Below are 70,433 nucleotides of genomic sequence, written 5' to 3'. Positions count from 1 at the left end.
ATGTCCAACTCTTTGCGACCGCATGGACTGCAGCATGCCAGGCTTCCCTGTCCTTCACTATCTCCTGAAGTTTGCTCAAACTCATGTCCATTGATTGGGGGATGCCATCCAACCATCTCATCGTCTGTTGCCCACTTCTCCTGCTTTCAATCTTTCCCAGCATCAGGTTCTTTTCCAATGAGCTGGCTCTTTGCTTCAGGTAGCCAAAGTATTGGAACTTCAGCATCAGTCCTTCCAACGAATATTCAGGGCTGATTTCCTTTAAGACTGACAACAACAAGGGCATTTGCCATCTGCCTCTGTGGAGACTGAACCCTGTGTTGCTGCAGCTGTTGACCTTCAACACCCTCTGAAGGAGTTCAGGGTGGAGTGAGGCCCTCTGTGCTCCAGGGAATCTGGTGGAACAGGTCTTTAGATATTTTTAGGAACTGATTTCATGATCCCAATGTTTGCACCTCTTCAAATCTAGAAAATCACTTAATCCCTTCCAGATCAGCTCCTTGTGACAAAACTTTTGTAAACTAAGCCCTTGATTGCACTCAGCTCCCCTTCACTGAAATCTTATATATTGACCTTCCCTGACTCCTTCTTTGGAGTAATCTCTCAGAGCTATCTGAGGTGTTGCCTCCTGGGCTGCGGTCCTCATTTCACCCCAAATAAAACTTAACTCACAAATCTCAAGTTATATATATTTTTAGTTGACAGTGGTATCATCTCCATATCTGAGGTTGTCAATATTTCTCCCAGCAATCTTGATTCCAGCTTGTGCTTCATCCAGCCTGGCATTGTGCACAATGCACTCTGCATCAAAGTTAAATAAGCAAGGTGACGATATACAGCCTTGTCATACTCCTTTTCCAGTTTTGAACCAGTCAGTTGTTCCATGTGTGTTTCTAACTGGTGCTTCTTAACCCTCATACAGATTTCTCAGGAGGCAGACAAGGTGGTCACCCATCTCCTTAAACATTTTCTGGTTTGTTTTGATCCACAGAGTCAAAGGCTTTAGCGTAGTCAATGAAGCAGGTTTTTCTGAAATTCTCTAGCTTTTTCTATGATCCAATGGATGTTGGTAATTGGATTGGTTCTTCTGGCTCCTCTGACTTTTCTAAATCTAGCTTGTACATCTGGAAGTTCTTAGTTTACATACTGTTGAAGCCTAGCTTGGAGGATTTTGAGCATGACCTTGCTACCATGTGAAATAAGTGCAATTGTGCAGTAGTTGGAATATTCTTTGGCATTGCCTTCTTTGAGATTGGAATAAAAAATGACTTTTTCCAGTCCCATTGCCACTGCTAAGTTTTCCACTTTGCTGGCATATTGAGTGCAGCACTTTAACAGCATCATCTTTTAGCTTTTTAAATAGTTCAGCTGGAATTTCATCACCTCCACTAACTTTGTTAACTTTTTTGCCCACTTAACTTCACACCGTAAGATGTCTGGCTCCAGGTGAGTGACTACACCATCCTGGCTATCCAGGTCATAAAGACATTTTTTGTACTGCTCTTCTGTGTATTCTTACCATTCTTAATCTCTACTGAGTCTGTTAGGTCTTTTCCATTTCTGTCTTTATTTTGCTCATGTTTTCATTAAATATTTCCTTGGTATCTCTAAGTTCTGAATTTTGATACTTGAAAGCAAGCACTGAGAAATTAAATCTAAATATATAGAAAATTGGCCAAGATAAATATTAGGACCTATATTCTGGGAAATATTCAGTACTAAATTGATATCTGCTATTGAAGGTGGCTGAAGCTTGTTGGTATGATTAACATAGACATGTCCTTAGAGTTATCTATGTTAAGTTTAATTCTGTTGTACCTAAGTTTCAGATCAGATCAGATCAGTCGCTCAGTCGTGTCTGACTCTTTGCGACCCCATGAACCCCCGCAGGCCAGGCCTCCCTGTCCATCACCAACTCCCAGAGTTCACTCAGACTCATGTCCATCGAGTCAGTGATGCCATCCAGCCATCTCATCCTCTGTCGTCCCCTTCTCCTCTTGCCCCCAATCCCTCCCAGCATCAGAGTCTTTTCCAATGAGTCAACTCTTCGCATGAGGTGGCCAAAGTACTGGAGTTTCAGCTTTAGCATCATTCCATCCAAAGAAATCCCAGGGCTGATCTCCTTCAGAATGGACTGGTTGGATCTCCTTGCCGTCCAAGGGACTCTCAAGAGTCTTCTCCAACACCACAGTTCAAAAGCATCAATTCTTCAGCGCTCAGCCTTCTTCACAGTCCAACTCTCACATCCATACATGACCACAGAAAAAACCATAGCCTTGACTAGACAAACCTTTGTTGGCAAAGTAATGTCTCTGCTTTTGAATATGCTATCTAGGTTGGTCATAACTTTCCTTCCAAGGAGTAAGCGTCTTTTAATTTCATGGCTGCAGTCACCATCTGTAGTGATTTTGGAGGCCAGAAAAATTAAGTCTGACACTGTTTCCACTGTTTCCCCATCTATTTCCCATGAAGTGATGGGACCAGATGCCATGATCTTCATTTTCTGAATGTTGAGCTTTAAGCCAACTTGTTCACTCTCCTCTTTCACCTTCATCAAGAGGCTTTTTAGTTCCTCTTCACTTTCTGCCATAAGGGTGGTGTCATCTGCATATCTGAGGTTACTGATGTTTCTCCCAGCAATCTTGATTCCAGCTTGTGTTTCTTCCAGTCCAGCGTTTCTCATGATGTACTCTGTATACAAGTTAAATAAGCAGGGTGACAATATACAGCCTTGACGTACTCCTTTTCCTATTTGGAACCAGTCTGTTGTTCCATGTCCAGTTCTAACTGTTGCTTCCTGACCTGCATACAGGTTTCTCAAGAGGCAGGTCAGTTGGTCTGGTATTCCCATCTCTTTCAGAATTTTCCACATTTTTTTTTTTTTTTTTTTAGTTTTTAAATTTTATTTTATTTTTAAACTTTACAATATTGTATTAGTTTTGCCCAACATCAAAATGAATCCGCCACAGGTATACCCGTGCTCCCCACCCTGAACTCTCCTCCCTCCTCCCTCCCCATACCTTCCCTCTGGGCCATCCCAGTGCACCAGCCCCAAGCATCCAGCATCGTGCATTGAACCTGGACTGGTGACTCGTTTCATACATGATATTACACATGTTTCAATGCCATTCTCCCAAATCTCCCCACCCTCTCCCTCTCCCACAGAGTCCATAAGACTGATCTATACATCAGTGTCTCTTTTGCTGTCTCGTACACAGGGTTATTGTTACCATCTTTCTAAATTCCATATATATGCTTTAGTATACTGTATTGGTGTTGTTCTTTCTGGCTTACTTCACTCTGTATAATAGGTTCCAGTTTCATCCACCTCATTAGAACTGATTCAAATGTATTCTTTTTAATGGCTGAGTAATACTCCATTGTGTATATGTACCACAGCTTTCTTATCCATTCATCTGCTGATGGGCATCTAGGTTGCTTCCATGTCCTGGGTATTGTAAACAGTGCTGTGATGAACATTGGGGTACACATGTCTCTTTCCCTTCTGGTTTCCTCGGTGTGTATGCCCAGCAGTGGGATTGCTGGATCATAAGGCAGTTCTATTTCCAGTTTTTTAAGGAATCTCCACACTGTTCTCCATAGTGGCTGTACTAGTTTGCATTCCCACCAACAGTGTAAGAGGGTTCCCTTTTCTCCACACCCTCTCCAGCATTTATTGCTTGTAGACTTTTGGATCGCAGCCATTCTGACTGGTGTGAAATGGTACCTCATAGTGGTTTTGATTTGCATTTCTCTGATAATGAGTGATGTTGAGCATCTTTTCATGTGTTTGTTAGCCGTCTGTATGTCTTCTTTGGAGAAATGTCTATTTAGTTCTTTGGCCCATTTTTTGATTGGGTCATTTATTTTTCTGGAGTTGAGCTGTAGGAGTTGCTTGTATATTTTTGAGATTAGTTGTTTGTCAGTTGCTTCATTTGCTATTATTTTCTCCCATTCTGAAGGCTGCCTTTTCACCTTGCTAATAGTTTCCTTTGTTGTGCAGAAGCTTTTAAGTTTAATTAGGTCCCATTTGCTTATTTTTGCTTTTATTTCCAATATTCTGGGAGGTGGGTCATGGAGAATCCTGCTGTGATGTATGTCGGAGAGTGTTTTGCCTATGTTCTCCTCTAGGAGTTTTATAGTTTCTGGTCTTACGTTGAGATCTTTAATCCATTTTGAGTTTATTTTTGTATATGGTGTTAGAAAGTGTTCTAGTTTCATTCTTTTACAAGTGGTTGACCAGTTTTCCCAGCACCATTTGTTAAAAAGATTGTCTTTAATCCATTGTATATTCTTGCCTCCTTTGTCAAAGATAAGGTGTCCATATGTGCGTGGATTTATCTCTGGGCTTTCTATTTTGTTCCATTGATCAATATTTCTGTCTTTGTGCCAGTACCATACTGTCTTGATAACTGTGGCTTTGTAGTAGAGCCTGAAGTCAGGTAGGTTGATTCCTCCAGTTCCATTCTTCTTTCTCAAGATTGCTTTGGCTATTCGAGGTTTTTTGTATTTCCATACAAATTGTGAAATTATTTGTTCTAGCTCTGTGAAGAATACTGTTGGTAGCTTGATAGGGATTGCATTGAATCTATAAATTGCTTTGGGTAGTATATTCATTTTCACTATATTGATTCTTCCAATCCACGAACATGGTATATTTCTCCATCTATTAGTGGAGCACAGCAATCAGAGCAGAAAAAGAAATAAAAGGAATCCAAATTGGAAAAGAAGAAGTAAAACTCTCACTATTTGCAGATGACATGATCCTTTACATAGAAAACCCTAAAGACTCCACCAGAAAATTACTAGAACTAATCAACGATTATAGTAAAGTTGCAGGATACAAAATCAACACACAGAAATCCCTTGCATTCCTATACACTAATAATGAGAAAACAGAAAGAGGAATTAAGGAAACAATTCCATTCACCATTGCAACGGAAAAAATAAAATACTTAGGAATATATCTACCTAAAGAAACTAAAGACCTATATATAGAAAACTATAAAACACTGGTGAAAGAAATCAAAGAGAATTTTCCACAGTTTATTGTGATCCACACAGTCAAAGGCTTTGGCATAGTCTATAAAGCAGAAATAGATGTTTTTCTGGAACTCTCTTGCTTTTTCGATGATCCGGTGGATGTTGGCAATTTGATTTCTGGTTCCTCTGCCTTTTTTAAAACCAGCTTGAACATCAGGAAGTTCACGGTTCACATATTGCTGAAGCCTGGCTTGGAGAATTTTGAGCATTACTTTACTAGCGTGTGAGATGAGTGCAATTGTGTGGTAGTTTGAGCATTCTTTGGCATTGCCTTTCTTTGGGATTGGAATAATAACTGACCTTTTCCAGTCCTGTGGCCACTGCTGAGTTTTCCAAATTTGCTGACATATTGAGTGTAGCACTTTCACAACATCATATTTCAGGATTTGGAATAGCTCAATTAGAATTCTATCACCTCCGCTAGCTTTGTTCATAGTGATGCTTTCTAAGGCCCACTTGACTTCACATTCCAGGATGTCTGGCTCTAGGTCAGTGATCACACCATCCTGATTATCTGGGTCGTGAAGATCTTTTTTGTACAGTTCTTCTGTGTATTCTTGCCATCTCTTCTTAATATCTTCTGCTTCTGTTAGGTCTATACCATTTCTGTCCTTTATCAAGCCCATCTTTGCACGAAATGTTCCTTTGGTATATCTGATCTTCTTGAAGAGATCTCTAGTATTTCCCATTCTGTTGTTTTCCTCTATTTCTTTGCATTGATCGCTGAAGAAGGCTTTCTTATCTCTTCTTGCTATTCTTTGGAATGTTTATATCTTTCCTTTTCTCCTTTGCTTTTTGCTTCTCTTCTTTTCACAGCTATTTGTAAGGCCTCCCCAGACAGCCATTTTGCTTTTTTGCATTTCTTTTCCATGGGGATGGTCTTGATCCCTGTCTCCTGTACAATGTCATGAACCTCATTCCATAGCTCATCAGGCACTCTATCTAACAGATCTAGGCCCTTATATCTATTTCTCACTTCCACTGTATAATCATAAGGGATTTGATTTAGGTCATACCTGAATGGTCTAGTGGTTTTCCCTACTTTCTTCAATTTCAGTCTGAATTTGGCAATAAGGAGTTCATGGTCTGAGCCACAGTCAGCTCCTAGTCTTGTTTTTGCTGACTGTATAGAGCTTCTCCATCTTTGGCTGCAAAGAATATAATCAATCTGATTTCTAGATGTCAAATAAGACCTTATTCCATCTGTTACAGATTTGTCAACAAGAAAAGTATCTCAACATAAAAAAATCCACAAAACTTAAGGAAAGCAAGATATGTGTTTTTGTTGCAGTCAGTTCAGTTGCTCAGTCCTGTCTGACTCTTTGGACCGCAGCACACCAGGCCTCCCTGTCCATCACCAACTCCTGGAGTTCACCCAAACTCATGTCCCTTGAGTCGGTGATGCCATCCAACCATCTCATCCTCTGTCGTCCCCTTCTCATCCTGCCCTCAATCTTTCCCAGCATCAGGGTCTTTTCCAACGAGTCAGCTCTTCACATCAGGTGGCCAAGGTACTGGAGTTTCAGCTTCAGCATCAGTCCTTCCAATGACTTTTCTGGACTGATTTCCTTTAGAATGGACTGATTGGATCTCCTGACAGTCTAAGGGACTCTCAAGAGTCTTCTCCAACACCACAGTTCAAAAGCATCAATTCTTTGGCACTCAGCTTTCTTTATAGACCAACTCTCACATCCACACATGACTACTGGAAAGATCATAGCTTTAACTAGATGGACCTTTGTTGGCAAAGTAATGTCTCTGCTTTTTAATATGCTGTCTAGGTTTGTAATAGGTTTTCTTCTAAGGAGCAAGCGTCTTTTAATTTCATTGCTGCAGTTACCATCTGCAGTGATTTTGAAGCCCCCAAAAATAAAGTCTGTCACTGTTTCCATTGTTTGCCCATCTATTTGCCATGAAGTGATCGGACCAGATGCCATGATTTTAGTTTTCTGAATGTTGAGTTTTAAGCCAGCTTTTTCTCTCTCTTCTTTCATCAAGAGGTTCTTTAGTTCTTCACTTTCTGCCATAAGTGTGGTGTCTTATCTGAGGTTATTGATAGTTCTCCCGGCAATCTTGATTCCAGCTTGTGTTTCTTCCAGTCCAGCATTTCTCATGATGTACTCTGCATACAAGTTAAATAAGCAGTGACAATATACAGCCTTGATGTATTCCTTTTCCTATTTGGAACCAGTCTGTTGTTCCATATCCAGTTCTAACTGTTGCTTCCTGACCTGCATACAGGTTTCTCAAGAGGCAGGTCAGGTGGTCTGGTAGTTCCATCTCTTGCAGAATTTTCCACAGTTTGTTGTGATCCACATAGTCAAAGGCTTTGACATAGTCAATAAAACAGAAGTAGATGTTTGTCTGGAACTCTCTTGCTTGTTCGATGATCCAGTGGATGTTGGCAATTTGATCTCTGGTTCCTCTGCCTTTTCTAAATTCAGCTTGAACATCTGGAATTTCATGGTTCATGTATTGCTGAAGCCTGGCTTGGGGAATTTTGAGCATTATTTTGCTAGCATGTGAGATGAGTACAATTGTGCAGTAGTTTGAACATTCTTTGACATTGCCTTTGTGTTTGGAATGAAAATGGACCTTTTCTAGCCCTGTGGCCACTGCTCAGTTTTCCAAATTTGCTGGCATATTGAGTGCAGCACTTTCACAGCATCATCTTTTAGGATTTGAAATAGTTCAACTGGAATTCCATCACCTCCACTAGCTTTGTTCATAGTGATGCTTCCTAAGGCCCACTTGACTTCATATTCCAGAATGTCTGGCTCTAGGTGAGTTTTTGTTGTAGGGAGGAAGCCAGTTCTGACTCCATGTTGGAAACTGTTCCTTTGACTTGCTTTTATTATTATAATGATACTTAGTGACTTGCCTGGAAGATGCTAACCCTCTGCTTGACTGTAAGCTAAAGTGCCTTTGTCCAGCTGATGGATAGATAGTCTGTCCCTGCCCATGTGTGAATAGAAGAAATTAACACACCCCTTCTGAAGGCTTGCCATTCCCTTGGAGTTGTTTTGTAGAACAAAGACCCTTTCACTTTAGTTGCCCACTGCATCTCCCTCTCTGTTCTGCCTTTTGTCTTTATTTCCTCATTGCTTCTTTCTCTCTGATTGATTAAAGAACTTGGCATCCACACCCCGATAAAATAGTTATTTTGAGGTGCTAGCTGGCCATCTTCTCGGTCTGCTGACTCTCAATTAAAGTGTCTTCCTTGCCTCAACACCTTGTCTTTCGGATTCATTGGCCTGTTGTGTGGTGAGCAGATCAAGCTTGGATTCCTTAATATTTTCAGTGGAAGGTATAAGGAATAAAAGATACCAAATTATGCATGATCAGGATTCTCTAAGACTGGCTTGAGTTTAGTTGGTTAAGTGGATTTTGTTAAAAATGGGCTGGAACAAGACTGGTTTTGTTACCAAGTTCAAGCTTGTTTCTCTCTTTCTCCTAGTCCCTGTTTTTATCTCTGTCTTTTGACTTTCTGTCTTTCTATACATTTGCTCTGTCTCTGTATCTTTTTTAGCATTAGAGTCAAACTGCAGTACATATTTTACTAATATTACAAACCACTGGTAGGAGATCCAACCAGTCCATTCTGAAGGAGATCAGCCCTGGGATTTCTTTGCAAGTGTTAGGTAGGTAGAAGAGGGAAAAGGAGTCCAAAATGGCGGTGACTAAAAGACAAGGAAGGTCCGAGGACCAGAGTGAAGACTTCAGGCAGAACAAACAGCACTCCTGGCTAAGCCCAATTTGCATAGGGCAGGCCCAGGTGGAGGAAAATAACATATAAAAGGAGGAGCCAAAGCGCTTTCTCTCAGACTCTCTCCCCCACGTGCATGAGCGCGTGCTCTCCCTCTCTCTCTCTCTCCCCCTCTCTCCCTCTCTCTCTCTCTCTCTCCCCCCTCTCTCTCCCTCCCTCTCTCTCTCTCTCTCCCCCTCTCTCTCCCTCTCTCTCTCTCTCTCTCTCTCCCTCTCTCTCTCTCTCTCTCTCTCCCCCCCCCCCCCACTCTCTCTCCCCACCTTCCCCCATGCACTCCTCAACTCTCTTCTCTTCAAGTCTTGGATTCTCCTGCCATCTTCTAAATAAAATAGAGCTGTAACACTGATTTGCCTAAGAGCTGTAGCACTGTTTGTCCAAGACCCAAGAGCTGTGACGCGCCGAGGGCTTTAATGTCCGTCGCTCCAAATCTTTTTGTGACGAGACAAAGAACCGAGGAACATACACTACTGTGACAGAAGGAATGATGCTAAAGCTGAAACTCCAGTACTTTGGCCACCTGATGCGAAGAGTTGACTCACTGGAAAAGACTCTGATGCTGGGAGGGATTGGGGGCAGGAGGAGAAGGGGACGACAGAGGATGAGATGGCTGGATGGCATCACTGACCCGATGGACGTGAGTCTCAGTGAACTCCGGGAGTTGATGGACAGGGAGGCCTGGCGTGCTACGATTCATGGGGTCGCAAAGAGTCGGACACGACTGAGCGACTGACCTGATCTGATTATATAATTATCTTAAAACTTGCCAAATTATGAGGAAATTTTTCTTATATAACTTATATCAATTGATTATTTTTCTCTGGTTATTGGCCCTCAGTATTAAAAAATGTCCTCTCCACTGGGTGAGACTCCAAATATAATGCTGTTTCCTCTTTCTGGTCTTCTTTATCTGCTCATAAGCCCTTGTAGCATTTCGTTCCAGTAAGGCCAGGATCCCAGCTGGGTTTGAAGCCACCATGTCATTCATTCAGTCTTGGCTTCAGTGATCTTTCCTGCTAACAAGGATGCTCCCCAATTTCCCTCTCAAGTCACCTGATGTATGGGACATCTCACTATCCCTGCCTGGCCCCACTTCCACCTGGGAAAAGATAAAGTGTGAGATACCATGGTCCCTCTACTCATGATGAAGCTGCCTTCTTTTCTAACTTTTCTCCTTTGAGAACGCCATCAACCCTGAATCCCTGGTTCTGTCATTCTGTTACTGAGTTCAAGCTTGCTCTGCTTGCCGCACGATAGGCCAGTAAGTTTGAGAGATGAGGGGTTAAGACAAAGGAGCCAGCTGACCAAGAAGATGGCAGGTTATTGCCTCAAAATAACCATCTTATTGGGGTCTGGATGAGAAGTTCTTTTCATAGAGTGAAAGAGAAAGAAGCCAGGAGGAACTAAAGTCAAAAGACAGAATAGAGAGGGAGAGGCAGTGGGGAAGTAAAGTGAAAGGGTCTTCAGTCTAGCAAAACATCTCCTAGGGAATGACCAGCCTTCGGAAGTGTTAATCTCTTTTCATTCACGGGTGGGCAGGGTCAGATCATCTGAGAACTGAACAAAGTCACTTCAGTTTACCCTCAGGCGAGAGACAGAGTCCTCTGAAGCAGGCCCTTAGGTATGATCATAATAACAAAAGCAAGGAAAAGCAAGTCAAAGAAACATAGAGTCAGAATTGGCTTCTTCTGTAAAACAGTTTTTGTTTTTTCCTCCAGTATTGTTGAAACACTGCTTTTTACTACAGACTATGTAAATATCTTTGCCTTTATGGTATTTGTATTAATATTTGCTTTTGAGATCTCTGGTTACTTTGGCTAAGCAATGAGTATTGTCTTAAAATGATTTAGCTTGACCAACTGTTTTAAAACTTATTGACAAGCTTCCCAAATATCAAATTGTAATTAAATTTCTTTTGAGTTCCAGCTAACTTTGGGATACTTTCGAGTGCCCCAAAGGTCTCTTACAGAGAAATATTTAACTAGAATTATTTTGTAGGTTAAATGTAATGATTCATAATTCTGGTTACTGTAACAAAGTTTCTTTATCTATCAGATGTTTACCATATCTTTTGTTATTTACATACACTTTTGTACTCTGATGCTGTTACAAAAAGGGATTCATTACTAAGGAGATTCAAAAGAGGGCTAAGGAAGCAGTCACAACATTTCCACATCACAATGATGGCTAGGAGAGGTTTCCATCACCCCTCGGCTTCCCATAAGAATGTGGGAGTAAAATATCTGAGAGTGGGAAATAAAACAGGAGGGGAGGGGGCAGGGCACAATTTTTGAAAGAAAGACATCACCCAAGGACCAAGAAGCAAATAGATCCAAGATGGTTGAGTAGTTCTAGAGCCTCAGTGTATGCTCTTTGTAACAGATCAGCAAAATAAGCGACACACCCATCAGCTCAGTTCAGTTCAGCTGCTTAGTCATGTCCGACTCTTTGTGACCCCATCGCAGCACGCCAGGCCTCCCTGTCCATCACCAACTCCAGGAGTTCACTCAGACTCATGAGTCAGTGCTGCCATCCAGCCATCTCATCCTCTGTCGTCCCCTTCTTCTCCTGCCCCCAATCCCTCCCAGCATCAGAGTCTTTTCCAATGAGTCAACTCTTCACATCAGGTGGCCAAAGTACTGGAGTTTCAGCTTTAGCATCATTCCTTCCAAAGAAATCCCAGGGCTGATCTCTTTCAGAATGGACTGGTTGGATCTCCTTGCAGTCCAAGGGACTCTCAAGAGTCTTCTCCAACACCACAGTTCAAAAGCATCAATTCTTTGGCGCTCAGCCTTCTTCACAGTCCAACTCTCACATCCATACATGACCACAGGAAAAACCATAGCCTTGACTAGACGGACCTTAGTTGGCAAAGTAATGTCTCTGCTTTTGAATATGCTATCTAGGTTAGATATCCATCAGCTGGTGGTGGCTCTGCTGCTGCTGCTAAGTTGCTTCAGTCGTGTCCGACTCTGTGTGACCCCATAGATGGCAGCCCACCAGGCTCCCTCGTTCCTGGGATTCTCCAGGCAAGAACACTGGAGTGGGTTGCCATTTCCTTCTCCAATGCATGAAAGTGAAAAGTGAAAGTGAAGTTGCTCAGTCATGTCAGACTCTTAACGACCCCGTGGACTTCAGCCTACCAGGCTCCTCTGTCCATGGGATTTTCTAGGCAAGAGTACTGGAGTGGGGTGCCACCACCTTATTCAATATAAAGAAACTTTTAGGGATAGAAAATGTAAATGAGATTAGAACGTTTAGATAAACTGTTAAGAATGAATATGCTTTAGAAGTCTCTAAAATAGTCTTTGCAATTTTGCTAACTTAAAATTCTGGAATTGCATTAAATTAAGTGAGGAAAGTTTATTGAATAGCTGGGTCATTCTCAAATAAGATACTGAAACATTAATTACTGAACATTGACTTACTTTTACAGAGAAACTAAAGATATTTAAAACTATTAATGAATGTGTTTGGTGCTGCCCTGCGATGTTCTCAATCTGAAAGTATTTTGGTTTTTTTTAGAAATTATCACGGTATTTGTTACTAGTCTCCAAAATACTAATGCAGAGGACATTAATTGCTTACTGCTTAGTTTCCACAGGAAATGAAGGTTTTAAGAGATGAGGATTCTAATTTAGGTATGTGATTAAAGCTAACAGAAATAAAAAATTTTCAGCAAACAATAGGAAAGCAGGGTGTAAGTTATCAGTAAAGATGGCATGTGGAATGGAGTTGAATTTTATCGAGGGAAAAGGAAATCGGTCTGACTTACAGTAGCTGACTGATTGGAAAAAATAAAGTTGTTGTACAGAAAGTGGTGAACCGTTTTGAGGAAAGCAGACCCCAAGAAAACAGCTTTGTGCATGATCAGGAGTGACGCGGGGCTTCCCTGGTGGTCAGCGGCAAAGAATCTGCCTGCCAATGAAGGACGCAGGAGGCACAGGTCCGAGCCAAAATATTCCAGTCTCCTAATCTTGGTGAGCTTCTCTGGTCCTTAAATCCTGCCTGTGGTGATTTCGTTGCTGTTCCTCCTTTGATTAGGAACTGTTCCTGCCTTATACAGTGCAGGAGAAAGCAATCTGCCTGCAATGCAGGAGACCTGGGTTCCATCACTGGCTTGGGAAGATCCTCTGGAGAAGGAAATGGCAACTCACTCCAGTACTCTTGCCTGGAGAATCCCGTGGACAGAGGAGCTTGGTAGGCTGCAGTCCATTGGGTTGCAGAGTCAGACACGACTCTTAATTGTTGATGTTGACGGCTGCCTTTTGGAAGTGAGAGATCATGGAGGCTGGAGTCTTGCCTATAAGAAACAAAGGGAAGTCGCTCAGTCATGTCTGACCTTTTGCGACCCCACGGACCATATGTAGCCTGCCAGGCTCCTCTGTCCATGGGATTCTCCAGGCAAGAGCACTGGGGTGGGTTGGCATTTCTTTCCCCAGGGGATCTTCCCGACCCAGGGATCGAACCCGAGTCTCCCACATTGCGGGCAGACGCTTTACCGTCTGAGCCACCAGGGAAGCCAAATAAAAAGGGGACAAAAAGGCCTCCGCGCCCAGAAGTCCCATGGGGCGCTGGTCAGCATCCAAAAGTGTTTCCTCTGCTTTTGCGACTCTTTTCGTAGCCCTTGGGAATCACGAACGTTCGTCCAGTGTACTTCGGCTGTTACACACGTTTCCCATCACAGCCGTGTGCTGACCGCAAACTCCTGTTAACGGAAGCTCTCCGCCGGCACTGTGGAGTCCCACGCAGTGCGGGCTTTGACCATGCGCAAGAGCTCGATCCCGCTGGCCCCGGGCAAGCGCGCGCCCTGACGCCTCCTCCCTCCCGCTTGACAACGGGAAGTCTGCGAACGTTAGGGCGCGTGCGCAGACGGGGCCGGGGCGGCGGGAGAGGGGGTGGGGGTGGGGGGGACGCCTGCAGAGCGCATGGGCAGAGCCACCGTACGTCCGTTTGTCCGGATCGGAGGGGAGAGAGTGGGCGCCATCTTCTTCTGGGTTCGCTGAGGGCTCTCCCGGCTCTGGGGAGGCTGCTGCGGACGAGGAGTGCTCCCCGCCCCCAGCCTTGGGGTTCCGACTCGGCGGCAGCGGTGTGTGTTTGATCGCCCTAGTGCGAAGCAGTTACCGCAGGGGCGTCGGGCGTGGGGAGGGCTTGGCGGCCCGGACCGAAGCACAGGGAAAGGCGGGGCCGCGCCAGCAGCGAGCTTAGCTTCTGCCGTCAGGGCACCCTCTTTTCCCCTGCTAAACGCACCCAACTTCCCCGGCAGCCTCCATGTGGTGTTGTGCGTGCCCTTGTCAGTCGGCTTGAGAGAGTGGAGATCTGGAAGGATTCCATAGGTACTTGTTTTTCTTTGCTATGTCATCGTAGTCAGTGGTGGCAGGAAAAGCGCTTGGAGGCCCTGCTAGTTTTAGGCTTGAGGGGAGCCCAAGCGTTTAGATGTAGGGACAGCTCATCCTTGGGCGAGTCGGGGTGGAATGTTTGCCCTTGAGCCGGTGTAACGGAAAGGCACGGAGGTTGGGTGGTCCAGGTTGATTTGAAGGCTGATTTGGCTGAAGGTCTGGCAAGAGCATCGGATCCCACGTAGGAACTTTGGCCTGGAGCAAAAGAAGGAAGCTCTGACCCCTGGGAGTCTGGACAAAGGCTTTTTGAGCTATAGAAGCAATGCCTTCGGATGATCCCCATTTGAGGAGGATGGATGTTAATGGGAATTCCTGTGCCGTGTGGATTCGCCTTCATTTCCAGTTTCTACTGGGGACTTGGCTCTGTGTCGTCATGCCTTTGGCTTTTGATTTTAATCATCTACGTTATAAAAGGATAAAGAGGCAAATCGTCATAAAGAATCCTTACGGAGTGGGGTAGATTATTTTCTGCAGGGTTCACTCTTGCATTTTAAATGCACTTCATCATAACTTTAGGTTTTAAGAAGTAGCAGTTATCTCTCTCTCACCATGTCTGGCAAATGACTTGCTATTCTCTAGTTAAGATGAATGGATCGGAGATAATACCATTTCAAGTTAGCTTTCCTCCCTTTTCCCTCTAAGGCTTGATTAGAAAATAAGCATTTCATGGGGTTTTTGTGATAATGATTAAGTGGGATGAGTCCTTGGATAAAATCAGCTAAGTTATTTAAAATGAGCTTGTTAATTTCAGCCACTTACCCGTAAATGAGCTTTTAAGGATTCAGTTCCCTTTTTTTTTTTAATAAGTTAGAAGTTCTAATAGCTCAGTCTTTAAATCAACACAGCTATAACGATGGTTTTGTTGCATTCGTAAGAAATATTTTAAGTGTAGAGTAGGGTTTTTTGCTTTTTGTGTAGCGTTCTAAGAATAGAATTTCTGGGGTATTTGCTTAGGCAAATCACGTGGAAACCACAGGAAAGTTGCTCATTTTGATATCTGGTTTCTTACAGGTGATCTCCTAAGTGTATTTCTGTAGAGGGATAAATAGTACATTGCCCTTCTGTTTCAAGGGCAAAAAAGTTTAAGCAATAGTTATGTTTCTCTGTGGCAAATTAGAAGAAAATTTTTTTTATATTCTTGAATTGGAATTCATGAATTTGTACTCATGAAACTACTTAGTTAAAATATTGTTTTCAAATTAGGATAAATTATAAGACTTCTTAAAATTTGATGGTAATTATTTTGTGAAATGTTCTCGACTATTTTTGTAGATATGTTTCACATTTTTAAAAGTTTAGCAGGGATAAAATGTTTTACACGACTTTCTAAAAGTAACAGGAGCTAAGTCATTTTGCATAGGAAAGAGTCTTGGAATATTAATGTGAACATCCAGAAGCCATTTGTAGTTTTTATTAAAATGTTGGTGTGGGTTTGTTGAAGAAGTTAAGCTTATACTCATTTTTGGGGTGGTTGGGGGGTACCAGGCAGATACTGTCTAATAGACTAAGTTTTAGAACTATTTTTTATGTTCACAGTAATATTGAGTGGAAAGTACAAAGATTTTTTTATATGTCCTATGTCCGCCCCACCATTTTCATGCATTAATATTATATAGTAAACCTCACTAATTGGAGAAGGTGATGGCACCCCACTCCAGTACTCTTGCCTGGAACATCCCATGGACAGAGGAGCCTGGTAGGCTGCAGTCCATGGGGTCGCTAGGAGTCAGACAGGACTGAGCGACTTCACTTTCACTTTTCACTTTCATGCATTGGAGAAGGAAATGGCAACCCACTCCAGTGTTCTTGCCTGGAGAATCCCAGGGACGGGGAGCCTGCTGGGCTGGTGTCTGTGGGGTCACACAGAGTTGGACACGACTGAAGCGACTTAGCAACAAATCTCACTAATACTTTTAATATCAATTTGGCATTGATAATTCAAATGCGCAAAAAATGCCAGTTAGTTTCTTGATATCATCGTTGTAGTTTGAAAAGTAGTCAGTGGACCTTTTTCAAAGGAAAATAGACCTTGCAGACCTCAAAGACCATGTTTTCAGACAGCACTTTGTGGATGAGTGTTATTTAAGTGTAAGTACTGAATTAAAACATTTGTTCATTAAAGACATAATTTATAATCATTAACAGGTCTTAAAAAACATATTTGGTAAGAATACTTAGTTTGGGTATCTCTGAAAGTATTTGATGTAAGGAATTTTGAGATTTTTCAATAGTTAATACTGATATCCCCAAATATTCCAAATTAATGTATTACTATGTTTCTACCTTTCTGTATAGTCATTTGGGTTTCCCCAGAAGGCAGGACAGTTATTCAAAATGGGGTAAACTTATTAGCGTAATAAAATTTGAGTTTAAGATACAGAGTAGCAATAGTTGAGTATAAGTAATTGAGATTTTAGATTTTAGGGATATTTTACTATTTGTCTTAGTGGAGTCAGGAAATTGGGTTCCATGTTTGGAAGTGTGAGGTGTTTATGTAGAACTTAAAATTGTGTCCAGATGGTAGCCATTGGTTTGGATTTATTGCTTTAAAAATGGTTTTCTTCATTTATTGTATCATTTATTAATTTGATTTGCTCTTATGATTTGAAAGATTTACAGGAGAGTTGGAAATGATGAATTAGATATTGGTTTTTTCAAGTGGAAGATAGGGTTTCGGGAATTTTTGGTGTTAAATTGTCATTTTTACTTGTAGAAAAGATTTTTAAAAATTGGTTGTAAAATTCACATACAGTCAAATGCACAGACCTTACTTAAGGATAGGTTCATTTAGCCTTGATAAATTTATACTCCCAGGTAACCAATAGTCCAATCAGAATATATAACATTTCTGTCACCTTTTTCTGGGGCCACTTTCAATTAAGGACCAGTTGTTAAGTTTTCAGGTTTTTTGTTTCTAAATAATTTGCAGAGGTCTCCTTGGAATTTCTACCTTTTTGCTAAAAGATGATTATTTTCCCCTTGGAACAAAGACAACCATTTTGTAATACTCTTAGCTGTGCCTTTTTATATTGCTTCACTTTTAATAGGTAATTGTGAAGTGAATATCCTAATCTGGCGTTGTTTAAGGTCAATTACAGGGTCCAAGGATTAATTATATTTCATTTTCTTTCCACAGTTAAGTTGCTTTTACAGAATTAACAGGTCTGCAAGAAATAAAAAGGTAAGATATCCAGAGCTTAAGGCTTTTCACAGAGGCTTGACAAAAAAAAAAAAGTAGAATAGTACACCTGGGTATGCATGGCTTCTGTACTTTATGTCTGGCCAGTAATGCACTAGTGGTAGGCAGTTTATTATCATGAGCAGAAATTATATACTGTCCATAGATGGCTTTTATAAGTATGTAAAATTTGTTGTGGTTGGTAAAATTCTTTAATCTACAAAGCTCTCTCTCATGTTTCACTAGCAGATATGTCTGAAAATAGTTTGGTCTTGTTGTGAAGTAGCACTTGGCAGATGTACAGAGATGTGACCTTTTTTTCTACTCAACACTGTATAGGATAGGTGATAGGAAATGTTTCTTCAAAGTAGCTGGTTTATTTGTATGTTTAGTTGGGAGAAAATTTATTCCATTTGTTTAAAGAATTAGATACAGTCAATATCGTTGTGAACGCATATCTTGTTTTCATTTATAAATGCTGAAGAAGGTAGGGACCAGTAATTATTAAGTTTAGTTTTGGATTAGGTACTTCAAAAATAAGACTTGCTATTATGTGTACCTTTCTGTCTGCAGGTCATTATTGCTGTGGTTTGCGCTCAGCATGGCTGTAGTCATCCGTTTACTGGGGCTTCCTTTTATTGCGGGGCCTGTGGATATCCGTCACTTCTTCACGGGATTGACTATTCCTGATGGAGGAGTGCATATAATTGGAGGGGAAATTGGGGAGGCTTTTATTATTTTTGCAACAGATGAAGATGCAAGACGTGCCGTAAGTCGTTCAGGAGGGTTTATCAAGGATTCATCTGTAGAGCTCTTTCTTAGTAGTAAAGCAGAAATGCAGAAGACTATAGAAATGAAAAGAACTGACCGCATGGGAAGAGAGAGACCAGGATCTGGGGCATCAGGGGTTGGCAGCTTATCTAATTTTGTTGAGGCTATTAAAGAAGAAGGAAGTAATTCTGGATATGGTTCTCCGATTAATCAAGATGCTGGGTTTCATACTAACGGTACAGGACATGGTGATTTAAGGCCAAGAAAGACACGGCCATTGACAGCTGAGAATCCTTACTTGTTTCTACGAGGCTTGCCGTACTTAGTAAATGAAGATGATGTACGTGTCTTTTTCTCTGGTTTGTGTGTGGATGGAGTAATTTTTTTAAAGCATCATGATGGCCGAAATAATGGTGATGCCATAGTAAAATTTGCCTCATGTATTGATGCTTCAGGAGGTCTTAAATGTCATAGAAGTTTTATGGGTTCAAGATTTATTGAAGTAATGCAAGGCTCAGAAAAACAGTGGATTGATTTTGGAGGTAATTTAATTAAGGAAGGTGACATTTCTATGAGGACTGAAGAACATACACCACCAAGAGGAATTAATGATAGACATTTTCGGAAACGATCTCATTCAAAATCTCCCAGAAGAACATGTTCCCGTTCTCCTCTGGGATTTTATGTTCACTTAAAAAATCTGTCTGTAAGTATTAACAAAAGAGATTTAAGAAATTTTTTTAGAGATACTGATCTGACAAATGAACAGATTAGGTTTTTATATAAAGATGAAAGAAGAACAAGATATGCCTTTGTGATGTTCAAGACTCTGAAAGACTATAACACTGCTCTGGGTTTACATAAGACTGTTTTACAATATCGTCCAGTTTATATTGATCCAGTTTCTAGGGAACAGATGCTGAAGTTCATTGAATGTTATGAAAAGAAAAGACCAGCATCAACAGAGAAAGAGAGACTTGGACAGGTCTCACAAAAACACTCTCAAGAAGGCTACTCTGGCCAGAAATTGTGCATATATATAAGAAATTTCCCATTTGATGTTACAAAAGTTGAAGTGCAGAAGTTCTTTGCTGACTTTTCTCTTGCTGAGGATGACATTTGCTTGCTTTATGATGACAAAGGAGTTGGTCTAGGAGAAGCGTTGGTGAAATTCACATCAGAAGAACAGGCCGTGAAAGCTGAACGTTTAAACCGACGGAGATTCTTGGGGACAGAGGTGTTGCTAAGGCTCATATCTGAGGCACAAATGCAGGAGTTTGGTGTAAATTTTTCTTCAATGTCTAGTGAAAGAATGCATGACCATTCACAGTCTTGTGATAGAGATGATCATTCCCATTCGTTTGACCCAAATGATCCACCAGTATACTCAGGTGGCCCTTCGGAAAACTTTAGGCATCAGCAAGAGGACTTGAGGCAACTGGACAATTTCAAGCATCCTCAGGGGGATTTCCGACCACCTGAAAGACGCCCTCCAGAAGACTTTAGGCATTCCCCAGAGGATTTCAGGCGGTCCCCGGAAAACTTCAGGCGCCTTCAGGAGGAACACTTCAGGCGGCCTCCTGAGGAGGACTTCAGGCGCTCTCGGGAGGAGGATTTCCGGTACCCAAGGGAGGAGGACTGGAGGCGGCCACCTGAGGAGGATTTCAGGCGACCTCCCAAGGAAGACTTCAGGAGACCCCAGGAGGAGGACTGGAGGCACCCCCCAGAGGGAGACTTAAGGAGGCCACCTGAGGAGGATTGGAGGCGGCCTCCTGAGGAAGACTTCAGGCGGCTTCCCCCAGGGGAATGGAGGCGACAGCCTGAGGAAGACTTTAGGCGGCCCCCGGAGGAGGATTTCAGGCGCCCTCCTGAGGAGGACTTCCGGCGACCCCACCAGGAGGACTTCAGGCGGTCTCCTGAGGAGGATTTTCGAGGTTCTCCCGAGGACTTCAGACGGCCACCCCCGGAACACTTCCGGCGGCCGCCCCCAGAGCACTTCCGACGGCCGCCCCCAGATCACTTCCGTCGGCTGCCCCCGGAGCACTTCCGGCGACCACCTCAGGAGCATTTCCGGCGGCCACCGCAGGAGCACTTCAGGCGGCCATCCCAGGAGCATTTTAGACGACCGCCTCAGGAACTTTTCAGGCGGCCACCCCAGGAACATTTCAGGCGCCCCCGAGAGGAAGATTTTAGGCACCCACAGGATGAAGATTTCAGGGGCCCTCCGGATGAAGACTTTAGGCACCCTTCTGAAGACGACTTCAGGAGTTCTCAGGAGGAAGATTTTAGAAGCCCTTCTGATGAGGACTTCAGGCGGCTCCCGGAGGAAGACCTCAGGGAAGCTCCAGAGGAGGACTCCAGAGTTCCTGACAGATTTAGACTTCCTGGTGAGGAGTTTAGGAGCCCCCCTGGTTTTAGAAGTCATCGTCCTTTTGTGAATTTTGGTCGCCCAGAAGGTGGCAAATTTGATTTTGGAAAGCGTAATATGGGAAGTTTTCCTGAGGGGAGATTTATGCCTGATCCGAAATTAAATTGTAATTCAGGTAGAGTAACACCTATTAAGATAATGAATCTTCCATTTAAAGCTAATGTTAATGAGATTTTAGATTTCTTCCATGGTTATAGAATCATACCTGATTCAGTTTCAATACAGTATAATGAGCAAGGATTACCCACAGGGGAAGCCATTGTTGCCATGATAAACTACAATGAAGCTATGGCTGCTATTAAAGACCTGAATGATAGACCAGTTGGCCCCCGCAAGGTTAAGTTAATTTTGCTCTAGAGAGCATTTCTAAATTGATAATTATCTCCCCACAGTATTGATGCAGTAAAATGCATTTTTAAGTGTTTATTTTTAATTATCTAATGAAAAGAAACATTTTAATTTTGACCTGTGAACAGAAGAAATGTAAATAGTAGAATGTGAATCTGGTTTTCTTTTGCTTGCAAATTGCCATTCACTTTTTCTAACTTAAAAATATATATGCTTTTTTTTTTTTGATGGGGGTGGGGTGGGTTGGGTTGGGGGGAGAACTAATTCCCTGAGTGCAGTAATTTTTGTTGATGTCATGGGTAAATGTCAAGACTTGTATAAAGTAGAAAACTGTGTTTGGGGAAGACAAGTTTTATGTTTACTTTTGTTTCCATTCTGTAGTCTACATTTCTACTCCAATTGTATAAGGAAATGGTCAGTGACTGATTGTTCAGGGTTAGCATTTTTATTGCTAACTGCCTGCAGAATTAATGCCCTCTTCTTTGTCTGAGATATTACTGTGTTAAGCCTCCCCTTAATCATAAGTAGCTCAAAATTGACAGACTGTGAACTTGAAGTTTACTTATGTAAAAGGCTTAGGAAATTAACTTTCAAAGTTTTTATAAAAATAAAAAAATTGCAACTGAATAGATGAACTAATTAACTTGTATTTGTATATATAGAAAAAAGAATTACAGCTTCTTTTGTGAAGGTTTTCAACAGCTATATTAAATAATATGACAGGAGGGACCAGACATTCTATAATAGTATATGAGTTCTTTGTGTAGTTCTGTGGTTTATTCCAACATCTCATCAACCAGACTGATAAGATTTACTCAGTACTTAAAAGAGAAAAAAGTAATTATAGGTACAAGGGGACCTTCAGGTTCTTGCTGGGAAGAATCTGATAAATGGACATAGTTTGTGTTTATAGGAAGAATTTACTTATGATTTATATAACTTGTGGTTGTTTATTCATAATTTCAAAACTTTTTTTATCTGGAGATTCAATGACTAAATATAACAAGAATTCTGTGAGATTAAATTTTTACTTCTTTGATATTTGACACTGTAGAGATTTTGCAAATACTGGATTTGATTTTTCATACCATAATAATAATGCTAACATTGGGTACTTTCTATACGCTAGGCAGTTTAAGTGCTTTACATGCATAATGTCATCTTAATATGCCTTAAGAGGCTTACAAGTATTTATTTCACAAATGAGATAAATTCGGAGTTTAAGTAACTTGCCTAAAGTCATAGTTAAAAATCATGAAGCCAATTTCAACCCTGACAGACTTACTCACTCCAGTTCATGCTGTTAATACTTTGGCCTACCAACTTTGTTAAATGGTAGTTTTTAATTTTAGTAAGACCATGCTGGGCTTTCTTGGTGGCTCAGTGGTAAAGAACCCGCCTGCCAGTGCAGGAGACATGGGTTCAATCCATGGGTCCAGAAGGAAATGGCAACCTACTCCAGGATTCTTGCCTGGGAAATGCCACAGACAGAGGAACCTGGCAGGCTATGTCCATGGGGTCACAAAAGAGTCTGACACGACTTACCGACTAAAGAAGACCATGCTAAAAATATAATTCAAGAGTAAAGGATATTTTTTTACCTCCATTGTTGCTTTAAAAATAGCATTAAAAAAAAGATAAAATTAATATGCCCAAACATTGTGAATAAAAGACAAAGTAACTAGAAGTTACTATATATCCAGGGATTCTTTATGAGACAGACAATATATATTGGCTTCTAATTTAAAATTGTTCATTTTATCAAACATGATTTGATTTTGATTGGTCTTTTATAATTTACATAAAACAGTTGATTTCCCTCAATTTTGTGATAGATACTTCCCCACACTGAGCAAATAATAAAATTTGAATTTATATACAGTACTTTGGAGGGTATTGTAGAACACTTTTTAGTATTTAGCCATTTAGTACCGCAATACTCATCTTTAGTGATCTAAAGAAGTCTAAGAAAAACCAACTGAAGTTTCTGTGTTTTTAATTATGTTGAACATCCTACTTGGCAGTAAAATGAATTAACTGGTAAATTTGGTTCAAAAAAGCACATCACTATGGCACTTGAAACTAGTAAGCTCACAAGCTAGGAAAATGACACTAGGAAGAAAAGATTTTTTAAGTGCTCAGATTGTATGGTTGATTTGATCAATCTTACTGAAGTGTATTGGAAGACCTAAAAATGCTTCTCAAATACATATAAATAAATGAAAGCTATGATGAAACTTAAGGTGAAGTATAACTTAATATGGAACTGCTTCTCAGTCTAGGCTAGGGTGGAATGGTGGTGATAATTAAAAGGCTAACAATAAGCACAGGCTTTGTATTTTGATTGTAAAATTACTGGATTGATAAGAATTCTACTCCATGATCTTCAGTTTAGTATATTTTTTAACTTTAAGTTTGCTACACAAAACTGGCTTCTACTGCTTGGGAGCCATTTCTCCACATCTGTTCACAACTTTGCCTTCAGCAACATGTTGGTAACTTAAATGGGCCATGGTAGGAGTATTTACACTATGGAAACTGGTAAGTGCAGAATATTAGGGTGTTTTCCACCGCAGTGAGCCAGTTTACCAACACACCACCAATTTCAAACACATAAAAGAGAACAGTGCACTACATCCTCATTAACCCATTGCCCAGCTTCAATAATAATCTCATAGCCAGTTGTGTTTCCTCTCCTAGATTTATTAGGTATTATAGTGGCATATTGGTTATCAAGTTTAATACCCAGTGGCATTTTAATTATCTTAAAGCCAAACATTTTTGATTTGAGGCATCTGAAAAATATAGATCATGCCTAGAAAGTAAGCTTAATCTCATAACCAAGAGATAGTAAGACTCCTTAGGAGTGCACACTTACACACTTACTGACAATACTGTCATGAGCATTGGCTCTTGGTCCATATATCACCTATTAAGCAGTGACCCCATCACCTCCATCTCCGCATAAATGTTAGCTAATATTTAGTGAACTGTAATAGGTACTACATGATCTTTATATATGAATTAACTATAGTTCCAGTAACCCTAATATATCTATTTTGGAGACAAATGGAAGCCTATAACCAACTAACTAGTCAGACTGGTTGCCTGTCTTTTTATAAAGAAGCTAAAAAGAGGTTTTTATATTTTAAAATATGGTTACCTAAGTATCTATGTAATAGCCTTGATTCTGTCCCAGCTCACAAATTGTAGAAATAGTTACTTTATAACCCTTTTAAGACTTTCCCTTGTGGCTTTAGTGGTAAAGAACCCCCCTGTGAATGCACCTGTGAATGGAGGAGATATGGGTTTGATCCCTGGGCCACGCAGATTCCTTGGAGAAGGAAATGGCAATCCGTTCCAGTATTCTTGCCTGGGAAATCCCATGGACAGAGAGCCCTGGTGGGCTACAGTCCATGAGTCACAAACACTGGACACAACATAGCGACCAAACAGCAACGCTTTCAGGTTGGCCAACCTATTGCTGGCCTAAAAATTAATTATACAGTTAAAGTATTACATGTAATAGTCCTTTTGTTCTTAGAATATTTTTTTAAATAGAGCATACATTTTATATCATAATTTGATTGCTTTAAATATCAGACACTATTTTAATTTTACAAATAGGGCAACTGATGCTCAAGTGAGTTGCGATCATAATCTGCAAGAGAAATACTACAACCTTGTTTTTTTTGCCTAGTTACAATACCAAGATTAAATACAGAAAATGCAATGACATCCTCAGTTTTTTATGAATGTAAATTATTTGTGCATGCTGTGTGCTAAGTCACTTTAGTTGTGTCCGACTCTGTGATGCTGTGGACTGTAGCCCTTCAGGCTTCTCTGTCCATGGGGTTCTCCAGGCAGGAATACTGGAGTGGGTTGCCATTCCCTTCTCCAGGACATCTTCCCAACTCAGGGATCAAACCAACCTCTCTTAGATCTCCTGCATTGGCAGGTGGGTTCTTTACCACTAGTACCACCTGGGATATTTATTTACAGTTTTAAAATGTTTTGAGTATTTTATTAAGTAACTATATCACTTAGGGCTATTTTCAGGAAGCAATGCTTTGTTAAGAACAGACCATGAATAACAAAAGTCAGAAAAGCATTCTAGAAAAGTATTTTCTGTTATGAACAACTGCTTTGTGTGGTAATCCCAGATAATATCAATTTCCTGATTTTTATATGCCAGACTTGGATCTATGAAATAATGAGAAGTACAATTCTCCATCCAAAGAAGTAAAAGCATCAGATATACTGAAAGGCTCTGATTAAATTGTTTTCTATTTTCAGGAAAGAGAGTGACTGTGTACTCTTACTGATTATATGGTAGGCTGATAAAATATATAATTTTTTACCGATTTATGATTGGCTATATTCTTTAAGGGAAATATTCCACCAAATTCTAGCTTTCCAAAAGTTGTGGTGCCATATATAGTGGTTTAGTTTGACAGTGGTTTTGTTTTAAAACCAGAATTAAGCTGAATGTAGCTTTTTAAAGCTAAAATTTATGCTTATGTATAGTTGTAAAACACTGATGGTGCCCTATTATTTGAGAGTGACTGTAATACTCTTGTTGAAGAGTAAATTTATATACTGAATAATGAAACTTTAGGTTATAGTAAAAGTGAAAAAGAAAGGAAAAAGAACACTTGTCTTTTTGATGAAAGCTTTATGGAATAAAATTTGTATTTAATCAGAATGACTACCTAGGACCCTTTTCTGATGTTGAAAGCATGGCGTCTTAATCTAAAGGAAGTGGAATCGTTAAATCTCTTTTTGTGATTTAACTCGGTTAGTGTATGTGAAATACTTCCAAAATACATTGTTTTTTAAAAACAATGGAACCTATAAAAAAGATAGTATGATGCTAGATAGAAATGTTGAAATGACTGATGTTTTTTAAAACTTCCATTTTTGGTTGGCATAAATTTCCTTTAATAATTTCTACATTTCCAATAGGATTTAATTTTGAGGTTTAACGTATCAAGCCAGTATTATGTTTTGTAATTTTAGTAATTCTGGATTCCAGGTCATTTAAGATGAAAATGGAAATGCAAAATTTACTTAAGTAATTTAATTTTCTTCTTCTGTAACATCTAAGTCTTCATCCTCTTCATCATCATCTTCTGTTTGGTGATCCTTTCTTAGTCGACAGGTCAATACCTGTTAAAAGTTAACATGTTTTAAAAATCACTGACTTAAAAATATTTTTACATGCCTGGTATCTTTTTTAATGCCCTGATAGATAAGAGTACATAGAACAAATATCAGAAAAATGTCCATAAATAATAATCTTTAGTAATGAAAATTCTAAATTATGAATTGTCCTTAAAGGTTTAAAAACAATCACAAAATTTTTTCATTCATGTTATTTTTTTGAAGAAAAGTGTGAAGTTAGCTATTTGAACTCCAGTTGGATATCAGTACTTTGATAACATACTTCCAGAGAAAAGTACATTATAAATATTAAAAATATTTTAAGTTAAATAATTCTTAGGTCACAAAAACATGAGAGTCCTCAAAGGGATGGCAGAACACAAGGATATTTCAACTAGGCAAAAATATTAAACGTTGAACCTAGTGTGATTTAAAATTAATGAGATGAGAATCTGAATTCATGACATGGCTTTCATTTCTGATTGTTGCCACTTGGGTCATCCTGCTTCGCACTTTTCAGAGGGTGACTATGCCTCCCAGGGGACATCTGCAGTGTCTGGAGACACCTGATTGTCACGACTGGGGGAGGGTAAGGGCATTACTGAACTGTGGGTAGAAGCTGGGAATGCTGCTCAGCATCTGTACAATGCACAGGACAAGATCCCTCACCGCGCCCCGGCCCCCTCCGCCCCAAATCATCTGGCTCAAAGTTAACAGTGCTGAGGTTGAGAAACCTTGGCATTATGTAGTCTAAAGTGTTACACAGATCTTGGCTAACCTAGGTGATACTGTTAGCTCTAAATAGTCAAAATTCTCTATGTACTATATACTATAGATTTATGGAATTTATGTGCAAGGCACTTAGTACTGGAATAATAAAAGTATAATTTGGTTAGGGGGAGAGAAGTGTAAGTTAAAAGCAGTAAATAAGTGCTTAGAAGATAAAACAACGTGCTGGGTCACATTACAACTGAATGCTCAATTTTAAATTCTGAAGACTAGATATGCAAAAGATCATAGCTTTCTAAATCAGAAGTTGGCAAGCTAAAGCCCAGTTTGTCTTGTTGCTATAAATAAAGTTTTATTACAACATGTTGATTTGTTAATGTATTATTTGTGGCTGCTCTTGGTTGGGGCAGAGACTATGTGGTCCACATAACCTGGTATTTTCTCTGTGGCCCCTGAGAAAAAAGGGCCTACTATCTATCCTACTCTAGATATCAGGTACCTCAGGTTTTCTGGATATAGAAGAAAAGAGAAAATTGATGCTTTACCTAAGGATACGTGCTTCTGGATCTATGATAACATTCAGGAAAGGTCCTTTTTAGGTATAATTTCCAGTAAGCCATGCTAGTGGGATTCAAATCCTAGGCAGCTTGATTTCACAATCTGTGATCTTCACATTATAGCACAGAACAAATGTAAATTAGCATTCTCCTATCCCTTCTACCTCTGCTCCCAAATGTTCTGCTTCAGAGAGTCATTATCTTTCAGATAATAAAAGAAATATCAATAATAGAGCAGAACCTAATGCAGTTTTACATCATTTTATATAGAAGAGGGGAAGAGCAGGTTATTCAAGATCCTATGATTTAAGGGAAACATTTTTAGTACTGAACAATTCAAAAGGCAGTAGCTTACATTCCTTAAAATTACTGTTTCTAGCTCACCTGTCCTGTTCCAGATACACACTTAGCAGACAATGATCTTTGAAGAGGTGACTTCGAATTTGCTCTTACAATATCTAAACGGGATGAATAATCTTGCGGATACAGAGAATGTCGGAAAACCTGTTGCAATGATAAAACAATGTTATACATTAGATAACTAAACTGGAAATCTAGAAAGTCACATTCCCTTTAGTTCAGAATTTGTTTAAGCAACTCCCCTCCCCAATCCTGCCCTGGGGACATTATTTAATTTATTGTAAATTTAAAACAAATATTAAAAAAATATTTTACATTGAAAAGATGTAAGCTAGAAAATTCTACTGAACCACGTAAAATGATGGGTCCTGAAACAGTCACTTAAGAGCTTTTACTTGTGAAACGTGAAAAGTTCCTGCCTTCAAAGAGCATGCAAGCCAGTGAGACAGTAAGTCACACCTTTGATTCTTTCTGTTCTGCCTATCCTCAACTCAACAGTTTAAATTCACTACAGTGCTGTCCCAGTATATCACAGAAGAGTAAATGAAGCCATTCTATGAAATTCCAATCTCAGTAGCATCTGGAATGCCATTGCTTGTCAGTTCTTTTTCCTGAAAGTAGGTCCAACTATTACTGCACTCTTAAGCTTCCTTATCTTTTATACCACTTTGTAACATAAAACAGGCAAGTCTATCAAATGTGAATTTCTTCATATTCCCTCATTTTCCCCTCAACTCTTTATGCTATCATTTTGCTTTTTTAAAGCAAATGTGATTATGACTCTCCAACAGTGCATTTTCCCCTTAGCTAAAACTTCAACAAACAAAAGCTTGCTCTTTTTTCTGCCTTTTTTTTAAACATTAAAGAAGTACAGCATATAAAAGCAATCAAGGGATGAAACTTAACAAAAGAGGTTAAGACTTGTGTTTTAGGGCAATTCAGGCATATTGATAATTAGGTTATTTAACAGTTTTACTGAAGACCCAATTATATTTTGGTGCTAGACGTGGACCCTGCCATCCTGGTATGATATCAAAAGTGGATGACTGAAGTCACTGGTATTTGGAAGAAATACATTTTTGTTAAAACAACATTCTTTGGATTTTCTAACAAAGATAAAAGTGGGAAATGGAAGATAATATACCACCCTTGGGATAAAAGTCTAAACCAGTTAAATATTAAATCTATTGCAAAAGAACATATTTACAGGAATATTTATTGGCAATACTGCATTTTCCAATATATGGTCCAAGATCTTTTCTAGGAGTGAGTCTCAAGATCTGAATATGCTCTGAACTGAATGTACAGAGGTGATCTTTTGAAGGGGAATATGATAGTACTTTTAATGTGAAGAACAAATCAGTTAAGATGGTTTCTGATATAACTGGATGTAAAATACTAGCTGCTATCTGAATAAATCAGCAATTCTCATGTAGTAAGGACTACTACCTAAGAATAGGAAATTATTTCTCTGTCCCTCTCTGCATCTTTTCTCTACTTGTTTCCAAGAGACTTTGTATTTAAAGGGTCCTTCCTCTCCTTAGTAGCTGATGTAATTTTACTTTGGCTTATCCCACACAACTCTTCCCCAGACTGCTTTCCTCTCCTTTCCACAAGTTACGGTATCATAATGCATTATACCTCAGGACCTTTGTATAACTATCTGTACTCTGCCTGAAATTGTAGACAGGGATTCGACATATCCTTCAAACTGTCCCTCAAACTTCTGATTAAGAGATCATTCTTTGATTCTCCAGATAGGATCCTCCATCACATACACTCATTTGCACAACAGTATGTTATCTCTCATTTTTTCCTTCATATTATGAAACATCTTTTTTTAATGCCTGAACTCCTTTTTTAAGTTTCTGCTTTTTGACAACTTGGACCAACTCTATAGTGCTGAAGCCTCAGCACTCAGAACAGTGTCTGGCATATAACAGATGCTCAGTAAACAGTTGACGAATGTACACAAGTGTCTCCATTTTAGAGATAAGCAATGAAGTGTGAAGAAATTAACTTGCTCAGTAGTGCCCCATTGGAAAAAGGGGGCAAGTTGATACTCAAAAACACATCTAGACAACACTGAGATTTTGAGTGTTTATGGATCTCTCCTACAAGCTACCTAGCTAGCTGATGAAGAATAGTGTTAAGAGAAGTGGTAAAGGAAATGCTGTGACAAAAAAAGATACCTAAGACCTGTGGAACGAGAAAGAAAATCTTTGGGTCCAGAGGGCTTGAGGAACTTGAAACTGCATTAAGTCAAGGGTGTTAGAAAGTGGAGAATGAAAATACTTGTAATGGGAACTTTAACCTTATAGGGAAAGTAGGGGATCAATTTTAAACCTGCCACTCAATGCAGTGTTTCTTACAGGAAATAGTTCATCTCACTCACCAAGAACCATGCTTCTGGCAGCACAGATAGGATAAAAACAGTGTCTGTAGTCAGACTACTGTTTGGCTTCCAGCTATTTTACTAGCTATGGGATCCTCTGGAAAGTTCCTTAGCCTCACTGCCTCAGTTTTTTCATCCGTAGAAATGAGGACATAAGTACTTTTATTAAAATTCATGGTAGGATTAAAATAATACAGTGAAAATGCACAGGTCAGTAGCTGGTTAAAGTAATCACTATAAACATTTGCTATTTTATAAATTAACAGTTAAAAGCTTGATGATAATTTTTAAAAAAAATAGGATGTAAAAAGTGAAAATTAAGAAAGCTTTAGTAGGGAATAGAAACCATTCTATTAACAAATAGAAATATGATTGTGTATGCTTTACTGAGGTAAAAGTGAGATCAGATTTTGGCATTGGAAAACATATACTAAAACATGTACTTCATTTTGGCCAAGCTGTATAGTCTGGTTTTACTGAATTCACGTTTCTTGAAACCAGTGGAGTAGTGGGAAGTGAAGCCTTGGGGGATCTCGATAGATAGAATTACTTAAAAAATAAATGGATCCTTGAAAATTATGGAATTAACTTATATAATTAAAAAATTTTGGCTGTATCTTGAGAATACATGGCTGTTCTCACTTCTACTGTAGAGATATATGGACAAAGTACATCTTGAATATTTAAGAGTTAATATTTGCATTTAACTATCAATACAAAGGAAGCCTGGAGAACCAGTATTGCCTGGAGAATCCCAAACATTGGAGCCTGGCAGGCTACAGTCCATGGGGTCACAAAGAGTTGGACACGACTGAGTGAAACACACCCACCCCCTGCCTACACACACACAGCCACACACAGACACCACCTCCCCTCCACCTATATACAGATCTACACATTTCATAGGTTACAGATTAAGTCTCACAAAACTAGTTAGAAGCCAGATTCTGCTCTCTGACTAGCTAAGTGGTCAAGGGCAAGTTGTTACCTAAAGCCTCTACACCTGCTTTAGTTGTAAATGAATGAATGCTCACAGCACTTGAGTTACAGGAGTGAGTGAGAAAATCCATGCAAAGCTTTCGGTGTTGTGCGTGGCATAAACACTCAAATTTTGGCTTAAATCAATAAAGAGTGTTTTTAACACACATAAGTGACTTACACCATTAGTCAAAACAATACCTTATTTCACATTATGGCTTTGTTTCTATGTTTTACTAGATATTAATTCTTCGAACTTAACTATGGTTAATTAGAAAAGTTAACTAGAAAGTCATAAAGGTTCAGCTATTTGGAACTGCATAAAATGACATCTAAACCACAAAGTGTAATTTAAGACATTTTTACCCACACTAAAATGGTTTCTTTTAAATATTTCCATATCAATAGAAGAACTGAGCTTAGATAGACACAGTCCTACCTCTAAATCTTCTTCTTCATCAATCTTTTGTATATTTTGGTAGGCAGCAGTGTAGACCTCTAAAGCTTTGCCGTGAAATAACATTTCAATAGTGATGAATTCTGAAAATATAGTCTGAAAAAACAAGGATTTGAATGTAAACAAATTGCTTCGTGAATTTAGTAGAGTTATTCTCTACTATAGTCTTGACATTTTATTAAATAGAGGTTTTTCAACAGGGAAAATGAAGTACAAACGATAATTGGAATAAAAATAGTTGCAAATATCTTTTGCAGCAAAACTTTAAAATTACACAAAATATTTAGTATCTTATTATTTACTTCCATTTTTAAGTATGTTCTTCTATTAGATATTTACGTTTAAAAAAGATGTTTGTCACTACATCACTAAATGTCACTATTAGCTAAAGAAGTTCAGTTCTGAACCTGTTTTTTTAGCAACTCCAACTGGTGTTTAAAAGAATGTTTTTAGGCAAGAATTCCATCCTAACATATTTATATGTTGCTTGTATTCTCCAGCCACAATTCCTACTCCCGAAAACAGCACGATACATTTGCATAGAGCTTTCCAGTTTACAAATATATGACATGCTCAGTATTGCTCATAGCTACAATATTAAGACTTGGGTCTGATTCTTCAAGGCCATAGCTCCTGCTCATTGTACTGTGCTGTTTTCCCTGGACTCAATTATTTCCTTGGCAAATACACTGCAGGTAAACTCTTATCAGCAAGATGTTGACAACTTTTGGTCGGGAAGGCTATGAGAAAAGAGAATGAATGAGGATGTGCACACTGATCTAAGCAGGGGTGAGAGAACTGGTAGGCAGGGAAAGTATGTAAGCCAGATACGTTTTCAAAAAAATTGGATCTCATGCTTCTATCATCTTGTCTCTTATCAAAATAAAAAAATTGGAGCATTAACGTGGAGAAGTGGACAGAATAAGAATAGGATAGAAAATATGCAAGCATTGTCCTTAAAGGGGCAGTACAGATGAAATGGGTTAGGCTCAAAAGCAATAGTCAAATACTCATTTCCTTCATTTCTGCTCTCCTGTCTTAACCACCCAGATAGGAGTGGTCCTGCACCTTGGAAAATAGCCATACAGCTATCTTGTAGTATCATGTTTAGAAATAATTTTCCGCAAATAAATACACCTTTCAGTGATCACATGTAATGTGCTAATCAGCAATGGGTCAGTATGGTAAGAGACAGGCATTCAAGGAGTTTCGTTTCTCCGCTTTTCAATTTTATTTTGTTTGACAAGAAGGCCATTTGGGTGGGTACTTCAATTTTATTGGTGGGGGGTGGGGAAGTTAATGGAATTCTCTACTCATTGGCAAGTATTCTGTAAAGCAGGTAGTACAATAGTTAAAAATAGGGGCTCTGGATTAAGATAAACCTGATTTCAAATCAGGGGTTCCCAGATGGCGTTAGTGGTAAAGAACTCGCCTGCCAATGCAGGAGACATAAGAGATGCAGGTTCAATTCCTGGGTAGGGAAGATCCCATAGAGGAGGTCATGACAATCCAGTCCAGTATTCTTGCCCGAAGAATCCCATGGACAGGAACCTGGCGAGCTAGGTCCACGGGGAAGCAGAGTCGAACACGACTGAAGTGACTTAGCACGACTTCAAATCAAGACTGAAACAAATCAGCTGTGTAATATTAAGCACTTTATCTGTTCTTCTTCCTTAATTTCAAAATCATAGGTTTTGCCGTAAGGATTAAATGTAATCCAAGTAAAAGTATAGTATGGTTACTGGCTTAGAGTAAGTGCTCAGCACAAGTTAGCTAATTTTATTGCTAAACAAGTAAGCCAGATAAATGAGAAACTGTTCCTTATGTAACATTAAAACCTCCATCCTGGTTTAACTGGAAAGCAGAATATTTAACAAAAAAGTCATTAAAGGTCTTGTTAACAATTTTTGCAAATAAAGGTACAATGACAGCTCTCCAGAGTAAAGGCTATTCATTGAATGATTTCAGGAGAACTTTCTATTCATTTGAAAATAATAAATTTAGACATAGCTGCTTCAGACCATATGTAAAATCCAACTGCATAAGCTATTTAAATATTTAAAATACTAAAAAATCATACAAAGACTAGAAGAAATTACAGCAAATAGTTATATAAACTTGGGGATGAATACTTCTTTCTAAACATGACACCAAGGCAGAAAGAGAAGACTAATAGATCTGGCAGCAAAAATAAGACCATAAGGTGGCAAAAACATACCATAAACAACAAAATGGGAAAATATATTTCAACATATCTTCTCTTGAGTATAATGGGTTAATTTTCTCAGTCTGAAGAGTTTTTAAAAATTAACCAAAAATGCCAACACACTAAAAATATAAGCTAAGGTCAAGTGAGAGTAATTTAGTGTCATTAAATATATGAAAAAACACTCTTCCTCAATAGTACTAACTGCAAATTAAGATGATACTGATTTTTCACTATCAGATTAGGTACTATTAAAAATACTACTACTCAACATTGTTACACTGGGTGCTCGTGTAATGTTCTGCAGAATTGTAAATTAGTCAAAAGATTTGTGGACAGAAGTTATAAATAGCTATCCAAATTGAAAGTGTGTATGCTCTTTGAACAGAATGCTACTTCCGGTAATTTATCCCCCCCACCCCAAAACAACTGAACCAGCAAAAAGGCCGATGTTTAATGATGCAATGAGATCTATAATAGCAAAAATAATCTTAGATGTCCATCAACAGGTGATGGTTAAACATATGAATATATCCATATAGCTATACTATTCTCCATATAGTATAGCAAAATACTATATGGGAATATCAAAAAAGGACAATATGGATCTTTCTTAGCACAAACATATCCACGATATATTAAATTTTAAAAAGAGATGCTACATATAGTGTGGTCCCACTTAAATATAACTGTATAGGGGTAACAGTATTGCCTTTTTCATAAGACACTGTGAGGAAGAAATGAGTTTATCCACATAAAATGCTTAGAATGTGTGGCATAGGTAATGTCTTAAGAAATATCTGTTGTTGTCATTCTCCTTAGTATATTTCTTGTGTATGTTTCATAGAAAAAAGGTCTGGAAGGATATAAACCAAGATGCTGATTATTTCTCAGTAGGGAATTATGTTTTCTTCCACAATTTTATGAAAATTTATGGTAATTTTATAAGAAAAATAAAGCCGATAAAAACTAAATCTTGAAGATGTTTCTTGTTCACATCAGCTACTTTACCAGTACTGAACTGCTATCCCTATCTGTCCCTGGAATGACTCCTGATCAAGATCCTTTTCATAGGTCAGAAAATTCCCTTGACAACATATATAACTCATGACTTTTCCTATTACATGGGAAACAAATAGAACTCTGAGTTTTCTTCCACATTCTGTACAACTAAGTTCATAGCAACTTCTCTCAGAAAGACAAACACTTTGCAAGGTTTGTATGAAGTCTTTTACTAAGAATTGTGCTACCTTACTAATTAACGCTGCTACTAAAATTCAGATGGACTTGTTGATAAACCCCACCTCATAATTAATACATTATGAGCAGTGTTCACTACTGTCAATCATTTCTATCCTCAGAGAGATTTAAGCACCCACAAGTTCTGCTTCCATCTGAAACAGTTGCCTGAAAACAGGTAACAATAAGAACACTCTTTAAAAAAAAGAATGTTCTGTGTCTGTTTCTCCCAAAATATGAGTGGCACCAATGATTTTTTCCAAGAATTTGTCTCATAAATAGAAGTGTTTGTCAGAGATGCTAACATCAACATAGCAGTACCTGAATACTGTTTTTATCAGAACTAAGAGTGTGGTAAAGTAGCCCTTTTTATCTGATTTTTAAGGCTTTTGGGTGTAGGATTTGTGCATCCTTATCATAAAACATCTCAAATGAGGCTTAACTTTGAAAAGGAACAATTTGACAGATAAGGAGGAAAGATACAGAAAATGGAGATTCATAATCCTAACAGACTGGACTGGATTTCTGGAACTCGTAATTCTGGGATTTTGATAGAGTTTGTATTAAAAGTGTACATTTTCACAGATGACATGATCTTATATATAGAAAATCCAAAGGAATATGCAAAAAACTATCAGAGTTAATAGAAGACTTCTACAGGGTTGTAAGATATAAGGTTAGTAAACAAAAATCAATTAAAATTCTGTGTATTTGCAATGAACAACTGAAATGAAATTAAGTAAACAATTCCATTTATAGTAGCATCAGTAATTATGAAATACTGAGGAAAAAGCTTAAAAAGCACAAAACATACATTATTAAAGTCTTTAACTAAACGGAAAAACAGCCCATGTTCATGGATTAGAAGAGTTCATCTTAAGAAGGCAGTACTCCCTGAACTGATCCACAGAGTTGACGCAATCCCTATCAGAATTTGGTGGCTCAGACGGAATCTACTTGCAATGGAGGAGATCTGGGTTCAATCCTCTGGAGAAGGGAGTGGCTATGTACTCCAGTATTCCTGCCTAGAGAATCCCAGGGACAGGGGAGTCTGTCAGGCAACAGTCCATGGGGTCACAAAGAGCAGGACATGACTGAGTGACCACGCATGCACATGCGCACGCTGTCAGAATCCCAGCTGACTTGTAGAAACTGCTAAGTTGATTCCCAAATTCATATCAAACTACAACAGATTCAGAATAATCGAAAGAATCTTAAAAAGGAACAAAATAGAGAATTTATACATCCTGATTTTAAAACTTACTACAAAGCACTGTTAAAACAGTATGGTACTGGAATAAGAAGAAGGAAATGGCAAACTACTCCAGTATTCTTGTCTGGGAAATCTCATGGACAGAGGAGCTTGGCAGGCTACAGGCCATGGGCTCCAAGAGTCAGATATGTTAGTGACTAAACCACCACCATACATAAATAAAAGAAAATGGAAGTTCAGAAATAAAACACATCAACTAACTTTCAACAAGAGTCCCAGGACTTAAAAAACAGTCTCTTCAATAAATCATGCTGGAACAACTGTGCTGACAGATGGAAAAGAATGGGGTTTAACTTTCAGTTCACGTGATAACATAAAAATTAACGGATCAAAGACTTAATAGTGAAAACTATGACAGTGTTAGAAGAAAACCAGGATAAATCTTTATAATCTCAGTTTTGGCAATGGATTCTTAGATAATGACACAGTCCACAGAATTCTCCAGACCAGAATACTGGAGTGGGTAGCCTTTCCCTTCTCCAGGGGATCTTCCCAACCCAGGGATTGAACACAGGTCTCCCACATTGCAGGTGGATTCTTTACCAGCTGAGCCATCAAGGAAGCCCAAGAATACTGGAGCGGGTAGCCTTTCCCTTCTCCAGGGGAACTTCCAGACCCAGGAATCGAACCACGGTCTCCTACATTACAGGCAGATTCTTTGCCAGCTGAGCTATTTGCTACTGCTACTGCTAAGTCGCTTCAGTCGTGTCCAACTCTGTGCAACCCCATAGACGGCAGCCCACCAGGCTCCCCCGTCCCTGGGATTCTCCACGCAAGAACACTGGAGTGGGTTGCCATTTCCTTCTCCAATGCATGAAAGTGAAAAGTGAAAGTGCAGTCGCTCAGTCGTGTCTGACTCCTAGCGACCCCATGGACTGCAGCCTACCAGGCTCCTCCATCCATGGGGTTTGCCAGGGAAAAGTACTGGAGTGGGGTGCCATTGCCTTCTCCGAGCTGAACTATCAGGGCAGCCCAAAGATAAACCGGACTTCACCAAAATTAAAAAGCTTTGTGCTTCAAGGGATACCATCAAGATAGTGAAAAGAACTCACAGAATGGAAGGAAAAAACTGCAAAACATTCGATAAAAGATTTGCACACAATATAAAAAGAACTCTTAAAAATGAAATAAAAAAGAAATCCAATTAAAATAATCTGAATAGACATTTTTTTCTCAAGGAAGATATACAAATGGCCATAAACATCAGCAGGAAAATACAAATCAAAACCACAATAAGATACCACTCTACACTCATTAGTATGGCTATAAGGAAAAAGCTTGGTGAGCAACAAGTATTGGGGAGCATGCAGAGAAATCGGAAGCCTCATATAATAGTGGTGGGAAAATACAGTGGCATAGCCATTTTGGCAAACAGTCTGGCAGTTTCTCACACAATTAAAGACAGAGTCACCTTATGAGCCAGCAATTCAACAGGGTATATGGTTGAACTAAAGTGAAAAATGTCTAAGAGAAATGAAAATATGTCTCAACAAAAACTTGTACATGAATGTTTATATCATTAATAATGATAGTGAAAAGGTAGAATATGGTAATATCCATACAATGGAATATTATTCCACCATACAAAGGAATGAGATAGATACTGATACATGTTATACCATAGATAAACCTTGAAAGCACGCTAAGTGAAAGGAACCAGTTATGAAAACCATGTACCTTATGATTCCATTCATATGAATTGTACATTCAGAACAGCCAAGTCCAAAGAGACATGAGATTAGTGATAGTTGCTTAGGCCGCGGGGCTGTGGGAGCAGGGAGGTAAAAGCTAAAGTGTCCTATGCCTCACCCTGAGATGATAAGAATGTTCCAAAACTGAGTGGTGATGGTTGTAGGTATCTGAACATATTAGAAACTGCTGAGCTGTATGGTGAATTGTATGGTATATGAATTATCTCTCCTTTTTTTTTGGTTTTCTCCTATTTTTTCTTTTTTTTTTTTGTGACTGCCACAAGACCTCCCTCTTCTAGGAGCATGAGACTGCAGGCAGAGCGTGGAAGCATGTTTTTCCTCCGTGCACCCTCCACCGTGCAGTGCCTTACGCCCTGTCCTGCTGTGTCAGGAAATCCCAGGTTGCAGTCGGGAATTCTACATTCACTGTCTCTGCTCCAGTTTTGTAACTAGTGGTGCTCATGGGATTATAAACCCCCTGTAGAGTTGGCCAGCATGCAAGCAGAACATGGAAGTGAGCCCAAAGATCAAAGATTGCCATATGTGAAAGAGAAGTGTGCAGGCATGAAGAACAGCGGTAGGGGGAGGAATCGGGCTCCCAGGTCGCTAAAGAAGCCGTTAGGTGGCAATGAATCAGGCATATCTCACAAGTCTCCAATCTCCTTTTTCAGATTAAAGCTAATTATTTCAACCTTCCTTCCCTTCTCCCTCAATTTAAGAGAGGATGCCGGCAGTTACGTTATGCCCTGCCAGTGCTCCCCAATGTCAGCAAAAGGGCTGTCTCAGGACAGCCTCCTACAGAGCTCTTCCTCAGTAGCGATCTACATTACACTCTGAGTGCTGAATTGACAGGCTTACTTTTTTTTTCTTTGACCTTCAGGACCAAAGTAGAGATCTTTGAGACTGGCTATCAGAAAAAATCAAAGTTCTGGAATCCTATGAAACTATGATAGGAAATTAAAAAATATAAAGGGACAAATAAATATTTCATTGATTGCAGAGAGGAATGGTGCAATTAAGTGGCAGATAATGCTAATTTTACTGATAAGGGGATTTTATTGATAAGGGCATAACTTTTGAAAGAAGGATAACTTGTTAGTAAGTTATAAAAATAACAAAAAATACTTCTCTTTAAAAGCTGTTCCAGAAGAACTTGCAGTGAGTGAAAAGGGATCCTTAGATGACTTTTTTAAAGGACACAACATGGTCTTAAGTAATCCTCCAAATCCTTCCAAAATATTGATGAAAAAGTCACTGAAGACCATCTTTAGGTTTGGGGATTTAGGAGGGAGGCTCTGGAGGAAGGGCATATATATATAATTATGACTGACTTGCATTGTTGTATGGTAGAAACCAATACAACATTGTAAAGCAATTATCCTCCAATTAAAAAAATACCATCTCCAGTCCAGTAACCTGAATGTCTACTGATGTGTTACAATAAAATAAGGCTATTCTTCCTGTGACACTCAACTATGGTGGATGCAAGTTTATGTGGTTAGCTACTCTTATTTATTTGATAATGTAGGAATTAGAAAGCTACAAGCCAAAAAAAATTAGTAATAGTGTTAGGGGAAGCACACTGACTGAAACTGCCCACTCTGGCCAGGCACCATAGTAACTATTTGCATGAGTTGTTTTACGACAGGAGGTCCTGATAAGGAATAATAATAATAAGCCACCACAATAGGAAGAGTTCAGGAAAAGACAAAAGGAGATACCACATGTCTGACCACCTCCCAGAATCCTTCTCTCTAGCACCCATCTTGGCTGAACAAGGCAGGCACCACCAGGGAGTACTCTGAGTCCGAATAAAAAAGACGACCTGGACACTAATCCCATCACCATAAAACGTGAGACTGCAAGCCATGTCACAGAGCTGTTCTCCTGGGTTCCCTTACCCTGCTGCTCTCCACCCGCGGGCCCCTTCCAATAAAACTTCTTGCTTTCCCAGCACATGTGTCTCCTCAGACAGTTCTTTTCCGAGAGTTAGACAAGAGCCCAGTTTCAGGCCCTGGAAGGGGTCCCTCTTCCTGCAACAATACTGTATAGTCATGGAAAGCACAGGTTTTTAAAATATGTAATTGGCTTATAGTTCAGACTTTGAACTGTGGGCTGTGATACTGCCTTATATCTTTGCTTAATCACCTCACTTTCATGGTAATATCCACACAATGGAATATTATTCTACCATTAAAAGGAATGAGATAGATACTGGTACGTAGTATACATAGATGCTACACTATGGGGTTGCTATAAAGATTAAAAGGTAATTTATGTAAAGTGCCTGGACTAGTACCTGATACATAAAAACATAATAGACTTTATTTTTCTGTGGTTAATAGTATTTTTGATAACATCTGAATATCTGGCCTCTGGTTGGGAATGTAGTTCCTTTATATATGGTTGTTTCCATAAGAAAATAACATTTGATATATTTTGTTTATATCTTTCTCACACAGACTTATGTGCTAAAGAAAATCAGTAATTTAAATTTTTCATAAATTTAAATAAAAAATTAATTTAGAATACATATTTTGGACCTTAATAGTTATTTTGTTACCTTTATATCCTTTATTTTCTGCTTTTCAAAATTGTCAATAGTTTCCTCCAGATGACGAGTTGTTCGGGTAGCATCCATTGTAGCTCTTTGTAATTCGGTTTCTGCCTACAGAAGTATTCCCCAACCAAAGACACAAAAAACAAAAATCGTCAGAATCCTTTTGATTGAGTCTTTCTGTAAATGCTACCTTTGTAAATACAGTGTTGGCTTTTTGTAAATGTAGTACTATAAATGCATTTGTAAATGCAAGACTGGCTTTTTGCCATAAGTGTATATCACTCAAAAATACATATTACTACATAAAATAAAGCGATCTATATGATAAACACAGAATAAAAAACTTTAAATTTATCAGATTATATGATTCATGATCTCAAAATTCCTTCCCTTTCTTTATACAAACCATTTTTTTTCCCGCTATCTCCCTTGTTTGATTTACTGTAAAACTATTTTCTATATTTTCTACTGCTTTCCCATATTTCCAGTCTCTGCCATTTACTATCCTCTCGTTTTCCTCTATCTCTCTCCCCTTTAACCCTTTGTCCTGCCAAAAGACCTGTGACTTTAGTATTTTCAAATACTAATTCTAGTTCAAATTCTAATTTTCAAATACTATTTTCAAATTCTAATTCAAATACTAATACTAGTTCCCCAAATGCATGAAATGTTTCTACTGCTATAATATCCTAATCAGGTAGAGTAGAATATACATGTAAAGAAGGTTGAGCACCAAAGAACTGATGCTTTCGAACTGTGGTGCTAGAGAAGACCCTTGAGAGTCCCTTGGACTGCAAGGAGATCAAACCAGTCAATCCTAAAGGAAATCAACCTGAATATTCATTGGAAGGACTAATGCTGAAGCTCCAATCCTTTCGCTACCTGATGTGAACAGCCTGATTGGAAAAGACCCTAATGCTGGCAAAGATTAAGGGCAAGAGGAGAGGGGGTGACAGAGGATGAGATGCTTGGATAGCATCATTGACCCAATGGACATGAGTCTAAGCAGACTTCAGCAGACAGTGAAGGACAGGGAAGCCTGGTGTGCTGCAGTCCATGGGGTCACGAAGAGTCGGACATGACCGAGTGACTGAACAACAGCAGCAAAGAACATACACTACAAATGCTTATTTCAGTATGAATATTCTTATAAGCTAGTAACATTGCACTATTACTACTTAGTTAATGCTTATTACAAAATATAGACATACATACACACCAATAACTAATAAATTAGATGGAAAGTCTAATTACAAAATATAGACATACATACACACCAGTAACTAATAAATTAGATGGAAAGTCTAATGCTTTGCTCCAAAGTACTCATACTGGTTAGATTCACACTGTACAATCAGTATGGTAGCCACTAGCAACATGTAGCTATTTACGTTTAAATTAATTAAAATTAAAAAGCTGGTTATTTTAGTTGCCATTTCATGAGCTCAACAGCCATATATATAGCTGCTAAGTCACTTCAGTCGTGTCCGACTCTGTGTGACCCCACAGACGGCAGCCCACCAGGCTCCTCCGTCCCTGGGATTCTCCAGGCAAGAACACTGGAGTGGGTTGCCATTTCCTTCTCCAATATATATAGCTAGTGGCATGTATTTCTCTTTAAAATATCTCTTCCTTAATGACAACAGTTGTCCAGAAATATTGAAAATTTTTTGTTGAATAAAACATGTTTTAAAAACATGGCCCAATTTTCTGATTAAGTTCTAAGAATGTTTTGTTTCCTATGTTAGTATTATGTTCACTTAAAAGTATCACATATCATCATTTTAATAATTATTGCATAGAAAAAATCTGCAGTTGTAAGTAAAGTTTTGTGACACATAATATTATAACATTTACACTCTTTCTTTCTTTTTTAAGAAAATGTATAAATGGAAATAAAGTAAAAGGGTTTACTATGGGGATCCATCTCTTGACACATCACTTTATTACCCACCTGTGACTGAAATTTTTCATAAAGGAAAAACACATTTCAAGTAGAACAATTTATTCCAATAAATTAAAATCATATGCTCTGACAGAATTATATCCTCTTGCAATCAGACTATACATTAATTGTAACTTATATTGATTATATACTCTTAAAACTAGGTTAATTCAGATATACAATTTCAAGAAACTAAGCTTTAAAACATATTCATATATATCTGTGTGTGTACATTTGCTGTAGAGGGTGTAAAGTTTTCCTGCATAATTTTACATGCAAACTTTTAATCATAACCAGTAATCGAAAACAGTTCACTTTATTACTGGGCTTCGGATTTTTAAAAATATAACTATCATAGGATTTATTATTATGAAAAACTTTCTAGATGTTATGATGTGTATTAACCTTTTACTAATGAAAATATTCAAGCAGAGTATTTTTCTAATACAGTTCAATACATGTGACTCATGAAATTCTTTACCATGACCACTTAATTTTGACATGTGTTTTCCTTCCCCGTTTTTTGACAGTTTCATTTTAAAATTTGGAAGGGTAGGTTGAGCTGGTTAAACTAGGGAAGAGTAGGAAGCAGAAGCCACAGCGGCGACATCTGTATCTTAATCTCCTACCACCCTCCACAACGGTTTTTCATTCCTTGAAGTCTCAAATCCTTTCACTCCACATAACTACTTGCCCAAAGTTACACACCTATTTTTAGGAAAGTGGACACAGATCTGTATTCCTTCCTTTTGTTGAAAATTCTTCAAAATCATATAATGTACTAATTTGGGTAGGAGATAGTTTTGATTAAAATATTATAATGCTTTATGAATAAAGGTATCAGTGTATTTAATGAAATTGGTCTGAGTGCAAAATGGCCTATAAAAGAGTGAGCCAGATTGGTGTTTTTCAAACTGTGCTGCAGGAAACTTTTCAGAAGCTGCCAGGGGCCTTGGGAGGGGTCCAGGTAGTGTACTAGGATTCTTCTTCACCCCAGCCTCTTATACCTCTGTATTTAACATACTGAACTTTAATGTGTTTCAATAGTCAGAGTAATTTTAAGGGTCATCCTGGTAAATATTCTCTGATGCTATATAGTGGATGCATTTATATGTAGACTGTCCTTTATTTTCTAGTATCAGGTTGTCAAAATCATGAGACATAAGAAAGCATGGGGAAAGGAGGCAGCAGGGTAAGCTGAAAGTGAAATGAAAGTCGCTCAGTCCTGTCTGACTCTTTGCGACCCCACGGTCTATACAGTCCATGGAATTCTCCAGGCCAGAATACTGGAGTGGGTAGCCTTTCCTTCTCCAGGGGATCTTCCCCACCCAGGGGTCAAATCCAGGTTCCCTGGATCAAACCCAGGTCTCCCACATTGCAGGCGGATTCTTTACCAGCTGAGCCACCAGGGAAGCCCCACAGTAAGTACTTTCTATACAGTTGTACCTATCGCAGTTGCTTATAATTAATCAGGTGCTATTTTTCTTTTTTTGTTTAGTTTTGAATAGGCTCATTCTAAGTTTCAGAAATAATCATTCTTAACAGAAGAGCCCTGTAACAGTAGACAAGCCTATTAAGACTTGTGTCAAGCTGTGAATCTCAATACCTTGGAATATCCTAAGGGTCTTTGGCTGGAAGTTATAACTGCAGTTTCACAAAGTAGTTGTTTTTTTAAGACGAAGAGAATTTTACTGGGAAAAAAATAGTTTGTTCCTTTTCTCAAATGCAGGGCTGAGAAGGCATTGATATATTAGGATTAATAACAGATCTTTAAGTTACTTTTATAATTAATATTTAGTCATCAATCATTTTTAATGTAAAAGATCTTAGAATTTTGTATGTACTCTTTATAAAACGTCTATACGTATGAGTGTTTTAAATTTTGAATATCTATTGTGGAAAACAACACAAGAGGACTGATTTAGGTTGTATATTCTCTTTAACTAACTTCCATAGTAAGCATTTTAAATGTCTGTGTTTCTTTTCAAACTTTATATTCATATTCTTTGCACATTTAAAGTATAAATGCATAATTTTCATATATATTTACTTTTGTACAGCATACCTTACAAAATATTTTTTTAACGACCAAAATTCAAAGGATACAATAACATGTCGATCAGATGGGTTTCTCTGACGTGTTCTTTCTAACTGAGTTAACTGTTTAGCTTCTCGATTCCTTGCTGTTAATGTTGCTTTGAGATCATCCTGCAAAAAGACATTTTTTTTGTTAATAAATATCTCTGACTTAAGAATAAAATACACACTTCTTTAAGAATGCAAAAACATTCCCTATTTGATCCAGGCATCATTACCACTGGAATTATTACTACATTACCAGTGTGTGTCTTTGTATGTAAGACTATCTGCATGTATGTATTTAATATCCTATTAAATAGTGACAGAATTGCAGTGCAAAATTATATATATATATACACACACACACACATACATATATATGTATATACACACATAAAAATTTTTGCTTGTGGTGGTAGTTACATGTATATACACATTTATTAAAACATTTAAAACAGGAGAATTTTACTGCATGTAAATTATACCTCAATAAAATTGATTTTAAATACAGAACTTTTGGAATGTAATATCTACCATGGTAACCAGAATTAATAGTACTGTACTGCATTCTGAAAGTTGTTAGGAAACTAGGTCTTAAAAGTTCTCATCACAAGGAAAAAAATTTTTTAACTATGTATTGTGACAGATGTGAACTAGACTTATTTAATCATTTCACAATATATACAAACATCAAATTGTTGTGTTGTACTTCAAGAAAAAATTTTTAAAAAAAGCTTTGTCACATTGACTTTTAGTTTGCATGTTACTGCTTGCTTTAAAACAAAAATATAAGAATATTTAGTAAAACAATTTCTGTCCATATATTCTTCATGACTATAAATATTAAATACTTTAAAGTTTCCACAATAAACAAAATAATGCTATGATGCTATAGTAGTATATAAAAATACTTCATTATTCTCAAAGTTCTAAGAAATAATGCTTCAGTGTAATAAGAATCACTGAACACTACTCTGTACCTTTTACTAAGTAAGTAGACTATGGACTGAGGTTTGTGATCGTGACATTGTACAGGAGACAGGAATCAAGACCATCCCCATGGAAAAGAAATGCAAAAAAGCAAAATGGCTGTCTGGGGAGGCCTTACAAATAGCTGTGAAAAGAAGAGAAGTGAAAAGCAAAGGAGAAAAGGAAAGATATAAGCATCTGAATGCAGAGTTCCAAAGAATAGCAAGAAGAGATAAGAAAGCCTTCCTCAGCGATCAATGCAAAGAAATAGAGTAAAACAACAGAATGGGAAAGACTAGAGATCTCTTCAAGAAAATCAGAGATACCAAGGGAACATTTCATGCAAAGATAGGCTCGATAAAGGACAGAAATGGTATGGACCTAACAGAAGCAGAAGATATTAAGAAGAGGTGGCAAGAATACACAGAAGAACTGTACAAAAAAGATCTTCACGACCCAGATAATCACGATGGTGTGATCACTCAACTAGAGCCAGACATCCTGGAATGTGAAGTCAAGCGGGCCTTAGAAAGCATCACTATGAGCAAAGCTAGCGGAGGTGATGGAATTCCAGTTGAGCTATTTCAAATCCTGAAAGATGATGCTGTGGAAGTGCTGCATTCAATATGCCAGCAAATTTGGAAAACTCAGCAGTGGCCACAGGACTGGAAAAGGTCTGTTTTCATTCTAATCCCAAAGGAAGGCAATGCCAAAGAATGCTCAAACTACCACACAATTGCACTCATCTCACACGCTAGTAAAGTAATGCTCAAAATTCTCCAAGCTAGGCTTCAGCAATACATGAATCGTGAACTTCCTGATGTTCGAGCTGGTTTTAGAAAAGGCAGAGGAACCAGAGATCAAATTGCCAACATCCACTGGATCATTGAAAAAGCAAGACAGTTCCAGAAAAACATCTATTTCTGCTTTATTGACTATGTCAAAGCCTTTGACTGTGTGGATCACAATAAACTGTGGAAAATTCTTCAAGAGATGGGAATACCAGACCACCTGACCTGCCTCTTGAGAAACCTATATGCAGGTCAGGAAGCAATAGTTAGAACTGGACATGGAACAGACTGGTTCCAAATAGGAAAAGGAGTACGTCAAGGCTGTATATTGTCACCCTGCTTCTTTAACTTCTATGCAGAATATATCATGAGAAATGCTGGGCTGGAAGAAGCACAAGCTGGAATCAAGATTGCCGGGAGAAATATCAATAACCGCAGATATGCAGATGACACCACCCTTATGGCAGAATGTGAAGAGGAACTCAAAAGCCTCTTGATGTAATTGAAAGAGAAGAGTGAAAAAGTTGGCTTAAAGCTCAACATTCAGAAAACAAAGATCATGGCATCTGGTCCCATCACTTCATAGGAAATAGATGGGGAAACAGTGGAAACAGTGTCAGACTTTATTTTTCTGGGCTCCAAAATCACTGCAGATGGTGACTGCAGCCATGAAATTAAAAGACGCTTACTCCTTGGAAGGAAAGTTATGACCAACCTAGATAGCATATTCAAAAGCAGAGACATGACTTTGCGAACAAAGGTCCGTCTAGTCAAGGCTATGGTTTTTCCTGTGGTCATGTATGGATGTGAGAGTTGGACTGTGAAGAAAGCTGAGTGCCGAAGAATTGATGCTTTTGAACTGTGGTGTTGGAGAAGACTCTTGAGAGTCCCTTGGCCTGCAAGGAGATCCAACCAGTCCATTCTAAAGGAGATCAATCCTGGGTGTTCTTTGGAAGGAATGATGCTAAAGCTGAAACTCCAGTACTTTGGCCACCTCATGTGAAGAGTTGATTCATTGGAAAAGACCCTGATGCTAGGAGGGATTGGGGGCAGGAGGAGAAGGGGACGACAGAGGATGAGATGCCTGGATGGCATCACTGACTCAATGGACGCGAGTCTGAGTGAACTCTGGGAGTTGGTGATGGACAAGGAGGCCTGGCGTGCTGCAATTCACGGGGTCGCAAAGAGTTGGACACGACTGAACGACTGAACTGAACTGAAGTAAGTGTTGGTTGCTCAGTTGTGCCTGAGTCTTTGTGACCCCATGGACGGCAGCCCTCCAGGCTCCTCTGTCCATGAGATTTTCCAGGCAAGGATTCTGGAGTGGGTTGCCATTTCCTTCTCCAGGGCATCTTCCCAACCGAGGGATCGAACCCGGTTCTCTTGCACTGCAGGCAGATTCTTTACCAACTGAGCTACAAGGGAAGCCCCCGCTAAAAGGACAGTTATTGGAAACCTTGTATGTTTTGCCAGAATACCTAATAATAATTGAAAAAAATGAATTTACTTACTCGCTTCATTTTTACAATGGTTCCATAAGCTTTCAAAGGTTCAACTACTTTGGCTTCAAGTCTTTCAACCTATTGAGAATTATTATAAAATATAACTGGAAAGAAACATAGACATATCAAAATTTAAATTGTGAAATAAAACCTATGCTGTCTAACTGGACCATAATCACTATATTGATTAATATTTGAAATTTTTAAAATTTCAATAACATTTATAAGTAAAAAAATAATTTCTGGAAATTGGTAATACTCAGAATCTAAACTCAAATACATTAAAAACTGTGAAGGTGTGCAGCAGCAATCAGAGCTTTGTTAAGTTTTAAGGTGTCTCAGATTTTATTGCAGCTATACGTTCAGTGTGTTTACCACTTGAATGGATACTTTACATACATTATATCTGAAACGTAACAGCCCAACCTTCCAGATAAGGAAATCGAAGCTGAAAAATATAGCATACTGGAAACATTTAAAACAAGTGAATCCTGAAAAGAAAAAAAGCCTAGAGACCACTGTATTAACTGTAATTTTTTTTTTTTCTGGGAAGACATTTGTAAATTATCAAAGCTTAAAGAACAAGATAAATGGTCTCAGTGTTACTGAGCTGTCAAACTATGTGGTCAATCTCTCTTTTATGTAGAACTAAACAGTTTTCTTAAACATTGCAATATTTATGAGTTTGAGTAATTTCTCCTTTTACTAATAGCACTAGTGGGAGGCACTAAAGAAATGGATTTTTTTAAAAAAGGCAAGTATATAGCTATTTGTATAAATATAAGAAAAACAAGTCCTGGACATTAAAATTTTCTTTTTCAGGATAGGTAATACAAGATGACATATATTTAATTGTTTAAAATGAACATGTATTACTTTTCTAGCAGAAAAAAAGCTTTATTTTGCTGATACATGTTTTTATAATCAGTGAGTATATATATCACTTTAAAATGACTTTTGTTTAGTTTCTATAAACAGAATGTATATGAATACTTCATTTTAAAAGATTTTAGGAAAATAGAGATCAAGTTCTCACTAAGCATTTAAATATTAGGAATCCTAAAAACAAATCCATGAATATTCAGGATTATTTATTCCATTTCAAATAATCCATACACTGGTTATTCAGTGTAAAGATTAGCTAAATCTTTTTCTGTTCTCCTTTTTGTAGCCTACCTTTTTTGTTCATTGTTCTTTAGCACCTCCACCATTTGGTAAGCAAGGGAAATAAAGAGGAGAACACATGTAAATCAATTCACTTTGCTATTCGATAAATAGCATAAAGATTTTCTAGCAAGGGGCACTGAAATTATTGGCTAAAGTAGGATTTTAGGATTATCTGTGAGCATAAACTACCTAGGAAACAGTCAAGTTCCCAGTTACACGTAGCTGAAAGTTTATTACACACAAAACACCATATGAGAAGAACCCACAAGTTTCCCCAAAGTAATTAATACTCAAATTTCTGTATCATTGGCAGTTATAGCTTCAAGTTATAGCTTCATTATCTTCTTTTTGATTTCAAGGGTTTTTTTTGATAACTGAAATTTGTTTTAGGCTTTTAAAAAGGACCAAACGCACAAAAGAAGGAACACAGCTCAAAAGCCCGGCAGCTTCTGACAAGTTAAAAGTTAAAGTGAAAACTTCTGACCTGAGTCTTGAACCTTAACATAAATACAGGTGAAAGTGCTAAGGAGGTGTTACAGTCATGGGCTGGGCTTTCCTGGTGGCACAGGGGATAGATAGGGGTCCAGGCGCCAATGCAGGGGACACGGGTTGCATCCCTGGAGTGGGAAGATCCCACACACAGAGGAACCACTAAGCCCACATGCCACCAACTTCTGAGGCCGCCTGCTACAACTACTGAAGCTCTTGGGCCTAGAGCCCCATCTCCACGACAAGAGAAGCTACTGCGTGTGATAAGCCTGCTGGCTCCAAGGAAGAGTAGCCCTCCTGGCCCCAACTAGAGAAAACCCAGGGAGCAATGAAGACCCAGCACAGGCAAAAATAAATAAATAAATAAATAAATAAAATTTTAAAAAGTGAATGGGATTTAACAGTTTAAACAATTACAACGCCATCTTTTCCCCCCTGTCCTTTCTGGGTGGAGTGGGGAACTTCACAAAATTTCACTGTTGATTGTAGAAGAAATCAGTGCACTTTTTTTTCCCCCTCCTCTCAATGAAACAGCTCAACTTTCCAGTGCACGGAAGCAGCAACAAAGATCTCTTGTCCAGTTACTACTTATCTATACACAGTACCACTCCCAATATCTTCCATCTCCAGATATACTACTTTAAAATACACCTACCTGCATACAAGACACAAGCCATGCTCCTTTTATTGCCTCGGGTACTATGTTTACTATCCCCTGTAAACAGCCACCCCTTTGGCTAAAAGCTGGCAAATGAGGTGGGGAAATTCAGGACTTCAAGACACCCTAGAGGTTAGTTTGAAAACGGTAAAAATTACAGGAAGCTTCCCTTAAGACTCACACAATGCTACCGACATGACAATGCACGTTTATCATCAAATGTGTGATCGCCACTGCAGTTAGGTAGATTACACGTCTTCACGGCTCCGTCCACCACTTCAGGGCTCACTCATTAACAGGACGCTGTGACCTCATTCCATACCTCGGCTTGTCGATAATCTTGAAGTTTGGCAAACTCGTCAGCAAAGTTTTTCAGGCCCTGCTTTAAGTGCGGGGTCTCGGTAGAGGCATATACGTTGATTTCGTTCACCAGGAGGTCCGCTTTGTCTCGCAGTCGGGCGGTTTTCCGCACGTAAGCAGCAAAAATCTGGCACAGCTCTCCGAAATGTTTCTCCACATTGGTGACAGCATCTTGCAGTTGTCTGGTCTGAGCGTCCCTAGAGAGAAAGGAGACACAAAAAAGGCAAATCATTCTCATCTGATGAGATGACTTCATCTTCGTGTTACACGTGATGACGCCAACATTCCCGGGGGGCGCAGTTTGCAGCTTCGCGGGCGCAAACCTTGAAGCAACCCCTGCGTCTCCTCCGGGCCCCCATCCCGGGCCTGGCCTGCACATCCCGCAGTGCAGGCGCCCCGAGCGGCCCCGCTGGATCAGCGGCAGAGTTGGGCCGGCGCCCGGGGACCGTGTTGGGGAGGCGCCGCCAGGGCCCGCCGCGGCCCAGTGTGGTCGGCCCAGAGCGTGGCGGGCGCTGCTTGGAGCCCGATGTGAGGGCCCTAACTCGGTCCGGTGGCTCAAGGAGGAAGGCTCCGCGCCCCGACCCGAGCCCTCGCGTGTGTGTGTGTGTGTGTGTGTGTATGGTCGGGGGACCCCGGGCCGCTGCGGGCCCCGGCGGCGGTTACCGGTTTTCCAAGCTGCGCCTCAACATGCTGCCTCGCTCACGGCCGGAGACCCCGGGCTGAGACCCAACGACAGGGTCTCGGCGCCCGGACGTGCGCCGGGGCGCGAGAGCCCGCCCCGTGCGCCACCGCCGCCTCCGCCGCCGCCGCTAGGGCCTCGGAGTTTCCACGGCAACGCGGCGCGCGCCCCCGCGGCCGGCATCCGGAAGCGCGGGAAGGGCCCGGATACGGGCACGCGCGGGCGCGCCCACGCGCGTCCACTGACCCCCGGCGTCCCCCGCGACTCGCGCCCGGAAGCGCGGGAAGGGCCCGGATGCGGGCACGCGCGGGACGCGCCCTCCCGCGTCCGCCCGGGAGTCCCCCCGCGGGCGAAAGCCTCTGGAACGTTGGCGAACGGTTTGTGGCGCCGGGCCTCTGTCCCTCCTGAGGTGCCCCGCCACCAAACTTCCGCCTCTGTCCCCGCACTCTGGGCCGGGAGCACGACCCGGTAACGAGGAGGGAGATGAACCGAACGCCGGTGGGGCGGGTTTCGGCTGAGTCGTAGAACCTGCGCTCCGCTTGTCCACGTCTCCGTGTGGAGGCCGAAAGTCCGAAAGTGTAGGCTCTTGCAAGGAGCAGCGCTTTCCGCCCTGTTCATTTCTTCAGCAAATGTTTACTGAGCTGCTTTTGTGGGAAAGAGAATGTTCCACCCTGGGAATAATAATCAATACAAAGATAAGAATCCGCCCCTCACACCCCACCTGCCCTAAAGGGCCTTAGAGTTTAATGAAGAGACAGATAGACCTTAGCGATATACCCCAAGATAACAAACTGTGGTGTTGGAGAAGACTCTTTGAGAGTTACTTGGACAGCAAGAACCAATTGGTCCATCCTAAAGGAAATCCGTCCTCAATATTCATTGGAAGGACTGATGCTGAAGCTGCAGCTGATGCTGAAACTCCAGTACTCCGGCCACCTGACGCGAAGAACTGACTCATTAGGAAAGACCCTTGATGCTGGGAAAGATTGAAGGCGGGAGGAGAAGGGGAGGACAGAGGGTGAGATGGTTGGATGGCATCACCGGGCAGATGGACATGAGTTTGGGCAAGCTCCGAAACTTGGTGATGGACAGGGAAGCCTGGCGTGCTGCAGTCCATGGGGTCACACAGAGTCGGACACAACTGAGTGATGGAACTGAACTGAACAAACAAAACCCCATGTCCTTGGCCTTCGCTTGTTCTCCTCTTCCAAATAAACACTAGGAGACTAAATCTCGGCTTTCTGTCTTTCAAGAACCCTCCTGTGACAACTTGGACACCTCCGTCTTGCAGGCAGCGTTAGAGCCCCTTCCAGGGCGGTATATTCCATTGATTTTGTACTGTCTCCCAGTTTAGACTTTGAGCTCTTGGACGCAGAGGAAAGGTAATCTTGGTCTTGTAATCCTCAGCAATATGTGCTGATAAAAGTTTGTTTTGGGCAGAGGGATGTCCCCAGTCTTTTGTTACCTTTCTTACAGAACTTTTCTTCTCTCCTGTTAGGAAGTATGCCTCTTCTCCCCCTGCATTCATTCAGCAAGTTGTCCTTTGAATACCTGATGTGTTTCAGATATTATGCTGGCTCTGAGTATGGCGTGGTAACTGAAAACCGGAATAACAGAGCCCACAGTCTCCTCCAAGGGACAGACTAATCAAACAAACAGATGCATGTATGTGAGATTGCAACTAAGATTGCACCATAACATTGCAACATGTAAGACTGCAACTGTTGTATGCAGTTTTTGTACATAGCAACTCACTGCAAAACCTAGCGGCTTACAGCAGTCCTTTGGCTAACTCAGAATACTGTGAGTAGGTTGGGTGGTTCTACTTTTGAATCTGCTCAGCTGGGCTCTTTCATACCTTTCTGGTCAGCTGGTGGGTCTGCTCCTGGTTGGATGATCTAGGATGGTCTCATGCCCAAGTGTTCTGATGGGAAGGCTGTTAGTAGGGGCAGTAGAGACAATGTGTTAGGGGCCACTTTTGCAATGTGACACAAGAACTAAGAAAAAGTACAGGATACCAAGCAAGCATATACTGAATATAGAAGTTTGTTTTGAACTATTGGGGAAAAGGACTACATTGCTAAAATGACAAGCTGAGATCCAAAGATTGGAAAGGGGGTAACTAGTTGAAGAAAGAGAGAAAGACAGTCCAGAGAGAGGATATAGGCAAATACCCACCTCCACCCCCTTTCCCACTTCCCATTTCGACCTCAACTTCCATGTTTCAGAAAATGGTACCACCCTCCAGTTGACTGTTCAAGTCAAAAACCCAGCAGTCATACTTTCTTTTCCCCACTGGCAGTTCTCATCTGTTCTACCTCCAAATCGTATCCTGAACCACTCCTTCTTCATTTCTACATCACCATTATCCAAGTTCCTGTCATCATCCACCTTTATTGCAAACCATCCCCACTGATCTCTCTGTGTCTACAGTCACACACGGCAATGCAAAATAAAAAGTGTGGGTCGGATTGTGCCAAGCTTTCAAAGCCTATACTGGATGGGTCCGAGTGTTTGTGTCTCCTCAAAATTCATTTGTTGAAATCCTACCCTCTAAGGTAATGATATAAGGATGCAGGGTCTTTGGAAGGTGCTTAGGTCATGAGGGCAGAGGCCTTATGAATGGGGTTAGTGCTCTGATAAAAGAGACTCTGGAGAGCTTCCTTGTCTCCTTCTGTGCACCGAGAAGACAGCATCCATGAGGGAGAGGCTCTTAGCAGGCACCGACTAGGCCAGTGCTTGTATTTCATAGCCTCCAGAACTTAAATTTATGTTTTTTTATATCCTACCCAGTTTGTGGCATTTTTGCTATAGCAGCTCAGTGGACTAAGACTCACTCCCAGTATGCTTAAAATAAAATTTTGAATTCTTACTGTGGCTATGAAGGCTGTATCTTGCTCTTACCCATCTCCCTCCTCTCACCACCCCACTGTGCTATCCCTAGCATATATCAAACTCATTTCAGAGTCAGTCTTGTTTTTGTTTTCTTTGCCTAGAACACTCCTTTCTTACATCTCCATATGACTAGCCCTTTTCATCATATAAAATTCTACTTAAAAGGCACCTACAGAGTGAGACTCTCTGGTCACCTACTTATTTCCATATCCTCCTTTTTTGTTTGTTTCCTTTGAGGTGTGTGCTACTCTCTGAAGTTAACCTATTTGTATGTTATTTGCCATGACTAGAATATATTCTCCATGAAACCAAGCACTTTGCTATCATGTTTATATTATGTTCCCTATGCCACCACAGCCTTTGGCTCATAGTAGGAACTCAGTAATTAGTTGAGCTTGTTAATGAATAAAGGGGTGATTGAAAACCCCATGACAAAGGAAGCATGATGCATGTGAGGATGTGGGAGAAAACTAGTGAGGCTAGAGCGGAGGAAGTGGGTGATGTGCCTAATGGTGGGAGACTAGGTATGACCAGGTCTTGTAGGGCATTGGCCATGCTAAGGAGGTTGGTCCTTGTATTAGGCTTCTCCAGAGAAAGCCATATATATGGCTCTATTATAAAGAATTGGGTCATATATTTATGGAGACCATGTCCCAGGATACATAGTCAATAAGCTGGAGACCCAGGAGAGCTGATGGCATGAATTCCAGTATGAATGCTGTCAGGCTCAAGACCCAAGAAGAGCCAATTTTCTGGCTGGGTCTGAAGACTGGGGAAAAAAACCCCGAATCTCAGCCCATACAGTCAGGCAGGAGGAATTCCCTCTTCTTCAGCCTTTTTGTTCTAGTCAGACCTTTAAGTGGTTGGATGAGACCCACTCATGTTAAGGAAGACAATTCATTTTACTCAGTCTACCAATTCAAATGTTAAGCCCGTCCAGGAACACCCCTACAAACTCACCCAGCATAATGTTTGGCCAAATGTGTGGGCATCCTGTAATTTAGTCATAGTGACACAGATTGATCATCATAGTCCTTATCTTGGTATCTGTGTGAAGATATTGATGGCAGCAGGGACTGTCTTATTCATCATGTAACTCAAATCTTTTGGTAGATGCCACATACATAGTATAGTAATTGTTGAACAAATATATACTGAACTGCACTTTCTCAGTCTCTACCCAACATATGTGTTCTAGGAACTCTTCCCCTGAGATCTGGACTCTTTGATCTTACTCTTCTGTCGACAGACATTTCGAAACATGCATCAGCACAATTGTTCTCAAGTCTCTTTCACTGTTTGGAGGCACTTTTTTTCTTATAGGCTATATTTTATCTCAGGACACATTTCATAGAAGAGGAGCTGGGGACCTGGGGAGGCCAAGTGCCATAGCCAAAGTCACATGATAAGATAGTAGGAAAGTTGGAATTAAATCCTTTGTCTTCCCTCTCTTTCCAGTGTACCAGGACCCACTCCTCTCATTATGCTTTTTTTTTTTTTTTTGCAAAGTTGCTAAACAAACAAACATAAATTACTGAATAGTCAATGAATGTCTTTTCTTGTTTGGAATAAGCAGAGTGTGGATCCATCATTGGGTATAGCATTCCAAAATCTCTCAGTATTATTGTTCCAGGTTACAAGCAGTATAACCTGACTTCTCATAAACTACTATGTGATATTTGTATATTTATTGTGAAAATAGCACAATCTTTTTTTGTGTAAAGTTGAATGAATTCTAATGTGGGATGGCTTAAGAAAGGTCCAGTGAAGGCAACGAGTTACATTAACTCCATTTACTCATTTATTCAGACCTACGTACTGAGAACTCACCATGTACCAGATGCTATATTTACCAATCTTTAACCTAAGTTCTCTGCATAATGTGGAAAGGGAAAGCTATGCACATAACTGAATCATTCAATTTTTTTTCTATTCTCATTTCTATGGAACTTTAGAGGTGATGATGCTTGAATTAGATCATTTTATTTAAATTATGTTATTATTTTGTTATTCTCTTCCACTAAGCTTTTGCCCCATTTTAGAAATGAAGAAAGATGTTAAGTGACCAACCATGATATATTTATTTGCTAGTATTTATGCCTAAATAAATGGGCTTCCCTGTAGCTCAGACAGTAAAGAATCTGCCTACAATGCGGGAGACCTGGGTTCAATCCCTGGATCAGGAAGATCCTCTGGAGAAGGAAATGGCAACCCACTCCAGTATTCTTGTCTGGAGAATCCCATGGACAGAGGAACCTGGTGGACAGAGGAACCAGTCTGTGGGGTTGCAAAAAGTCAGACACAACTGAGTGACTAAGCAATATAACTTAAAATGCAGCTGTCCCATGTTAAGAAGCTTAAGCAAATTGTTTTAATGATGATGCAGAGAGATAAAATCTCTCTCTAGTAAAATTTTGTTTTTTGTGTGTGTGTGATTTTTTTGTTTTAAAGATTCAGTACTTATGCCTCCCAGGCGGCTCAGTGGTAAAGAACCTGTCTGCCCATGCAAGGAGACATAGGAGATGTGAGTTCAATCCGTGGGTGGGGAAGATGCCCTGGAGGTAAAGATGGCAGCTCACTCCAGCATTCTTGCCTGGAGAATCCCATGGACAGAGGAGCTTGGAAGGATACAATCTGTGGTGTCGCAGAGTTGGACACAACTGAAGGACTAGACACGCTCACACTTGAGGGGTATAGGGGCTCTCTCTAGTGGTGAACTGAGTACTTAAAATTATTTGGTCATGCAGTAGAAGCCCAGAGTACAGAATGAAACTACCCCAGAATCCTACCTCATTTAACACCAGTTTTTAAATAGAAATCACTATAACTGATTTTCTTCTTAGCAATTAAGGGGGAAATATTATTAAGTGGTAAAGCACACAGACTTTAATGGAATCTAACACCTGGAATTAAATTCTGACTCCATCATTTCCTCAAGAATTGACTCACAATCACTTAGCGTGCAGGATGTGCCAAGTTGCTTCAATCTAGTTCGACTCTTTTCGACCTATGGACTGTAGCCCACGAGGATCGTCTGTCCAGAGGGTATGTTAAAACACAACCTTCTAAACCCTACCCCAGAGTTTCTGATTCAGGAGGTCTGGAATGACAGCCAAGAATATGCATTCATAACAAATTCTCAGGTGTTACTGATGCTGCTGGTACAGGAACCCCACTTTGAGAAGTGCTGTGCTTGACTCCTAGAGTGTGAATCTAAGCCTTGTATTAAATAAGGTTAATACTAATCTTATATTAAATATTCCTCAAGGTTTAGCCATAGAGTTATTGTGAGGATTAAATGGAACAGTAGATGAAGTGCTGACATAGTAAGTACTCCACAGAGGTTAGCTGTTAGTAATCTGTCAGTGTTTTCCAACGTGAAAAATTAAAAAAATAAGCTGGAATTTTAAAAAAGAATATTGTTGTTGAGCTATTATTGTTAGCTAAGTTCAGTTCAGTCTCTCAGTCCTGTCCGACCCTTTGCAGCTCCACGGACTGCAGCACGCCAGGCCTCCCTGTCCATCACCAGCCCCCAGAGATTGTTGAAACTCATGTCCATCGAGTCGGCGATGCCATCCAACCATCTCATCCTCTGTCGTCCACTTCTCTTCCTGCCTTCAATCGTTTCCAGCATCAGGGTCTTTTCCAGTGAGTCAGTTCTTCACATCAGGTGGCCAAACCAGGGTCTCCTGCATTGCAGGCAGATTCTTTACCAACTGAGCTATCAGGGAAGCTAAGTTATATCAGTAATTTTACTTATGTGTGCTTGACAGTGTACTATGCATTATTAATATATCTATAGCACCATTAATGTACACTAATCTTTATGCATATTGCTCTGAAAAAATTGGTACAAAGCAAAAACCACACGGTGAAGGGGCTATGTCAAAGGGACACAGGGGCCAACCGAAAGAGATTCCAGTGGCCAAAGTTGGGATAATTTGAGCAATAAAGTGATTATAATTCATGTTAAAAAGTAAATATCCCCGAGTTCATGCTGAGATAAATAAATGCTTGGAGGAAGGAAGGAATAAATAAATAAATGGAGAAGAGACAAATCTCCCATGCTGAGGATTCCAAATATTTTTTTGCAGATATTCTGCCCTCAAAGATGTGGAGGATAGCTACCTACGTCTTAAGTGTAAGGAGCACATGGTGACTTTCTTCCAAAGAGGGAAAAAAGGGTAACTTTTCAGAGGAGAGACACGACAAACACCACTCAGCCCGGTGATTAAGGTCGATATCAACAGTGGTAAGTCACGTGATTAGTACGTGCTCTTTATGTGGTGTACTTACCCTTGTGGGCTTCCTCCTCAAAACCTGTAACCCCACTGTAATCATGAGAAACCCATTGGATAAATCCCAGTTCAGGGACACTTTGCAATATATGTGACCATTGTTCCTAAAATTTGTCAAGGTCACACAAAATAAGGAAAGTCTGAGAAACTGGCGCAGCCCAGAGGACCTTAAGGAGACACGACAACTAAATGTAATGTGGTCTAGTGCATAGGGTGGGTCCTAGAACAGGGAATGGAGTTAGGTAAAAACCAAGGAAATATGAATAAGGCATGGAAAAGAGTAAGGCAAAACTCTGACTTTTAGGGGGGAAAAAAAGGTATGTATTTGTTATTAGAAGTGCCATCCAAACTTTAGAAGCATAGTAAAGAAAATAAATGCCAATACTGTATGATAAAATGTTATGTTAATTTTAGGTGAACATTTTTCTAGGTTGATATATCTACAGAGGTAGAGCATATATATGTTTATATATACACACACACACATAACACGCACACATATATACACTCAGACACACATACATACATACACACATATATAGTAGGCATGCAGACAAGCAATCTTATAAAAGCAGGATCTTTGTATGTGTTTTAAAATTTTATTTTAGGCACAATTTGATTCTTTTACATTATGAAGTATATCAAACATACATAAAATAACTAACTGACCCCTACCGCATATTTAGGGCTTCCCTGGTAGCTCAGTTGGTAAAGAATCTGCCTGTAATGCAGGAGACCCTGGTTTGATTCCAGGGTCAGGAAGATCCCCTAAAGAAGGGAAAGGCTGCCCACTCTAGTGTTCTTGGGTTTCCCTGGTGACTCAGATGGTAAAGAATCCACCTGCAATGTGGGAGTCTTGGGTTCAATCCCTGGAGGAGGGCATGGCAACCCATTTCAGTATTCTTGCCTGGAAAATCCCATGGACAGAGGAGCCTGTCTGGCTATGGGGTCATAAAGAGCTGGACACAACTGAAGCAACTTAGCATGCGGATTTGTACATTATTACCACAATCAATTTTAGAACATTTTTATCATCCCCCCAAAGAAATTACACACACATTAGTGTTCACTCTCTATTTCTCCTCAATCCTCTCAGTCCCAGGCAATCAGCAATCTACTTCCAGCCTCTATAGACTTACTTCTTTGGAACATGTCACATAAATGAAATCATACAGTATGTTGTCTTGTGACTGACCTTTTTCACTTGGGATACTGTTTTCAAGGGTCCTTCATCTTAAGATATGTATTAGAACTTTGTTTTTTTTTTTTTTTACTGCTGATTAATATTCCATCCTATGGATATACCAACTTGAATTATCCATTCATCTGTTATAGACATTTGGGTTATTTTCACTTTTTGGCTATTACAAATAATGCTGCTATGAATGCTTGTATACAAGTTTTTGTGTGGGCTCACGTTTCCATTTCTGTTGGGTATATACCTAGGAGTGGAATTACTGGGTCATTTGATAATACTGTGTTTAACATTTTAGGGAATTTCCAGGCAGTTTTGAAAAATGGCTGCACCATTTTATTAATACATTCTCACTAGCAGTGTGTGAGAGTTCCAGTTTCTCCACATCCTCACCAACATTTGTTATTATCTGACTTTATTGATTTTAGCCTGTTCTAGTGCTTTTACTTTTCACTTTCATGCATTGGAGAAGGAAATGGCAGCCCACTCCAGTGTTCTTGCCTGGAGAATCCCAGGGACGGAAGAGCCTGATGGGCTTCTGTCTATGGGGTCGCACAGAGTCAGACACGACTGAAGTGACTTAGCAGCAGCAGCAGCAGTGAGCATGAAGTGATATCTCATGATGGTTTTGATTTTCATATTCCTAATGGCTAGTAATGTTGAATATCTTTTCATGTTCTTATCGGTCATTTGTATATCTTCTGTGGAGAAGTAACTATTTAGCTCTTTTGTCTATTTTTAAAATGGGTTATTTGTCCCTTTTATTACTAAATTGTATGTTCTTTATGGATTCTAATTGTAAGTCCCTTATCAGACATATGGATTTGCAAATATTTTCTCCTAGTATATGGATTGTCTTTTTCACTTGATAGTATTTTTTGAAGCACAAAAGATTTTAATTTTGATGAAGTTCAGTTTGTCTAATTTTTCTTTTGTTTCTAGTGCTTTTGGTGCTTAAGTTAGGCAAAGCTTTCTAAGGTCATGAAGAATCACTCCCATATTTTCTTCTAAGAGTTTTAAAGTTTGGGCACTTACATTTATTGATGGTCTAATTTGAGCTAAATTTTGTGTACGGCGTGAGGAATTGTCAAATTTCATTCTTTTGCATGTGACTATTCAGTTGTTCCAGAGCATTCATAGAAGAGACTATGTTTTCCCTCCCTGAATTGTCTTGTGATCCTTGTTGAAAATAATTGATTGTTAATGTAAGGGTTAATTTCTGGATCTTAACTTCCTGCCATTGCCTTATATGTTGATCCTTATGCCAGGACTATGTGTGCTAAGTTGCTTCAGCCTTGTCTGATCTTTGCAACCCTATGGACTGTAGCCTGCCAGACTCCTGTGTCCATGGGATTCTCTAGGCAAGAATACTGGAGTGGGTTGCCATGCCCTCCTCCAGGGGATCTTCCCGACCTAGAGACGAAAACCATGTCTCTTGTGTCTCCTGCATTGGCAGGTGGGTTCTTTCCCACTAGTGCCGCCTGGGAAGTCAGCACTATACCGTCTTGTACTTTTGAAATTGGGGGAAAGAGAAGATATTTTAAAAGTCATTGTTTTAAACTATTAACTTTATTAAATTTAATAACAGAAAAAGAAATAAAATACAATATAAGGATTCTTGAAATTTAGAAAATATTCTTGTTGCATAAGTTGTCAATTCCTAAAATAGCTAAGATTTAAAAGTCATCAAGAATGGGAATTTTGATATTTTGAAAACATGTAGTTATATTTCAGATTCTATGACTAACTCTGCTTTAAAAAATAAGCAAATTAGCATCTTCATAATTCCTATCACTTCCCTTTTCTCACATTTTATTTTTACTAATAATATTTTTATATCATGTTATCAATGTTACAAGCAATATATTTAAAACTATAACCCATACAGTGGTGTGGTCTTGGTTATACATTTACATCAACTCAGTACTCCCTACCAGTCCATGTTATCTAGATTGTTGACTATAGGTTCAAAGTTGGGTGTAATATTTTCTTTCTTTATTGAGTTATGGTTGATGTATTCTATTGTATAAGTTGTAGGTGTATCATGCAGTGGTTTACAACTTGTAAAGGTTATACTCCATTTATAGTTATTATAAAATATTGGCTACATTCCTTGTGTTGTACAATCTATCCTTGTAGCTTATGTATAATACTCTATTTCTTAATCACCAAATTGTATTTCCCCTCTCCCCAATGCTATTGAAAAGCTTGTTCTCTATATCTGTGTTTGCTCCTTTTTGTTATAATCACTAGTTTGTTATATTTTTTGTATTCCACACATAAGTGATATCAAACAGTATTTGTCTGTCTCTGTCTGATTTATTTCATTTAGCATAATAACTTCCAAGTTCATCCATGTTGTTACAAATGGCAATATTTTCATTTTTAATGGCTGCATGGTATTCTATTGTGTGTGTGTGTATATGTGTGTATATATATATACCTCACATCTTCATTCATCTGTTGATGGACACTTAGGTTGCTTTCATACATTGACAGTTGTAAATAATACTGCTATGAACATTAAAAAACAGAGATATGACTTTGCTGACAAAGGTCTGTCTAGTCAAAAGCTATAGTTTTTCCAGTAGTCATGTATGGATGTGAGAGTTGAACTATAATGAAGGCCGAGGGCTGCAGAATTGATGCTTTTGAACGGTGGTGCTGGAGAAGACTCTTGAGAGTCCCTTGGACTGCAAGGAGATCTAACCAATCAATACTAAAGAAAATCAGCCCTGAGTATTCATTGGAAGATCTGATGCTAAAGCTGAAGCTCCAATACTTTGGCTACCTGGTGTGAAGAGCCGACTCATTGGAAAAGACCCTGATGCTGGGAAAGATTGACGGCAGGGGGAGAAGGGGTGACAGAGGATGAGATGGTTGGATGCCATCTCTGACTCAATATACATTTATTTGAGCAAACTGTGAGAGATAGTGAAGGACAGGGAAGCCTGGCATGCTGCAGTCCATGGGGTCACGAAGAGTCAGACACAACTTAGCGACTGAACAACAACAACAAAAGCAATGAACACTGGAGTAAGTGTGCCTTTTGATTTAGTGTTTTTGTTATGTATGTATGCCCAACAGTGGAATTGCCGGGTCATATGGCCGCTCTATTTTTAGTGTTTTGAGGACTCTCCATACTGTTTTCCAATGTGACTGCACTAATTTATATTCTCACCAACAGTGAACAAGGCTTCCCTTTTCTCCACATTCTCACCAGTGTTTGTCATGTGTGTTCTTTTCGATTATAGGCCATTCTAACAAGTATGGAATGAAATCTTTTTGTGGTTTTGATTTACATTTCCCTGATGATAGCAATGTTGAGCATCTTTTAAGCACAGTGCCTGTTGGCTATCTGTATTTTCTTTCTGGAAAAATGTCTATTCAATTCTTCCCATTTTTAAAATTGGTTGTGTTTTTTGATGTGAAGTTGTATGAACTGTTTATATATGCTGGGTATTAATTCCTATTGGTCATATCACTTGCAAATATCTTCTCTCATTGAGTAGATTTTCTTTTTGTTTTGTCAGTGGTTTTCTTTGCTGTGTAAAACTTTTAAGTTCAATTAGGTCTCGTTTGTTTATTTTTGCTTTTGTTTCCTTTGCTTTAGGAGACAAATCCAAAAAATAAAACAAAAGAAAAAGAAAAACTACTATGCTGAAGTTATGCCAAAGTGTTCTGCTTATGTTTTTTCCCTCTAGGAGTTTTATAGTATCTGATCTTACATTTAGATCTTTAATTAATTTTAGTTTATTTTTGTTTATGGCATTAGAGAATGTTCTGATTTCATTCTTTTCCATGTAGTTGTCCAGTTTCCCCAGCACCACTTATTGAAGAGACTGTCTTTTCTCCTTTGTATATTCTTGCCTCCTTTGTCATAGATTAATTGACCATGAAAGTGTTGGATTTTGTCTGGGCTCTCTATTCTATTTTTATAATTAATCTTATTTATTTATTTTAATTTTGGCTGTGCTGGGTTTTGTTGCTGTTCGGGCCTTCTGCAATGAGTGGAGGCTCCTGTAATGTGCAGGCTTCTCATTGTGGTGGCTTCTCTTGTTTCTGAGCATGGGCTCTAGGGGACACAGGCTTCAGTAGTTGGACCGGGTGGGCTTAACAGTCACAGCTTCTGGGCTCTAGAGCACAGGCTCGGTAGTTGTGGCATGCAGGCTTAGTTGCTCCATGGCATGTGGGATCTTCCCAGATCACGGATCAAGACTGTGTCCCCTGCGCCGGCAGGTAGATTCTTTATCTCTGGACTCTCTATTATGTTCTCTTGATCTTTGTGTCTGTTTTTGTGCCAGTACTGTACTGTTTTGATTACTGTAGCTTTGTAGAATAGCTTGAAGTCAAGGAGCATAATTTCTCCAGCCCTGTTCTTCTTTCTTCAAATTGTTTTGGCTACCAGGAGTCTTGTTTTGACTACCAGGAGTCTTGTTTTTCCATACAAAATTTAAAATTGTTTGTTCTATTTCTGTGAAGAATGCCATTGGTATTTTGATAGGGATGGCATTGAATTTGTTGATTGCCTTGAGTATTATGCTCATTTTAGCCATATTAATTCTTCCAGTCCATGATTATGATATATCTTTCCATCTTTCTGTGTCATCTTCAATTTCTTTCATTGATGTCTGTTTTTTGGCTGTGCTCCATGGCATGCAGGATGTCAGTTCTCTGACCAGGAATCAAACCTGTGCCCCCTGCCTGGGAAGTGTGAAATCTTAACCACTGGACCACCAGGGAATTCACAATCAATGTCGTATAGTTTTCAAAGTACAGGTCTTTTACCTCCATAAGTAGGTTTGTTCATAGGTATTTTATTCTTTATGATGTGATGGTTCCTTAATAGGATTGTTCCTTAATTTCTCTTTCTGATAATTTGTTGTTGGTTCATAGAAGTGCAGCACATTTCTATATATTAATTTTGTATCTTGATGCTTTAATGAGCTCATTGATGAGCTCTAGTAGTTTTCTGGTGGTGTCTTTAGAATTTTCTATGTGTAGTGTCATGTCAGAGAAGGCAATGGCACCCCACTCCAGTACTCTTGCCTGGAAAATCCCATGGACGGAGGAGCCTCGTGGGCTGCGGTCCATGGGGTCGCTAAGAGTCAGACATGACTGAGTGACTTCACTTTCACTTTTCACTTTCATGCATTGGAGAAGGAAATGGCAACCCACTCCAGTGTTCTTGCCTGGAGAACCCCAGGGATGGGGGAGCCTGGTGGGCTGCCGTCTATGGGGTCGCACAGAGTTGGACACGACTGAAGTGACTTAGCAGCAGCAGTGTCATGTCACCTGCCAACAGATACAGTTTTTACATCTTCCTTTCCAATTTGAGCTCCTTGTATTTCTTTTTCTTTTCTGTTTTCTGTAGCTAGAACTTCCAAAACTATGTTGAAGAGAAGTGGTGAGAATTGGCCTTCTTGTCTTGCTCCTGATCTTAGAAGAGATATTTTCAGCTTTTCACCACTGAGATATGGGTTTGTCATATATGGTCTTTATTTGAGGTATGTTCCCTGTGGGCTCTCTGGTGGCTCAGCAGTGAAGATTCTGCCTGCCAATGCAGGAGACATGGGTTTGATTTTTGGGTTGGGAAGATCCCCTGGAGAAGGAAATGACAACCCATTTCATTATTCTTGCTGGGAAATCCCATGGACAAAGGAACCTGGTGGGCTACCTGTCATGGGGTCACAAAGAATCAGATGTTACTTAGCAACTAAACAATAATAACAACATCATCAACAACAACATTCTCTCTATGCCCACTCTCTGGAGATTTTTTAAAAATAATAAATGATGGAGTTGAACTTTACCAAAAGCCCTTTCTGCGTCTGTTGATATGGTCATATATATGCATATCTATATGTCTTCTTTTGAGAAAGTGTACTCAGGTATTCTCATTTAAAAAAATTGGAATTGCTTTACAATATTTTGTTAGTTTCTGCTGTACAACAACACAAATCAGCCATAGGTATACATATATCCTCTCCTTTTTGAGCCTCCCTCCCACCCCCTTATTCCACCCCTCTAGAAAGCAGCAAGCTGAGCTGCCTGTGCTATATAGCAGCTTCCTGGTAGCTATCTACTTTACACGTGGTAGTGTTTATATGTTAATGCTCTCGATTTGTCCCACCCTCTTCTTCCCTCTCTGTTCTACAAGTCCATTCTCTACATCTGTACCTCTGTTCTTGCCCTACAAATAGGCTCATTAGTACCATTTTTCTAGATTTCATATATGTGCTTTAATATATGATATTTGTTTTTCTCTTTCTGACTTACTCCACTCTGTATGACAGGCTCTAGGTTCATCCACATCACTACACTGATTCAATTCATTCCTTTTTTTATGGCTGAGTAATAATATTCCATTGTATGTATATACTACATCTTCTTTATCTATTCATCTGTTGGTAGACATCTAGGTTATTTACATGTCCTGGCTATTGTAAATAGTGCTGCAATGAACACTGGGGTGCATGTGTCTTTTGAGTTATGGTTTTCTCAGGGTATATGTCCAGTAGTGGGATTTCTGGGTTGTTTGATAGTTCTACCTTTAGTTTTTTGAGGAACCTCCATATTGTTCTCCACAGTGGCTAAACCCATTTACAGTCCCACCAACAGTGTAAGAGGGTACCCTTTTCTTCACACCCTCTGCAGCATTTACTGTTTGCACATTTTTTTATGATGGTCGTTCTGACTGGTGTGAGGTGATACTTCATTGTAATTTTTATTTGCATTTCTCTAATAGTGAAGTTGAGGATATTTTCATGTGCCTCTTGGCCATATTTATTTAAGTCTTCTGCCCAGTTTTTGATTGGATTGTTTGTTTTTTTGATATTGAGTTGCATGAGCTGTTTGTATATTTTGGAGATTAATCCTTTGTTGCTTTGTTTGCAGATATTTTCTCTCATTTTGAGGGTTATCTTTTCCTCTTGTTTACAGTTTCCTTTGTTATGCAGGGGCTTTTAAGTTTAATGACATCCCATTTGTTTAGTTTTGTTTTAATTTTCATTACTCTAGCAAGATCCAAAAAGATCTTGCTGTGGTTTATTTCAATGTTTTTCCTATGTTTTACTCCAAGAGTTTTGTAGTGTCTGATCTTACATTTAGGTCTTTAATCCATTTTGAATTTATTTTTGTGTGTGATGTTAGGTAGTGTTCTAATTTCATTCTGTTACATGTACTGTCCGGTTTTCCTAGCACCTCTTATTGAAGAGATTGTCTTTTTTACACTGTATATTCTTGATCCTTTGTCGTAGATTAGGTGACCACAGGTGCGTGGACTCATCTCTGGGCTTGCTGTCTTGTACCATTGGTCCATATTTCTGCTTTTGTGTGAGAACCATGCTGTCTTGTTTACTGTAGCTATCAAGTTGAGGGCGTGCTCCTCCAGGTCTGTTTTCCTTTCTTAAGATTACTTTGGCTATTTGGAGTCTTTTGTGTTTCCATACAAATTGTAAAATTTTTAGTTCTGCTTCTGTGAAGAATATCATTGTAATTTGATAGAAATTGCAGAAGATTGCGTTGGGTAGTATATTTTTCTAATCCAAGAACATGGTATATTTCTCCATTTGCCTATATCCTTTTTGATTTATTTCATCAGTGTTTTATAGTTTTCTGAGTACAGGTCCTTTACTTCCTTAGGTAGGTTTATTCCTGGGTATTTTATTCTTTTTGTTGCAGTTGTACATGGAATTATTTTCTTAATTTCTCTTTCTGCTTTTTTTCATTATTAGTGTATAGGAATGCAAGACATTTCTGTCATTAATTTTGTATCTGACAACTTTGCCAAATTCATTGATTAGGTCTAGTAATTTTCTGGTGTCCTCTTTAGGATTTTCTATGCGTAGCAACATGTCATCTGTAAACAGTGACAGTTTGACTTCTTTTCCAACTTGTATTTCTTTTACTTTTTTTCTTGTCTGATTGCTGTAGTAAGGACTTTCAAAACTATGTTGAGTAAGAATGGTGAGAGTGAACATCCTTGTCTTGTTCCTGTTCTCAGGGGAAATGATTTCAGTTTTTCATCATTGAGTATGATGTTTGATGTAGGTTTGTCATATACGATATTTATTATGTTGAAGTAGGTTCCCTTTATGCCCATTTTCTGGAGAGTCTTTGTCATAAATGGATATTGAATTTTGTCAAAAAGATTTTTCTGCATCTATTGAGAGGATCATATGGTTTTTATTCTTTAATTTGTTAATATGGTGTATCACATTGATTGATTTGCATGTGTTGAAGAATCTTTGCATTCCTGAGATAAACATGACTTGATCATGGTGTATGATCCTTCTAATGTGTTGTTAGTCTGAATGCTAGTTTTTTGTTGAGGATTTTCACATCTATATTCATCAATGATATTGGTCTGTGATTTTCTTTTTTATGATGGCTTTTGTTTTGGTATCAGGGTGATGGTGACCTTATAGAAAGAATTTGAGAGTGTTCCACCCTCTGCAATTTTTTGAATGTGTTTGAGAAGGATAGGTGTTAGTTTTTCCCTAAATGTTTGATAGAATAGTACGTGAGGTATATGGTCCTGGACTTTTGTTTGTTGGAAGATTTTTATTCACAGTTTCAATTTCTTTACCTCTGATTGGTATGTTTATATTTTCTAATTCTTCCTGGTTTGGTCTTGGAAGAATTTGTTCATTTCTGAGAATGTGTTCATTTCTTCCAGGTTGCCGGTTTTATTGGCATATAGTTGCTGTGGTAGTCTCTCACGATCCTTAATATGCCTATGGTGTCAGTTGTGATGTCTCCTTTTTTATTTCTAGTTTTATTAATTTGAGTCCTCTCCCTGTTTTTTCTTGAGAAGTCTGGCTAAAAGTTTATGAAATTTCTTTATCTTCTCAAAGAACCAACTTTTATTTTATTGATCTTTGCTATTGTTTTCTTCATTTCTATTTCACTTATTTCTTCTCTGATCTTAGTGATTTCTTTCCTTCTACTGACTTTGGGTTTTGTTCGTTCTTCTTTCTCTGGTTGCTTTAGGTGTACGGTTAGATTGTTTATGTGAGATTTTTCTTGTTTCTTGAGACTGAATTGCTATAAACTTCCCTCTTTGAACTACTTTTTCTGCATTCCGTAGGTTTTGGTTATCAAGTATTCATTGTCATTTGTTTCTATGTATTTTTAAATTTCTTCCTCAATTTCTGCCGTGATCTCTTGGTTATTTAGCAGTGCACTATTTAGCCTCCATGTATTTGTGGTTTTTACCATTTTTAATCCTGTAATTTATTTCTAATATCATAGCATTGTGGTTGGAAAAGATGCTCAATACAATTTCATTTTCTTAAAATTTTCAAGGCTTGATTTGTGTCCCAAGATGTCGTCTGTCCTGGAGAATGTTCTTTGTGCACTTGAGAAGAATGTATTCTGCTGCTTTTGGGTGGAATGTCCTGCTGCTGCTAAATCACTTCAGTCGTGTCCAACTCTGTGCGACCCCATAGACGGCAGCCCACCAGGTTCCCCCGTCCCTGGGATTCTCCAGGCAAGAACACTGGAGTGGGTTGCCATTTCCTTCTCTAATGCATGAAAGTGAAAAGTGAAAGTGAAGTCGCTCAGTCGTGTCTGACTCTTAGCGAACCCATAGACTGCAGCCCACCAGGCTCCTCTGTCCATGGGGTTTTCCAGGCAAGAGTACTGGAGTGGGGTGCCATTGTCCTAAGAATATCAATTAAATCTATCTGGTCTATTGTGTCATCTAAAGCTTGTGTTTCCATATTGGTTTTCTTTCAGATGATCTGTCCATTGGTGTAAGTGAGGTGTTAAAGTCCCTTGCTGTTATTATGTTACTGTAAATTTCTCCTTGGTCATTAGCATTTGTCTTATGTATTGAGGTGCTCCTATGTTAAGTGCATGAATATTTATAATTGTTATATCTTCTTCTTGGATTAATACCTTTATTATTATGTAATATCCTTTCTTATCTCTTATGACAGTTTTTATTTTAAGGTCTATTTTGTCTGATATGAGTACTCCTACTCCAGCTTTTTTTTTTTAATTTCCATTTTCATGGTATAACTTTTTCCATTCCCTCACTTTCAGTCTGTATATGTCTCTAGCGTTGAAGTGCATTTCTTGTAGGGAGCATATACATGGATCTTATTTTTGTATCCATTCAGTCAGTCTGTGTTTTGGTTGGGGCATTTAATCCATTTACATTTAAGATAATTGTTGATATGTATGTTCCTATGAGGGGCCTCCCAGGTGGGGCTAGTGGTGAAGATCCTGCCTGCCAATGCAGGAGACATAAATGATGCAGGTTCCTTCCCAGGTTCGGGACAATCGCCTGGAGGAGGGCAGGGCAACCCACTCCAGTATTCTTGCCTGGAGAATCCCATGGAGAGAGGAGCATGGTGGGCTATAATCTCAGGGGTCACAAAAAAGTTGGACACAACAGAAGTGACTTAACATATATTTCTATTACCATTTTCTTAACTGGTAGTTTTCTTAATTGTTTTGAGTTTGTTTTTGTTGGTTTTTCTCTTTGTGTTTCCTGTCTGCTACTGCTACTGCTGCTAAGTCGCTTCAGTCGTGTCCGACTCTGTGCGACCCCATAGACAGCAGCCCACCAGGCTCTGCCATCCCTGGGATTCTCCAGGCAAGAACACTGGAGTGGGTTGCCATTTCCTTCTCCATTGCGTGAAAGTAAAAAGTGAAAGTGAAAGTGAAGTCGCTCAGTCGCGACTGACTCGTGGCAACCCCATGGATTGCAGCCCACCAGGCTCCTCCGTCCATGGGATTTTCTAGGCAAGAGTACTGGAGTGGCTTGCCATTGCCTTCTCCAGTGTTTCCTGTCTAGAGCAGTTCTTTTAGCATTTGTTATAATGCTGGTTTGGAGATGTTGAATTCTCTTAGCTTTT

The 70,433-nt window shown here is 39.4% G+C and overlaps 2 protein-coding genes and 1 long non-coding RNA gene across 13 annotated transcripts; 1 reads left to right on the top strand and 2 right to left on the bottom strand.

Annotated features, from left to right (window-relative positions):
• Positions 1–10,831: 10,831 nt before the first annotated feature.
• LOC147359038 (uncharacterized) lies at positions 10,832–13,653 on the bottom strand. Its single transcript, XR_015140151.1, has 2 exons — positions 13,309–13,653; positions 10,832–13,109 (listed from the first exon to the last, which is right to left on the bottom strand). It is a non-coding gene; the product is annotated as an uncharacterized LOC147359038 (long non-coding RNA).
• Positions 13,646–21,557, top strand: RBM12B (RNA binding motif protein 12B). Of its 2 annotated transcripts, XM_086335276.1 has the most exons (4): positions 13,714–13,895; positions 14,073–14,142; positions 17,342–17,386; positions 17,957–21,557. In XM_086335276.1, the coding sequence occupies exon 4, from the start codon at positions 17,985–17,987 to the stop codon at positions 20,937–20,939; it is 2,955 nt and encodes a 984-aa protein (XP_086191402.1). In that variant the 5' UTR covers positions 13,714–13,895; positions 14,073–14,142; positions 17,342–17,386; positions 17,957–17,984; the 3' UTR covers positions 20,940–21,557. The 2 variants fall into 2 exon arrangements, with proteins under 2 accessions (XP_086191401.1, XP_086191402.1); XM_086335275.1 differs by lacking the exon at positions 14,073–14,142 and having other exon boundaries at positions 13,646–13,895.
• A 4,290-nt stretch (positions 21,558–25,847) lies between these two features.
• Positions 25,848–51,317, bottom strand: CIBAR1 (CBY1 interacting BAR domain containing 1). Of its 10 annotated transcripts, none has more exons than XR_015140149.1 (8): positions 51,162–51,317; positions 50,461–50,695; positions 47,834–47,902; positions 44,549–44,691; positions 40,542–40,646; positions 31,552–31,665; positions 27,764–27,883; positions 25,848–26,099 (listed from the first exon to the last, which is right to left on the bottom strand). XR_015140149.1 is itself a non-coding variant. In XM_086335277.1 (8 exons), the coding sequence occupies exons 1-8, from the start codon at positions 51,185–51,187 to the stop codon at positions 26,010–26,012; spliced, it is 861 nt and encodes a 286-aa protein (XP_086191403.1). In that variant the 5' UTR covers positions 51,188–51,317; the 3' UTR covers positions 25,848–26,009. The 10 variants fall into 10 exon arrangements, 8 of the variants coding, with proteins under 8 accessions (XP_086191403.1, XP_086191404.1, XP_086191406.1 ...); XM_086335277.1 differs by having other exon boundaries at positions 44,590–44,691; XR_015140150.1 differs by lacking the exon at positions 31,552–31,665.
• Between the last annotated feature and the right edge of the window lie 19,116 nt (positions 51,318–70,433).

The sequence above is a fragment of the Bos grunniens genome, chromosome 14, assembly GCF_055505025.1.
Source record: "Bos grunniens cultivar Pamir isolate PY7600 chromosome 14, Bosgru_T2T1.0, whole genome shotgun sequence".
NCBI classification, from domain to species: domain Eukaryota; kingdom Metazoa; phylum Chordata; class Mammalia; order Artiodactyla; family Bovidae; genus Bos; species Bos grunniens.
This window is presented reverse-complemented; position numbering and strand designations above follow the sequence as displayed.

Bases quoted from the DNA above. Each gene is read 5' to 3' on its own strand.
- RBM12B (XM_086335275.1), top strand. From the start codon at position 17,985: ATGGCTGTAGTCATCCGTTTACTGGGGCTTCCTTTTATTGCGGGGCCT.
- CIBAR1 (XM_086335277.1), bottom strand. From the start codon at position 51,187: ATGTTGAGGCGCAGCTTGGAAAACCG. The intron at 44,692-47,833 runs GTAAGTAAATTC...GTCTTTTTGCAG, and splicing joins CCATTGTAAAAATGAAGCGA to GATGATCTCAAAGCAACATT. The intron at 40,647-44,589 runs GTATCCTTTGAA...ATACTTCTGTAG, and splicing joins CATCTGATCGACATGTTATT to GCAGAAACCGAATTACAAAG.